General features: G+C 40.5%; 3 protein-coding genes across 5 annotated transcripts in view; 2 read left to right on the top strand and 1 right to left on the bottom strand.

Annotated features, from left to right (window-relative positions):
• LOC124149709 (prenylated Rab acceptor protein 1-like) overlaps positions 1–3936 on the bottom strand; it is a 13573-nt gene extending 9637 nt beyond the window's left edge. For 2 of the 3 annotated variants that reach the window (XM_048398151.1, XM_048398149.1), the window contains exons 1-2: positions 1865–2016; positions 1–107 (exon numbers count right to left, since the gene is read on the bottom strand). The exon at positions 1–107 is cut by the window's left edge and continues 103 nt beyond it. In XM_048398151.1, coding sequence (XP_048254108.1) covers positions 1–107; positions 1865–1941 — 184 coding nt within the window. In that variant the 5' untranslated portion in view covers positions 1942–2016. Of the gene's footprint in view, positions 108–1864; positions 2017–3797 lie in introns of those variants that run through there. The other variant, XM_048398150.1, reaches the window with a different exon arrangement.
• LOC124149710 (tubulin-specific chaperone cofactor E-like protein) lies at positions 2383–13745 on the top strand. The gene is made up of 7 exons (XM_046521451.2): positions 2383–2477; positions 5502–5655; positions 6493–6638; positions 8309–8490; positions 8778–9120; positions 11559–11710; positions 13156–13745. The coding sequence occupies exons 2-7, from the start codon at positions 5511–5513 to the stop codon at positions 13469–13471; spliced, it is 1284 nt and encodes a 427-aa protein (XP_046377407.2). The 5' UTR covers positions 2383–2477; positions 5502–5510; the 3' UTR covers positions 13472–13745.
• A 14268-nt stretch (positions 13746–28013) lies between these two features.
• LOC125381592 lies at positions 28014–48485 on the top strand. The gene is made up of 3 exons (XM_048398656.1): positions 28014–28496; positions 45957–46036; positions 48278–48485. The coding sequence occupies exons 1-3, from the start codon at positions 28218–28220 to the stop codon at positions 48483–48485; spliced, it is 567 nt and encodes a 188-aa protein (XP_048254613.1). The 5' UTR covers positions 28014–28217.
• Positions 48486–72089: the final 23604 nt, after the last annotated feature.

The raw sequence follows: 72089 nt of genomic DNA, 5'->3' as shown, positions 1-72089 counted from the left end.
GCCGGAACTTGGAGGTGTTGATGAACTCGCCCCATGGCTTGACCCCCTCCCGCGTCTTGGAGAACCATTCCCGGACCGCGATGTTTGACACAGACATAGACATCATGCTGGAAGATGAAGCACACAATATGGTCTTACACTGAACATAACTTATGTACCTTTTGTTGAAAAAAACAAAACTCCATTGCAAACATAAGACATTAATACAACATATATCCCCATGTTATGGGTTTTTGGACGCTGAAGAAACATTCATAGTTTTCTCGCTAATCACATGAACAACTGCAAAACATGTCATTCACTTGCTTAAAGACAACTTTATCTTAAAAACAAGCCATCATCTGACTCTGAGTATTTACAATTTCTGTGTGACGCCACACCCCATGTTATATTGCAAGTATTTGTGATAAAAAACGTTTGTCCGAAAACATATGCTGCTGAAAGCTCTGATCGAAAATAGGACAATCCTCGACGATTGTCCGGTTTTCGATCATATTTTTCTAAGTGTTTTTTTTTAATCTTTGATTATATTTTTACGCGGAAGATGATTTTTCCCGAGGACTACTGTTTTAAAAAACGCGATTTTCCGCGTTTCCACGTAGATGTCACATCCCTGCATAAGAGTTCAAGCATCTAGATCAATAACTTTCTGGTACCTGCACATGTGCATTTTGTAATTCTACATAACACATTTGGATTTACTCGAAATACTGTAAATCTTTAAAGGTATGTTCTCCCCCTGGGAGATCATACTGGGGTTGGGGGTCGTCATTCTGGGGTTGGAGGAGGTCATACTAGGGCTAAGGAAGGTCATTCTGGGGTTGGGGGAGGTCATACTGAGGTTGGGGGAGGTCATACTGGGGTTGGGGGAGGTCATACTGGGGTTGGTGGAGGTCATTCTGGGGTTAAGGGAGGTCATACTAATACTGAGTCACAGTTTGGGCTGGGGGTCAGCTGTCACATTATTTTTAGAGATTTTATATATGTTGTGTGTTCAGTTTCGTGTTTTGTTTAACAGGTTCGAAATACTTAACCAAAAACTACCTCAGTAGGTCAGGCACAGTGACAGTGGACCATAGTACATTTACCACATGTTTGTTTACTTCATTTCAAGAAAACCGTACAAACGTCAAAATATGTCAACGTCAATTAAGTGGTCATATAATGGCCTCTTGTCCAATTGGAAAAGTTGAATATCATGTTAACTACACATTGATAAATTATTCCAGGTAATAAGTAAATCTTTATCAAGTTTTGCCAAGAAATATGGCTACTGCACATAAGGTTAAATAATTGGGTGCTGATCACAAGGTAAACAGGCACGAATTATTTGTTATAGCTTCCATGGTAAAGAGTTGCCTAAGTAGATTAACTTGTTAGCCTAGCTTCAAACTGGCAATGCAAGTTCAGTCCTCTGCACACCTCTAATTGAAATCCCAAATATTGCCCAGAAGAGTGCTGGTTGAATCCTAAAATATGCCTTGCAAATCTGAACGGGATGATGATTGGGTAGGTTTTGAAAGTAAATAATGAAAGATCGTCTGTTTACTCTCCTGGCCTAATTCAAGATTCACAAACAAAAACGCTAAATTTGATTAAAATATTTTGTATTCTAACATAACGTTGAGCTGATGTAAATCCTTGAAACGAAAGTGTAAACTTGCCAACGTGCCAATTAAAAGTAAACCCGTGACAATTTTCTTGCTTGTCAGGGCAGAGACTCAGGGGTGTTGGCTTCGTACAGAGCAGGTAGATCTAGGGCCAAAAGTAAGGTTGACTGGAAAAGCTATGTCAGTACCAGGCGAATGAAGTCATGGGTTCAAGCTGCTGTACGTTAACAAGTAGTATACAAAGCAATACACACCGTTGCTTAAAACTTTGTGATGCTGGTTCAATGAGTGGAATATCGATGTTCCCTTCCAGTCCTGACTTTTCGGCCATGTCAACAAATACACTCCATCAGTGTGAACTGGCAACGTGGAAGTGACATCAGTAAACACACAAATTTATGACGTATCTCACATTAGTTCATGACCCGGATAAACCGCTTTGGGCAAAATATGGATTAACGAGTTTCGTAGAAACTACTTTCAAAAACCATTGAAATTCACTGAATATATGTTGAAAAAGGTCACTCAATTAGTTTAGTAAAATGATTTGATTTTGAAATGTAACGATTTCAGCTAGGACAAGCACATTAGCGCGTATGTAGATATTGTCCAACATGGAAAAACATAACTCTGAACCAACCGCTAGACTGGTACACTGCCCTTCCCATCAGCTGGCGGCTGCGTGGCTGCATATTGTGCGCAACAGAGTCAGAGGACCAGTCTGCTTTTTGGAGACAATCGCAGAAACTAATGACGTATTTCACTCTTCCGATGAAAATCTTACAATAATAGCAGCTGATTCATCTGGGACACTATGTCACAAGTTTGAATGACGTTATCTTTTCGCATCAAACAGGTCGACAGTAGGTAAGCATCACATGTCCATAGTGTTTCAAATGCTAGTTTACTTGAAATAACTAATGTCTTTTTTCCCCAAATTTTCATTTGCATTTTGTTTGTTTACGAACGCCTAAAGTTTAAAGGTATCGTGTTACGCGTAAACAATGCACTGTGCAGTCACTCTAGGAACCAGCCTATTAGGCCTAGTCTTCAGCGACGCTTAATTAGCTTGCGGTTTGCACGGAACTCACAGACTTTTGTTGTAGAGGTCTCGGAGTGAAAATATGGGAATCTGCAAAAAAAAAAAGGTTCCCAGAGATCACCTGATGTTAGCGGGTAGGGAATACCTATGTCGTTATGCGTTATCATCACTGTTAATTTAGGATTAACCTTTTTTGGGTTCATTGAGGTCATTTATGCACAAAACTTCACACACCTGCAAATTTTTTAAGTCAGCAGCAAGTCAAGGGAGGGTAGCATCAAACAAAGTTCAAAGGACCTGTCAATCAAGGCAAGAGTCGAGGAGAACTGCATCAGTCAAACCTTAACAAACCAGAACAAATATGTCCGGGAGGAGGCGGCTGTTTTGAGAACAAGAAGATACAGTTGGAAAAATACAAGTTAAAAATGAAACCCTAAGACATGAAATTTGTGGAACCCAGGCGAATGAAAAAATATGGCAGGCGAGCGAGCCTGCCTGTTTGCTGTTTCATTCCTTCTCAGCTTTCGGTCTTAGAGAGTAGTTTGGATGATGAACATGCATAAATTTTGCTAAAATGGCAGGTGCATGATGGCGAGGTGAGCAGAAAGTGAATTCTCTCCCCCCAATTACCTGACCCTTACCCAGATACCCGCTGTAGGTCTCAAGAGGTAGGTACAAACTGTCCAACTGAAAAAAGTTTGACTGTAGCCCTGGCAAAATGTGTTTAGATACACATATAAAACGATCTGGTGTACACACTGAAGATGACTGAAGTTTTGTTTTTATCATGTTTATTCACACATATAAAAGTCATAAGGAATGGGCGTAGTAGAAAGAACTGCGAACATTAGTGACTTTTAAACATACAGTTCTAGATGATTTTTGTCTTTAAACAATATATCACGTGACTAACCACGGGTCCAGGTAGTCCTATGGGTACCCAGATCCTACTCATTACCGAACTGACCCGAGTAACTGAGTTACCCGTCCTGAACGCCCTAGACCACAGTCATATACTTAGAATATTGCTGAGTACGGGGTTAAACAACAAAGAAAGAAAGATAGAAATGTAAGCTATTGCTGAGTGCAGCATTGAACAACAAACAAGCAAGCTAAACCCAGTGTCTCCGTCTTGCAATACACACCGTTGCTTAAAACTTTGTGATGCTGGTTCAATGAGTGGAATATCGATGTTCCCTTCCAGTCCTGACTTTTCGGCCATGTCAACAAATACACTCCATCAGTGTGAACTGGCAACGTGGAAGTGACATCAGTAAACACACAAATTTATGACGTATCTCACATTAGTTCATGACCCGGATAAACCGCTTGTGGCAAAATGTGGATTAACGAGTTTACGTTGAAACTACTTTCAAAAACCTTTGAAATTCACTGAATATATGTTGAAAAAGGTCACTCAATTAGTTAAGTAAAATGTTTTAATTTTGAAATGTAACGATTTCAGCTAGGACAAGCACATTAGCGCGTATGTAGATATTGTCCAACATGGAAAAACATAACACCTTGCCATCATGCAAGTACAAACTGTCCGATTGAAAAAAGTTTGACTGTAGCCCTGGCAAAAATGTGTTTAGATACACATATAAAACGATCTGGTGTATACACTGAAGATGACTGAAGTTTTGTTTTTATTCAAACATATAAAAGTCATAAGGAATGGGCGTAGTAGAAAGAACTGCGAACATTAGTGACTTTTAAACATACAGTTCTAGATAACTTTTGTCTTTAAACAATATATCACGTGACTAACCACGGGTCCAGGTAGTCCTATGGGTACCCAGATCCTACTCATTACCGAACTGACCCGAGTAACCGAGTTACCCGTCCTGAACGCCCTAGACCACAGTCATATACTTAGAATATTGCTGAGTACGGGGTTAAACAACAAAGAAAGAAAGATAGAAATGTAAGCTATTGCTGAGTGCAGCATTGAACAACAAACAAGCAAGCTAAACCCAGTGTCTCCGTCTTGGAGTTTAACTTATTGTATTCACAATTGTGTGTTGTCATCATGGTCATGGTTACCGTGGTTACAGTGAACATGTCAGTTTGCCTTTTTCAAATTCTGAAATATTGATTTTGAGATTATTTTTCCCCCAAGCATTTATAGGGTTTGAAATCCATAACAGTCTTGCAAAAACAGTCTCACCTAATCAGTCGCAGACATAACATGTACGCGAGACGGCTCTGCCGCAGTACTCAGTGAAGCGCTTGATACTAATTAATTCAATCACTGGGGCTGTGCTGTCACCTGCGAAAGTAATTAAAGCGCTATGTAAAATCATCCACTACCAAGAGGGCCCCCAATCCACTCAAGGTCGTGACTGGCGGGTCGCTAATCATGCTTATTGTACACATGATAAACCAATGGTTAACGGCCCAAGCTCAATTACATTGAGGGGCGGTCGGGTAGCCTCGTGGTTAAAGCGTTCGCTTGTCACGCCGAAGACCCGGGTTCGATTCCTGACCTGGGTACAATGTGTGAAACCCAATTGTGGTGTCCCCTGCCGTGATATTGCTGGAATATTGCTAAAAGCGGCGTAAAACCATACTCACTCACTCACTCACTCACTCAATTACATTGACAACTTGCTGTGAGTGAATGAGTATGGTTTTACACTGCCTTGGACAATATTCCAGCAATATCACAACGGGGCCCCCAGAAATGGGCTTTACACATTGTCAGGAATCAAACCCAGGTCTTCGGTGTGATGGGCAATGCTTTAGCCACTAGGCTACCTGACTGCTCCTAATTTGCTGTGACATGGCTGGAATGTTGCTGACTGCTGTGATAAGCAGCACTAACTCATGCACTGACCTGTTTCTAGGCTAGCAGTATGGCCACGTGTGACAAGCAGGACGTAGGTGAGCAGCTGGGGAAGACGCTAGTGGAGGCGATATTCAACAAGTACATCGACGACATGGAGGTGGAGTGTGACGTTCATGTATTTGTGCCAAAAAGAGGCCCAGCAAAAATATCAGGTAAAGTTAATGATAATGGCCATGTGTTATACATATATATAGTGCTTTATTTCATCACTTACACATGTAAATCTGATTGTGTTTCAACGATTGCAGGAATATTGGAAACCAATTTTTTTTGTCATATTTGGATCGATGTTTGAAATCCTTTTGTTCAATTATTACCTCTAACTGTACTTCTGTAGCCTGGCAAAATATTTTTAGATACACATATAAAATGATCTGGTCATGCAGACACTGAAATTCTAGAATAGTTTTGTCATTAAACAATATATCACGTGACTAACATCGGGTCCAGGTGGCCCTACTCTTTACCCCCCCCCCGACCTGAGACGAGAGTTACCTGTCCCAGCCCTAGTCAGATGACAGCTTTCTGAAAAGATTCACCTTCCTTTCTTTACCAGGTCGTTTTGGACATAGATACACCATGTTTCTTCCATGGAACTCACTTTTTGTTGAAGGCAACATGGTGCCCAAAAAATGACAGGATGTGTAAACTATCCACAACACTATAACATCATTTGTAACATCGCTGCCTTAATTATTTACATTCAGAACAGAAGTTCATTTTTGAGGCAGATATGCTGGTTGATCTGAATGCTTTTCTCACTTCTGCTGTGAATTTAGCAGCTGGTTGCTGATTGGTTGATTAGAAAATTCACCTGATCAACCTCCAAAAGACGTTAAAAGATGTTACTTGTTGTTACCCTGTCTGGCGCTCGGCAGTAAGGGGCTAAAGCAAGGACTGGTCGGCTCGGAGTCAGTATGCTGTTTCTGAGTGGGGTATTCGTGTTAAACTGTGGCTAGGTATCTCACTCACTCACTCTTGTGATTCAGAATCGGGGGACCTCATCCTTCCCCGGAACCTCCATCTGACAGACTGTGATGTGGGCGTGGCTGGAGACTGTGACGAGCTACGCAGGATGTGTCAGGCCGTGTGTGAACTGGACCTTATGCAGAACAAGATTTCACAATGGACAGAGGTAAGAGTCATTTCATGTATGTTAGACCTCTTTGAACATGTTGAACCAGAGAGTATTTATTTTAAAAGGGAAATGTTTTTTATGATGCTTATGCTACTGTTATATATGTGTTATATATGCACATGCTCAAGTTTCTACTCGACACCACACCAGTAATCAGACTAAACAAACATAAAGGATTGGCGAGTTATGACACAACTCTGGGGATCGGACAACACAAACATAAAGGATTGGCGGGTCATGACAACACACCAGGGACCAGACAACACAAACATAAAGGATTGACTGGTTATAACAACACACCAGTGACCTGACAACACAAACATAAAGGATTGGCAGGTTATAACAACACACCAGGGACCAGACAACACAAACATAAAGGATTGGCGTGTTATAACACCACACCAGGGACCAGACAACACAAACAAAGGATTGGCGTGTTATAACACCACACCAGGGACCAGACAACACAAACATAAAGGATTGGCGCGTTATAACACCACACCAGGGACCAGACAACACAAACATAAAGGATTGGCGGGTTATAACAACACACCAGGGACCAGGCAACACAAACATAAAGGATTGGCACGTTATTACAACACACCAGGGACCAGACAACACAAACATAAAGGATTGACGGGTTATTACAACACACCAGGGACCAGACAACACAAACATAAAGAATTGACAGGTTATCCCTTAAACAACACACTATATCCATTCTCAATAAAATCAGTTGTTAGTGCTCGCCACTGCTATGCAAAGATCTGAGGGCATCCCATTCCAGGTTATGTCAGAATGACTTTTCCCAAAGTTTTTAACAGGAAGTTGACATAAGCCAGTCAGAAAACAGCTTTCTCATCCTTTAGGGCACTCGTTTCAAACTGGTGACTTCAGTTCCCCACTATGCTTTGAAAGATGATTTAAGTTCTCGATTCAAAATTTGACAACTGAAAAATTGGGCAGTACATCCCTCAGGCTATCACTGGACTATGTAATGACTCTACCATTTCAATTGTTTAGCCCATTGAAGCAAGGGAAAGACAGTCATTTTAATCAGTCATGCTTTTATTTGGAATGCCTAGTTCGAGGCTGCATGATTAGAAAACACTTCAGACTTTCATAAGCGCTGCTCTGATTGGTTGGATGAAAGGTAGTTCTGACGTAAACTGTAATGGGATGTCCTCAGATTTTTGTTTAGCGGTTTTGAGAACTAAATCTGATTTTAATGAGATTGGCCATATGTCCCAAACCTTGGACTTCACTGGACTATGTAATGACTCTACCATTTCAAATGTTTCGCCCATTGAAGCACGAGAAAGACAATGATTTTGACAGAATCAGCTTTTATTCGGAATGCCCAGTTTTAACGTTTTTGCGGTTGCATGATTAGAAAACACTTCAGACTTTCATAAGCGCCGCTCTGATTGGTTGGATAAAAGGTAGTTCTGACCTAACCTGTAATGGGATGTCCTCAGATTTTTGTTTAGTGGTTGTGAGAACTAAATCTGATTTTAATGAGATTGGCCATATGTCCCAAACCTTGGACCTCAGTGTTTTTGACTTTTAGCGAGTGTCAAAGAGTGTTCAAACTGCATCAACGGAAAACCTGGTTGATACAGGACAGATTGGCTTTTTATATGACATTCATTTATTTCTGCTTACAGGTCTTCAAAGTTATCAAAGAGATACCCAACTTGACCTTTCTGAACTTGACCTCTAACCCCCTGACCCCCTGTGAGGAGCTGGGTGACCCTGACCTTGTGTTCCCGGGGATGAAACAGCTGGTTCTAAACCACACCCACATCGACTGGGGCAGCATCGTGCGCATCCTCCACGTCTTCCCTGGGTAGGTCTTGTAATAAACATTTGTATAACAAGACTTGTGTCATGGGTAGGGACGGCCGGAGTTCAAGATCTCAGCTACATCGAGAGGTAACTAATATCTGCTGGCATTTTAGCTGATTTGATTTGACCTTGCAGAGATTTCAACCATAATGATTTGTGTAGAATGATAATGATTATCATTCCGCTGACCTTGAGAAGATATACTACTGCCATCTTGTGTCAACTGCCCAGTGTTAGGATCAAACATTGCTGCAGATTGTGTCATTAAACCACTAACTTTTCTCACAGCCTAAATGAACTGCACCTGAGTCTCAACGGCTACAGTGACGTCAACTTCCCTGATGACTTCTCCTACCCAGCTCTGCACAAGCTTCACTTCAACGGCAACTCCGTCACAGACTGGTCGCAGTTCAAACAACTGGGCCACACATTCACGCAGCTGAGGAACCTAGTCCTGACGACCTGTGAACTAACATCACTTGGAGAAGAAGAGGAAATCGCTGCAGCTTTCCCTCACCTGTGTGTGTTGAACATCAACAAGACACGTGTTGGCAGCTGGGGGGAGATTGACAAACTGAGACTGTTTCCGGCCCTGACCGATGTCCGAGTTGTCGGCATCCCACTTTTTGAGGTGAGAAGGTCACAACTGGTCAAAGGTGGTCTGTGTATATTATAGTCAGCCATTACCTGTTTGTGTGTAGACCACACTGTGTCCTGCCTGTTTATGTATGGTCAGTTGCTTGAATGTCTGTCTGACCATCAGCCTGTCTGTCTGTCTGACCATCTGCTTGTCTGTCTGTCTGACCATCTGCCTGTGTGTCTGTCTGACCATCAGCCTGTGTCTGTCTGACCATCTGCCCGTGTGTCTGTCTGACCATCTGCCTGTGTGTCTGTCTGACCATCTGCCTGTGCCTGTCTGATCATCTGCCTGTGTGTCTGTCTGACCATCTGCCTGTGTGTCTGTCTGACCATCTGCCTGTGTGTCTGTCTGACCATCAGCCTGTGTGTCTGTCCGACCATCTGCCTGTGTGTCTGTCTGACTATCTGCCTGTGTGTCTGTCTGACCATCTGCCCGTGTGTCCATCTGACCATCTGCCTGTGTGTCTGTCTGACCATCTGCCGGTGTGTCTGTCTGACAATCTGCCTGTGTGTCTGTCTGACCATTTGCCTGTGTGCCTGTCTGACCATCTGCCTGTGTGTTTGACCATCTGCCTGTGTGTCTGTCTGACCATCTGCCTGTGTGTCTGTCTGACCATCTGCCTGTGTGTGTCTGACCATCTGCCTGTGTGTCTGTCTGACCATCAGCCTGTGTGTCTGTCCGACCATCTGCCTGTGTGTCTGTCTGACTATCTGCCTGTGTGTCTGTCTGACCATCTGCCCGTGTGTCCATCTGACCATCTGCCTGTGTGTCTGTCTGACCATCTGCCGGTGTGTCTGTCTGACAATCTGCCTGTGTGTCTGTCTGACCATTTGCCTGTGTGCCTGTCTGACCATCTGCCTGTGTGTTTGACCATCTGCCTGTGTGTCTGTCTGACCATCTGCCTGTGTGTCTGTCTGACCATCTGCCTGTGTGTCTGTCTGACCATCTGCCTGTGTGTGTCTGACCATCTGCCTGTGTGTCTGTCTGACCATCTGCCTGTGTGTTTGACCATCTGCATGTGTGTCTGTCTGACCATCTGCCTGTGTGTCTGCCCATCTGCCCGTGTGTCTGTCTGACAATCTCCCCATGTGTCTGTCTGACCATCTGCCCGTGTGTCCGTCTGCCCGTGTGTCTGTCTGACATGTCTTTGTGTCTGTTCATCAGTCATGTTTATGTTAATATGTCTGTCTGACTGTCTGACCTTTCTTCTGTTCGCTGTATTTATGTCTGTCAATTTGTAAGTCTGTCTTTTCATGTGTCTGACTGACTGTCTGTCTGTCTGTTTAACTATCTGTCTGACCTTTCTTGTTTGTCTTTTCCTGTGTCAGTCTGACCATCTGCCCGTGTGTCTGTCTGACCATCTGCCTGTGCCTGTCTGACCATCTGCCTGTGTGTCTGTCTGACCATCAGCCTGTGTGTCTGTCTGACCATCTGCCTGTGTGTCTGTCTGACTATCTGCCTGTGTGTCTGACCATCTGCCCGTGTGTCCATCCGACCATCTGCCTGTGTGTCTGTGTGACCATCTGCCTGTGTGTCTGTCTGACCATCTGCCTGTGTGCCTGTCTGACCATCTGCCTGTGTGACCATCTGCCTGTGTCTGTCTGACCATATGCCGGTGTGTCTGTCTGACCATCTGCCTGTGTGTCTGTCTGACCATCTGCCTGTGTGCCTGTCTGACCATCTGCCTGTGTGCCTGTCTGACCATCTGCCTGTCTGTCTGTCTGACCATCTGCCTGTGTGTATATCTGACCATCTGCCTGTGTGTTTGACCATCTGCATGTGTGTCTGTCCGACCATCTGCCTGTGTGTCTGACCATCTGCCCATGTGTCCGTCTGACCATCTGCCCGTGTGTCCGTCTGACATGTCTTTGTGTCTGTTCATCAGTCATGTTTATGTTAATATGTCTGTCTGACTGTCTGACCTTTCTTCTGTTCACTGTATTTATGTCTGTCAATTTGTAAGTCTGTCTTTTCATGTGTCTGACTGACTGTCTGTCTGTCTGTTTAACTATCTGTCTGACCTTTCTTGTTTGTCTTTTCCTGTGTCTGTCTGACCATCTGCCTGTGTGTCCGTCTGACCATCTGCCTGTGTGTCTGTCTGACATGTCTTTGTGTCTGTTCATCAGTCATGTTTATGTTAATATGTCTGTCTGACTGTCTGACCTTTCTTCTGTTCACTGTATTTATGTCTGTCAATTTGTAAGTCTGTCTTTTCATGTGTCTGACTGACTGTCTGTCTGTCTGTTTAACTATCTGTCTGACCTTTCTTGTTTGTCTTTTCCTGTGTCTGTCTGACCATCTGCCTGTGTGTCCGTCTGACCATCTGCCTGTGTGTCTGTCTGACTGTCTGTCTGTTTAACTATCTGTCTGACTGTCTGTCTCTCTACTTCCATCTCGTCTGTCCATCACATTGCTCACTGTTTTTGCAGGATATTCCCGACAAGAAGCGGCGTCAATTATTGATAGCACGGACCCCCAACATTGCTTATCTAAATGGAAGTGTAGTTCCTGCCCAGGAGAGAGAAGATGCAGAGAGGGCCTTTGTGAGACATTACATGGGTGAAGACAGCAAGCCAGCACGGTAGGTGTCCTCTGTGGGTCACCTAGCCCTTCAGAACTGGCATGATATGGGGGCAGGGGGGTAGCCAAGGGGTTGAAGTGTTTTGCTTGTCAGTCAGCATGGTCAGAAGACCCCAGATTGATTCCTAACCTGGGTACAGTGTGGGATGTCGTTTTCTCGATCTCGGCCATTTCTGTTCAAAATGCAATAAAATTTGATGAATGTGTAGTTGGTATGGGGGCTCAACATATGTGTTCCGTTTTTTTGCCATATTTTAATTTTGACCTTGATTTGACTTCAACAATATGGGCAGCTAAGACTTGCCATGGCCATGACTCAGATTTTCTTGTTCAACAGGTTATGGTGTTCGTCATGAGTATGTTGGATAAACGAAATTAAGTAGTAACAACGTTCGTGATCGAAAATGGGACAGCGCTGTGGAATGAGTCGGAGTGCAAGACTGTCAGATTAATGGGTCTAAATAGCACTGATTTAATGGGTTCCCATCATTAGTGTCGGATAACAAGTGTCGGATTAACAAATAATGATCTATTTATGAAAAAGGTCCCAAAATTGTTTGAAGGAAACTTTCAATTACTATGATGATATATATATATTTTTTTTCAGCATTGGTTATGAGTTTCATAGTACCTACCTGTATTTTATGAAAATACTGAAATACGAATAAATAAAATCTTAAATGTGCCTCCCGAATTAGTGACATGATTGTGAAATTTACTTTTACTATATATATTTACACACATTTCAAATGTCTCATTGTGAGTATTTAGTTGTTTGAATAGAATACAATATGAATAGAACTGGTCATGAACTGGTGCCTTGTGTTCCATAGCAACAAATTCGATTCAAGTTCCGCCCTGTGAATACCGGTAGGTCTTCAGCAACCCATGCTTGCCGTAAAAGGCGACTGCTTGTCGTAAAAGGCGACTTCGGGATCGGGTGGTCAGACTCGCTGACTTGGTTGATGCATGTCATCGATCCCAAGTGCATAGACCGATGTTCATGATATCAATCACTGGATTGTCTGGTCCAGACTTGATTATTTACAGACCGCCGTCATATAGCTGGAATATTGCTGAGTGCAGCGTTAAACAACAAACCAACCAATTGATTCAAGTTCAAATACGTGAACCATGTGTCCACACTTATCAATCAAGAGCTCATCTGGTGACTTTTATGCTTCTGAAATACTTTTCTTTAATATTTAATAAAAATGGCTAAATGTACAATTCAGCTTGCAAATAATCAGTTTTCGATGGTATCATTGATCATTTAGAACAAATCCTGGGCGGTTCTTATGGTTCGATGCTTGGGTCTTTAAATACACTTGTTTGGTAATACGAGTATTAAATGCTTGTTTATAACACTGATGACCTTCTCATGTGGACTGGTTAATGGCTGTATTTGCTTGGCATCACTTTAGTGATATAACTGTCTTGTTTCAGATATGAGGAACTTGAAGCCCGCTATGGTAAACTCGACGCCCTGGTAAACATTGACCTGACACCCCCATCATCCTGCAAAGTTACTGTGATCTGTGAAGACAAGCAGGAAGAAATGGACGTCTGTGTCAATCAAACTGTCACCCAGTTCAAAAAGTTCTTGTCAAACTTTGTGGGCCATCCTCCATCCAAATGGGTGCTCTTCTATCATGAAACACAGCTTAATTTTGGCCCCAGTCGGATGTTGTATCCTAATCGAAAATTGTATGCATATAATGTGAGTGATGGGGACGAATTTATCATTTACATGAAATCATGATAAAAATGATAATATATATACTCCTGAAAAAAAGGCAAGCACCAGTGGGCTTTGATGAGTCTAAATTTACTAACCAGGTAGGTACTTGACACCCTATTGGGTAGTTCAAATTGTTCACTTTGCAATGTGTATGTGGATAGCTATCTTTCCAAGGCAAGAGAGTTAACTGACTTTAAAGGTCCAGTTTCCACCCTTGCTGAACTAGGATGGAATTCCTAGGCTCGATCGTAGCACCACCAGTGGTTATTACGAGTTATGTCCCTTCTAAACCTCTCCTAAGGACCAATCAGATTCCACCTCTCGTATCACTTGCATTTGATTCAAACAAAAGGGCGGCGCCCAGTCAAGATGATCTGATCGATAATCAAGATCTATATTGTGATAAAATGGGTCTTACATCGCGAAGTGCATCAAATCATGTAAGCACCTTGATTTAAAACATGAAAAGGCTTGGAAAATATCTGTTGTTGCCAAGTTGGTGGTACACATGTTTTGCAAATCCTGCAATCAACCGAAATCTGCATGACAGTTTATGAACCGGATTTCAATTTCATTGTGCGATTTTGATTGGACTGTGCATCGACTCGTTTGTCCAGCCAAAATAGAACTCCATAATTCCAGCCTAGTTCGGCAAGGGTGGAAACTGGAATTTTATAGTGAGTTAACTCTCTTGCCTTGGGAAGATGGTGGATATCCTGTTAAACACATAGCTTACCTCATTAGTGTCTTTATTTAAAACAAATGGTGTAAATAAAATGATTTTATGAATTATTCTCTCACAATATCAGTCTACCAAATGAAAAAAAACAAAACAATTTGTTGACGAATATAATTTTGACGTCATGATCTCTCGTAGTTGCTGTCCCTCCATCTTTGAAGTACGTTGTTGACTATGTAAGGATAAGATGTATGGATGCACAATTTCTTAATTACAATTAGGAGCGATGTTTTGGTGTGGGTAGGGCTGGCTATCGATATAGATCACTGAGATCGATAAACGTTAACTAAGTGTCCATCAATTATCGATAAATATCGCAGAAGTAACTTTGAGCAAATATGCAAAAAGCTGAGAGAGAAGACAACATATTTCATGTCACGGGTGAGATGGTACAAATTTATGCATGGATTACATTGTGGACATTTAAGATAAGTTGCTTTCTGTCTTTGGCAATGGACAGATATAAGTCTGCTTCGGTACATTAACAATGTATTCATCACATTAGTTTATGTAAGATATCAATGACACAATTTTCACATTGATAATCATAAAAATTTCTTTTCATTCAAAATATTTTCAATTATCAATCTTTTTGCAGCCCCAGGTGTAGGTATCAACACCTATTTCAAGCAAGTGATGAACCTACACTGAAACGTCACTCCTATTTGTAATATAGAAGTTTTTCATCCATATATCTTATCATTACTTAGTACTCCAACTTCTAAATGTTACATTGTTCACAACCAGATAGGGGCGGTCGGGTAGCCTAGTGGTTAAGGCGTTCGCTCGTCACACCGAAGACCCGGGTTCGATTCCCGACATGGGTACAATGTGTGAAGACCATTTCTGGTGTCCCCCGCCATAATATTGCTGGAATATTGCTAAAAGCGGCGTAAAACCATACTCACAACCAGATAATAAATAAATATATTTTTTGTGGATATGATTTTTTTCTCCAAAAAGCAAAGACTTTACTGCTGACAGGTAACATCGAAAATAGCAGGTACCAAAATAAGCACTGATATCCTGCTATTACACTGTCTATTTATGAAAACGGATAATTCTCTATCTGGCTTTCTGTTTATGATCTATTTTATTAAATTTATTCAAAATTTCAGTCAATGTTTAATTTCAGTGAAATTGTGCGTGAACTGACCGTCAAATGAAACCAACTCACCGTTATCTATAGTATCCACGATCATAGACTGCTCTTGACATCTTGAGCACTAGTTTCCCGGAAATGACTACATATTGGACTCGGTACATATTGTCTTGGGTGATGAAAAAATGACAGCGAAAGAGGCTGGGTGAGCGCAAAATGTATCACAGCTTTATGACCAATTATTGCAGGGGGGTGGATATTAATATGGATTCTGTACGACTGTCCATGCAAGATGTCATTTCTGAAGCATATCTTGAAAACCGTTATATATTTCTCCACCATGCTTGGTACATAGATAGGTACCAACTGGTGCCTTTTGATATTTTATTTTATTTTTTAAAACTATTTTTTGAAGTTTCAATAGCAACAACTTTGACTGAGGCTGAAAATGGCGGTAGTTCTTGTATCCAAAGCTTGAAAAACGTACATTTTTTCACCAAACTTGGCACATTGACATCTTGAGCCTTTTGAAAGTTTGGGATTTTATTAACCAAATATTTTTTGAGTTTCCATGGCAACAAGTTTCATACATTTATCCACGCCATTATGGGGGATATTGATGACTTTGTCCTCTTGTTACAGCCATTATATAATACTGTACATCAGAGGACTTACCTCAGGTCTCACCATGCCTTCTCTATATTCAAATATATCTCTTGAAGATCTGGGGTAGAATAGGTCTTCAGCAACCCATGCCTGCCATAAAGGCGACCATGCTTGTCGTAAGAGTCGACTAAAGGGATCGGGTGGTCAGACTCGCTGACTTGGTTTGATGCATGTCATAGTATCCCAATGGCATGGATCGATGCTCATGATATCAATCACTGGATTGTCTGGTCCAGACCCGACTATTTACAGACCGCCATCATATAGCTGGAATATTGCTGAGTATGGCGTTAAACAAAAATACAATCAAACAAATATATCTCTTCGAAATACATGTATCTACAAATGTCCTTGATCTCACTGTGTACAATGTGTGAAGCGTTATCAACCTGCATATATATATGTGTGTGTGTGGCATGTTCTAGTCCTGACTAATGATGGTTTTATACAATCTCATTAAAATCAGATGTTAGTTCTCGCTACCGCTAAACAAAGATCTGTGGACATCCAATTAGGGGTCACGTCAGAACGACCTTTCACCCGACCAATCAGAGCGTCGCTTACCAGATCATGAAAGTGACAGTCGGAATGTGATTTCTTATCATGCAACCCCGAAAACGTTTTACACGGGGTATTCCGAACGATAGTTACAGGGTTAACGACTGAATCCATACAATAAAGACATCTATTAGCCATTCCAGAATGTTCTTTTGTTCAGGTTTAAAATTTTTAATCGAGAATGTCAAAATATGTTTCGAAGCGTAGTCGCAAATTTGAAATTAGTGCCGTAAAGCACGAGTAAGGTGCCTTCTGATTGGCTAATGTAGACTTCTCGTCAGTCATTCCATTGGTCGATCAAAGTTCGCACAAGGTCGGTCTGACATGACCCGTAATGGGATGTCCTCAGATCTTTGTTTAGCGGTAGCGAGAACTAAGATCTGATTTTATTGAGATTGGGTTTTATAGTGCTAACCCACTCCGATACCAAGCCGCAGATAAACGTGTATACTCACTCCATTCACACACAGCATTCTGACTCCCGAGTCAATGTTGGTCTGATGCCACCAGGCATTGAAACCACTGGGATGCAACGAATACACTATGAGGCGAATATGATTCGTTTCATGAATATAGGGTAACAAATACGAATATTAATTCACGAATACAATAACAAGTCAGCAGCTGATGTATTATTTGTTATTTTCAATGAAACATTAACACAACTTATTTGACATGGTTTGTTAACTATTAATATATTGTACATTTATATACTGCAATTATCCAGTGACCAGTGACCACAATACTGTCAAATTAAATATCATACAAGTGTTATCTATGAAGAAATCTATGAATATAATATGTTCTTATGGATATTTTTAGGTACAGGGTATGTGAATGCACATGATTGCATATTCATAAATATTCGATTCTAGTGGCCACGAATAACGAATTCAATTCATGAATGGATACGGTTCGATTCACGGAATATGCGAGTGAATCGTAACAGCCCTACTGCCCATCACTTTCCAGACACACACTCTATCCACTGGACCACCAAGGGAGTATGGACAGACAGAATTAGGCTCCAGTATTTGTCTTACTTGCCGAGGTAGAATAGGTCTTCAGCAACCCATGCTTGCCGTAAAAGGTGACTATGCTCGTCATAAAAGGCGACTAACGGGATTGGGTGGTCAGGCTCGCTGACTTGGTTGATGCATGTCATCGATCCCAATTGCGTGGATCGATGCTCATGATATTAATCACTGGATTGTCTGGTCCAGACTCGATTATTTACAGACCGCCGTCATATAGCTGTAATATTGCTGAGTGTGGCGTTAAACAACAAACAAACCAAACCAAACCAAACCAATCTTACTTGCCTAAGAATGGGGTGAAATTCCCCAGGCACAAACTGTATCCACATCCCACCAGAGGAGTCTGGAAACCAAATTGCGCACATATATTTGCCTTGTGAACAGTGTGAAATTCACACACAGCATTCTTACTCCCGAGTACACCAGTCGAGTGCCAGGCAGGGTAACTACAGGTCTTTCATGTCTTAATGTTGGTATGATGCCACCAGGAATGGAAACCACTGACCATCACTTTCCAGGCACACACTCTATCCACTGGACCACCAAGGGAGTATGGAAACAGACAGAATTTGGCTCCAGTATTTGTCCTCCTTGGCTAAGAATAGGGTGAAATTCCCCAGGCACACACAGTTTCCACAGACCACCAGAGGAGTCTGGAAATGAAATTGCGCACAGGTATTTGCCGTGTGAACAGTGTGAAATTCAAGGCGTTAATCCCATTCCTTGGCATCCCCTGCTGTGACATGGTGTGGATACTGCTAAAAGCTGTGTTAAAGCAGACTTGGTCTTTCAGAAACAGATCAGTGACACTAATGCCACCGTGGAGTCCATGTTCTTGTGTGTGTTTGGTGTTCAAATTGTTTTACCTCCTTGTGTTATGCAGTAACATTTCATTCATATGTTATATATCAATGGTGTGATGTTCAATCAGATGTACGAATATCATCTAATGCACAAGATAAGTCCAGTTTGAAATAATTCTTATTTCTTCAAATTTGTTTTTATAAACGTGATGAAAAGAGGGCTTATACATTTTTGAAATTATATTTTTTCTGTTAATTACAAATCTGTTGATGTGAACTAATGTTATTAAGTGTAATAAATGCTTACATTATGTTGAATGTGTGTGAGTTAATTTATTTTATACTCAGGATCACATCAAGACCATCAATCTCCAAGTTGTATGAAGCGTTGCTCATTATGTCAATCACTGGATTGTCTGGTCCACACTCAATTTTTTTTATAGGCAAAGGCCTTGTTTGTTGTTTAACGCCACAATCAGCAATATTCCAGCTATATGACGGCAGTCAGTAAATAATCGAGTCTGGACCAGACAATCCAGTGATTGATATTATGATTGGTTGGTTGGTTTGTTGTTTAACGCCGCACTCAGCAATATTCCAGCTATATGAAGGCGGTCTGTAAATAATCGAGTCCGGACCAGACAATCTAGTGATTGACATCATGAGCATCGATCCACGCAAGTGGGACCGATGACATGCATCAACCAAGTCAGCAAGCCTGACCACCCGATCCCGTTAGTCGCCTTTTACGACAAGCATAGTCACCTTTTACGGCAAGCATAGGTTGCTGAAGACCTATTCTAACCCGGAGTCTTCACGGGTCGATTGATATTATGAGCATTGATCTATGCAATTGGGATATGATGACATGCATCAACCAAGTCAGGAAGTCTGGCCACCCAATCCTGTTAGTCGCCTCATACAACAAGTATAGTCACCTTTAAGGCAAGCATGGGTTGCTCATGATATTAATCACTGGATCGTCTGGTCCGTAATCAATTATTTACAGACCGCTGTCATATAACTGGAATATTGCTGTGTGCAGCATTAAACAACAAACCAACTAACCAATGAGTTGTGTGGGTCAAGCATTGGGGAATACTTTGTTCAAAGTACAGATATGAGAGGTGGATTCTGATTGGTTAACAGGAGGACATATAAGGGACATGACTCGTAATTTTCTACTGGTGTCACGATGATTGAGACAAAACAATCCAGCCCAGTTCGGTAAGGGTAGAGGCATCGTGTGAGAACAGAGTACACAGAACAGATGGAGGTGACCCATGTAAAGACAGAAGCCATGATTGTCCTGTGAGGCTAATGATGTCAATCACTGCATTGTCTGGTCCAGACTTGATTATTTACAGACCGCCGTCATATAGCTGAGTGCGGCGTAAAACAACAAACCAACCAACCAACATGATGGCATATAAGTTGGAATAATATGCTGCATTGTTGGATGTTTAGGCGAGCCTAAAAGAAAACATTTGTGTTACATAATACACATAATCATTGAAGATGGCACACAAGTATGTCTTTGGATTAGGAACATGTGACAATTCTTTTGCCATGAAGAAAGAAGAAGAATCATTTGGCAGCAGCACCACATCGTAAGCTCAAGGTAGCCAGCATCCTGTGTCCTACATTCCGGTCCTTTTCAAGAGTTTCAGAGTGGAAGAGGCACTGTGATGCCAAGCACAAGATACAGCTACAGGAACTTGACCCAGACTTTACATCAGAGGGCAACGCCACCTGGTTTTCGCTTAACCCTGAAACCTGTGTGAGGGTAGTACCAGCTCTAGGTTGGAATGCGGCCTTTTCAGTTATGACAAGAGAAATGGTCCTTCTTTGGGTCTCGACGCAGGGCAGCATGCCAAGAACAGAAGAATGGGAGAAGGGATTGCAGACCATTAACAACGTGTACAAATACCCTACCAGTGGAGTTGAAGGAGGTTCAAGATGATGCTCTGTCCATTATCACAGACGGAGTCATCAGTTTTGGACCGGATGTGAATACACCACCTTGCAGAGTACGACCCTTCACAAAGCAAGTGTGGCGCCTCTACTCATTTAGAGATTAAAGACATCCTCCTCCAGAGGAACGACGCTACCGGGGTGTACGAGGCGGGTATTTCAGAAGAAGCCATGCGGAGTCTGAAGTCATTCGGCAACCTCACGAGGCGGATGAGGACTCTTGGCAGGGCCGAACTCAACTCCAGGCCAAGTGGATCGGGGCAGAAAATGGAGGGAACTCAACTGGAGACAAGGAAAGCCACCTTGGCATCACTTTTGGGAGTAGAGAAGAACCTAATCGACTCAGTTACTCACTGGACATCCCCTTTTTCGTCAAGGGAAACTTCCCCAGGTCCAAGAAAAGATCAAGACATTCCAGCATGTCTCCCCCTAAGGATTCCTCATCAAAGGTCCCAAGAAGAGAGGAGCATTTTTGATAACAGACACAAATTGCTATCTTAGTAACTGTAAAGTTATTCAGATAAAGAAGTCATCTATAAACATGCAGCAGGAAACTACCATTATAGTTACAGGCAATAATTCGGGTCCGGGCCGTTACAATATTGGTGTAGGAGTAAAGTTACCTTGTTTACGAAAGTGGCGCTTGCATCACATCGCTATTTCTTAGCTCATCCCCCAAACAAGCAGAGATTCATAGATTAGGGGAATCATTGACAGCAAATGGATGCATAACTCACCATGCCGAGTCTGGTGCGGTTCTTCTCACTGTACATAAAAAGACTGGTTGGCTGGCTGGTTTGTTGTTTGACGCCGCACTCTAATATTCCAGCATAGATCTATGGCGGCGGTCTGTAAATAATCGAGTTTGGACCAGACAATCCAGTGATTGATATCATGATCATCGATCCACGCATTTGGGATCGATGACATGCATCAACCAGGTCAGCTAGCCTGACCACCCGATCCCGTTAGTCGCCTTTAACGACAAGCATATAGTCACCTTTTACGGCAAGAATGGGTTGCTGAAGACCTATAAGGCATATTCTACCCCGGAATCTTCACGGATCTTGTGGCATGAAGAGAGGAGATGGAGGTTGACAGCATCTCAGTTTGGGACAATTTGCAAATGTAACAAGTAACAAGACTAAATTATGTAAACAAATTGTCTCTTGCAGGAAACTAGTTTGTAAATCTGTGAGGCATGGGTTACAGCAAGAACCCAAAGCTATTGCGAAACTTGAGGACCCGTGAAGATCCGGGGTAGAATAGGTCTTCAGCAACCCATGCTTGCCGTAAAAGGTGACTATGCTTGTCGTAAAAGGCGACTTACGGGATCGGGTGGTCAGGCTCGCTGACTTTGTTGATGCATGCCATCGATCCCAATTGCGTGGATCGATGCTCATGATATTAATCACTGGATTGTCTGGTCAAGACTCGATTATTTTACAGACCGCCGTCATATAGCTGGAATATATTGCTGAGTGCGGCGTTAAACAACAAACCAGAACCAGCCAAACTTGAGATAGCCTGCAATGTGCATGTTCACAGTTGTGACATGTTTGTTGATTCTGAACTACCCTTCAGCAGCAACAGCAAGCCCAGATGGTGTCATTGATTGAAACACAATCGTTGAGGTTAAATGTCCCCACAGTGCTAGAAATGAGGTCATTGCTCAATGGAAACTCTTTCCTTATCTTTGTGAGAGAAATGGTCTCATATATATATACAACCAAAGACGTAAATACGTCTTTGATACAACTGGAAGAAACAGCAATTACTCCTTTCAGGTGCAGGGTCAGATGTATATCGATGAAAGCGAAAGTACTGATTATTTGCTGTTTCTACGTTCAAAGACTTCTTTATTAAGAAAGTATCACTCGATGAGGAATTCTGTACAGGAACTTTGATTCCCAAACTGTCATTATCCTTTGAGTCTTTCTTCGTGCCTTAGTACATTGCTTCTCACTGCATTTAAGATTCATGAGACCCGTGAAGATCCGGGGTAGAATAGGTCTTCAGCAACCAATGCTTGCCGTAAAAGGCGATTATGCTTGTCGTAAAAGGCGACTAACGGGATCGGATGGTCAGGCTCGCTGACTTGGTTGATGAATGTCATCGACCCCAATTTTTATTCCGTGGATGGATGCTCATGATATTAATCACTGGATTGTCTGGTCCAGACTCGATTATTTACAGACCGCCGTTATATAGCTGGAATATTGCTGAGTGCGGCGTTAAACAACAAACCAACCAACAAACCAAGATTATTGAAGATGAATAAATGAAATTAATTTCTTTATGTTAGAAAAAGTTCACATTCAATATTATGGCCCTTGGTCAGTGTCTGAATCTCAACAGAGTAAAAACTGAGATGCTTAGGGCCAGCACATTTAAAAAACCGTATGCACAGTTGAAAACTGTAGGCCCAAACATTTTAGCGGAGACATACTCTCGCAATATAAAATTACCAGAGGCTTTTAATGCTAGAGACTCTGTGATGATAGATGGAGCCTACATTTATCAAGGAAATTTACAGCTTTACGGGTCGTTCAAGCGGGGTAGAATAGGTCTTCAGCATCCCATACTTGCCGTAAAAGGCGACTATGCTTGTCGTAAAAGGCGACTAACGGGATCGGGTGGTCAGGCTCGCTGACTTGGTTGATGCATGTCATCGATCCCAATTGCGTGGATCGATGCTCATGATATCAATCACTGGATTGTCTGGTCCAGACTAGATTATTTATACAGACCGCCGTCATATATAGCTGGAATATTGCTGAGTGCGGCGTTAATCAACAAACAACAACAACAACAACCGCTTGAACTCTCAATTGTCGAATTGATTGATTTCCAGGCATTTAATGCCATTTCATTGTCTTTGTAGTGGGGTGAATCCACATTATACCGAAAAGGGTATTTCTGTATTTCAATTATTAATTTCTCCTCGACAATGATTTTGGCATTTTCTGTCTATTTTGTTAGCAATTAATAAAACTGTCCTCAACCACGTGTTGTGTTTTGTGAATTGAAGTGACATCACAACTAGGGGATCCCCGATGCGTCGGGGCGTCACGCGTTAAAAATCGCTTTTTGAGCGATTTGAAAATCACGACGCCCTCGCGCCGCGTGAGCATGGGCAGTTCATTGAAATAGCACTGTTGCCATTAGGGTTGCGACGGGTACTCGAGTACCCGATATCGGGGCGGGTACCCTAGGACTCGATTCCAATTTTCAGGACTCGAGTCCCCGTCCAGGGGAGATAAGTCACTTCAAAATGGACGACAAAGCGGACAAACGTTCAAATGTTTGGGCGTATTTTGACCTTGATGACACAAAGAAAAAGACCAAATGCCGTCTCTGTGGCATATGTATCAGCTACGCAGGTAGTTCGACGAGTTCCATGAAAAAGCATCTAAGTTTTAAACACAAGATCATTTACTTTGATATTCTGCATCACTTGTGGTTTTAGGTAAGCCATGCAGACATTTAATGAAAAAAACATAATACCTTAGAATAGATCAATAGATGTTTGATGACCTTTTATTAGCAGAAGCATTACAAACAGGTGGGACAACATTGAACTACGGGTACTCGAGTCCGGTTCGGGTATTGTCTGCCGGGTACTCGAGTTCAGTGTTCGTACCCGGTCGCAACCCTAGTTGCCATTTTTTGACGCGGGCGCGCTGCGTTAGTGTTGCGGGCTCTTTAGTCTTCTTTTACGACAAGCTTAGTCGCCTTACACGGCAAGCATAGGTTGCTGAAGACCTATATTCTACCCCTGATTCTTCACGGGTTTCCAAATTTGTGTGTCTATATGTCTAATCATTGTGTATCCACGCATCAATCTTGGATCACATTCAAAACCCGTACAGTATATTTACCATACTATATAACTAATCTGTGTTACGTTTAATTTGTCATGATTTCACCATACTACATAACTAATCTGTGTTACGTTTAATTTGTCATGATTTCGTGGGCCTGTCATCGTCTCATTGTGGGTACTTCTAGATTGTGTGCAAAGTGTTCCTATTACGTTTCACAGCAATAAACCAAAATTAACGAAGACACAGGGGGCAGACCAGCCTGTTTCAACTTTGAAACATTTATTGAGTGCGGCGTTCAACAATGGAAAGCAATCTGAGCTAGAACGTCTTTTATTATTTAATCATTACTTAATTTCATAGTATGGATGACTATAATAGTATTAGATCTCTATATATTTGGTTGCTTGGTACTTTACGCCACACTCAGCAATATCCCAGCTATATGACGGTGGTCTGTAAATAATCGAGTCTGGACCAGACAATCAAGTGACTGATATCATGAGCATATATCCACACAATTGGGATACGATGACATGCATCAACAAAGTCAGCGAGCCTGTCCACCCGATCCCGTTAGTCGCCTCTTACATGTACGACAAGCATAGTAAAGAGCCGGGGTAGAATAGGTCTTCAACAACCAATGCTTGTCGTAAAAAGCACTAACGAGATCAGGTGGTCAGGCTTATTTACAGACCGCCGTCATATAGCTGGAATATTGCTGAGTGCGGCGTTAACCAAAAACAAAAACAAAATTCATGCAAAAGAGGTGGTACACCCAGGTAGGAAGCAATAAACTTCACGAATTAAAACCAACAATCGGTCATACCTACTTGGGTTGTCAGTCAAGACTTGACGAGGTCGTTTCACGATGATGTCGTATCTCAACCACAGTCGGGTTACTCACGAATATCTGCTTAAGACAGATGAGAACGAACCTCCTAAGTGTATCCCTTGTGATGAAAGGTTCACAGTCAAGCATATATTTTGCTTGACTGTGTGGACTTTGCAATCGAAAGGTATTCACATTATCAAAGTGTAAATCTGGAAGATCTCTTTTCCTGTGTCAGCGGGCATCTCATCATAAATTACTTGAAAGAAATTGGTCTGTACATATAAACATGTATGTGAATTATTAAATGCTTGTTTTTAAATTTGGTGTGATGCTATTATCAACTGACATTATTGTAGGTTCTGTCCAGGAAGTGAAAGTACCGTGAAGTTATGCCCCCCTGTCCCTCATCGCTGAGTATGTTTTTAAATATTGGCTAGCTCTGTGCACAACCACCAGTGGCTAAAGTGATGACGTAAATCCTGCTGGGGTATCATGCAGGAAGCAGAGGTACTGTAAGTCCCCATGATCCCCAGGGAGGTGGCCTAGCGTTGGTTACTGTTGGCTTATAGCCCGTGTTTTAATACTGTTTACATGATACTGTTATGCTCAAATATGTTTCATAAATTGTGTTTTAATATTACTTTGCATAAATGACTAAATTGTGAATATATTAACTTGGTCTCGTTGCTAATAATGGTGATGCGACGTTAAATTTTTAACTCACTCACTCACTCACTATTTAACTATTACAAATATTTTCTTCTGTGTGAACCTCTGAACTTATTTATCAACCCTCGTACAAAGATTTGAATGCAGGCTCACACATCCTCATTATCTGACATGAATAGTGAACAATATTGTTAAAAGTTTCACCAAGTTAGAGTTGGATAACTCAGAGACGTAACCCTTTACATAAAATTGCATCATTTATAATGCAGTAAACAGTATTGTTAATTTCACCAAGTTAGAGTTTAATTTAATAACTCGAGACGCAACCGTGTACATAAAATTGCTTAATTTATAATAGGATAGCAATTTAAAACACAAAAAAACGTAAAACTGTTACAATCAGGTAGTAATGTTTCGCACATGAACGAAGTTATAGTTTCTAGAATTGCTGTTATGGTATATTTACAAATTTCTCAATAAGAAGAGCTATGAGCTGTGTTTGAACGATTGATTTAGAGTGTTTAATATTTCAGTATAACTCACTGACACTTTCAATAAATGCGATTTGAATTGACCGCTTAGATGTCAGTGACGTTGTAATCTTCTTTATGACATGTATTCCAAGGTTTATATCGCAAATATCATGCTATAATTGACACTTATCGCCAGGCTACAGAATCACTGAGAATTAATGTGATCAGAGTAGATTATTCGGATCATCTAATATGTTTATTATGTTCATTATGTATGATTTATAAATGTTAATATGTTTTATTTCAAACACTATGCGAATCTTATTTATGGTTGAAATCATTCCGACGCGACGTTAAATGTTAACAAACTCATAGCGCCACAAGGTGAGTGAGTGAGTGAGTTTTGATTTTAGCTTTTAGCAATATTCCAGCAATGTCACGGCGGGGGACACCAAGAATGGGCTTCACAAATTGTACCCATGTCGAGAATCGAACCCGGGTCTTAGGCGTGACGAGCGAACGCTTTAACCACTAGGCTACCCGACCGCCCCCACAAGGTAATTTCAGGAAAAGTATATGGACTACAAACATCCTGGATGGGTGCTGCATCAAGCTGTAAGGATTCGAGTCCAGACAATCCAGTGACTGACAAAATGAGCGCCGATCACTCAAATGGGAAACGAAGGCATGCTCTCAACCAAGTCGCCGAACATGTCCACCCGATCCGGGTGGATCAGTCGCCTTTTACGACCAGCAAACGTTGCTCGTGACAAATTCTAATGTGGACATTTATGTTGTGGTTTTTGACGACCCGTGAAGATTCCGGGGTAGAATAGGTCTTCAGCAACCCATGCGTGCCGTAAAAGGTGACTATGATTGTCGTAAAAGGCGACTAACGGGATAGGGTGGTCAGGCTCGCTGACTTGGTTGATGCATGTCATCGATCCCAATTGCGTCTATCGATGCTAATGATATCCATCACTGGATTGTCTGGTCCAGACTTGATTATTTACAGACCGCCGTCATATAGCTGGAATATTGCTGAGTGCGGCGTTCAACAACAAAACCAACCAAACCAACCCAATTACGTGGATCGATGCTCATAATAATAATCACTGGATTGTCTGGTCCAGACTCGATTATTTACCGATCGCCGTCATATAGCTCGAATATTGTGCGGCGTTAAACAACAACCAACCAACCAATTGATGTTTAACGCCGCAGTAAGCAATATTCAAGCTTCATGACGGTGATCTGAAAGTAAGAGTTTTGACCCGACAATCCTGTGACTGACATCATGAGCATCGATCCAAGTATTTGGGATACGGTTATATGCATCAACCCAGTCTTCGAAACTGATCACGTTAGTCTCCTTTTACGGTAAACAGTAATAGAAATATTACAGCCATCTTCCCAAGGCAAGGGAGTTAACTGAATGTAAAAGTCGAGTTTCCACTCTTGCCGAACTAGGCTGGAATTCCTGGGCTCGATCGTAGCGTCACCCGTGGCTGGTACGAGTGATGTCCCTACTATGCCTCTCCTATGGACCAATCAGATTCCACCTCTCGTATCACTTGCATTTGCTTCAAACAAAATGGCGGCGCCCAGTCAAGACGATCTGATGGATAATCAAGATCTATATTGTAATAAAACGGATCTTACATCGCGAAGTGCATCAAATCACGTGAGCACCTTGATTTAAAACTTGAAAAGGCTTGAAAAATATCTGTTGACAACGAGTTGGCGGTGCACATGCTGTGCAAATCCTGCAATCGACCGAACTCTGCATGACAGTTTTACGAACCGGATTTCGATTTCGGTGCGCGATTTTGATTGGACTATGCATAGACTCGTTAAGTCCAGCCAAAATGTTACTCCACAATACCAGCCTAGTTCGGCAAGGGTGGAAATTGGACTTTTATAGTCAGTTAACTCTCTTGCCTCGGGAAGATGTATTTAGCCAACAACATTTTAGTGCAGAAAGCTAATTGGATTGTTGCAAACATGTGATTCCACCCACTTGTTAATTTAGCCGAGCCTGCATCCGTCCCGCACAGCGCTTACTTGATCACACCAGACGAGCCGACATGGCAGCCGTTCCACTTCCTGCTGCTGTACTACTGATACACCTGACTGTGACCGGTACCGGCACCCCGTGTTCTGATGTACTCACAGTCCAGAAAACTCGTACATACAAAAAAATGACTTCCCTGACTGTGTTCAAATGCGCTGCTGAATGCCTTGCATCGTCATTCTGTGCTTCGTTCAACTTCGACTTAGAAACAAAAGTGTGTAGCCAACGAAGTGACGGCATTACCCCTCTTGACGTCGTCTCTCGACTTGATAACCTGAAACGCTGGCCAAAGGTAATCATTTCATGTGTTTCAGTTGATGATGCTCCGTAGATGTAACATGGATCTGTATATGATGCAGCTGTGAACCCGTAATTCTGTGCTGGACCCGTGAAGATCAGGGTTAGAATAGGTCTTCAGCAACCCATGCTTGCAGGAATAGGCTGGTTGGCTTGTTGTTTAACGCCGCACTCCGCAATATTCCAGCTATATGACGGCGGTCTGTAAATAATCGAGTCTGGACCAGACAATCCAGTGATTGACATCATGAGCATCGATCCACATAATTCGGACGATGACATGCATCAACCAAGTCAGCGAGCCTGACCAGCCGATCCTGTTAATCGCCTTTTACGACAAGCGTAGTCGCCTTTTAGGGCAATCATGGGTTGCTGATGACCTAATCTACCGCGAATCTTCACGGGAATTTCAAAATGTCATGCAATAATTGGTATATGACTAATTAGTGTTCTAAACTTTGTTATGTTTTAAATATACATGTGGCGCAGTAAACCTCTCTACCTAAATTGCCAGGTTGAGTGAGTGAGTTTACATTTGACGTTACATTGGATGTCCAGGTTGAAGGTGAGTGAGTATGGTTTTACGCCACTTTTTAGCAATATTCCAGCAAAATCACGGCGGGGGACACCAGAAATGGGCTTCACATATTGTACCCATGTCGTGAATCGAACCCGAGTCTTCGGCGTGACGAATGAACGCTTTAACCACTAAGCTACCCGACTGCCCAGGTTGAAGGTGAACGTTGGCATGTACGTTTCACCTAATGATGACATCATATTTCATTAAAGCGTTAGGTGTTAGATTTCTTCAGCACGTATTCAGAAAGTATTTGAAAGTCTCTTGTGGCTTTCTTTCTTGACGATATAGGGGACACGGGTGGACACAGTCGTCCAAGGCCCCGTGATTTGCTGTGCAGATTTGGGTCGCTTGGGCTGCTGAAGACCTATTCTACCCCGGATCCACGCAATTAGGATACAATGACATGCATCAAACAAGTCAGCGAGTCTGACAACCCGATCCTGTTAGTCGCCTTTTCCGGGAAGCATGGGTTGCTGAAGACCTATTCTATCCTGGATCTTCACGGGTCTCATTTATCGGACTTCCAATTCTTGGATGTCTTGTCTGGACGACATTGATATTTCGATGGTTTCTCTTGCATATCAAGCAAACCCATGTTGATGGGTGCATCCTCTGTCGTTATAATTTTTGCAAATGGATTGTCCCTGGTGGAAGTTAAAGGCCCGTCCATGGGCGTCTCACTGCAAACACGAAAACGTCGTTTTTTTCCGTATATGGTCATTGGACGGAAAAACGACGTTATTTGGACGTTTTCAAAGCATCGTTTTTCCGTCCAAATAACGTCGTTATTTGACATCGGAATTTACTGGGAGAGAACGATAGCGTTAAGCTCCTCCCTTTCTTGATTGACATTGTCAATCAAGCAACAGCGTCTACCGGTATTTCTACTTCTCAGATTTCATTGGTCAGTCCCCGCGTGTTAGATTACAGGCCCGCGTTTGACGCTGCACTCGAAGCGCTTAGCGGAAGTACTGAAATCAATCGTTCTGCGCATGCGGATTACTTAATGCCTTGACCAAATTTTCCGTTCTGTGCATGCGCGATTTCGCGTATTGTTTCATAGATTTAATGTCACCACTATTTGACAATGGTTCATAAACACAGTCACGTGAAGGTTCGGAATCGTAACGAGTAACTCCATTTAAATTGAAGAGGATTCCCAGTGATATGGGAGATTCCAAGATGAAACTATTCTATGGCTATCTAGGCTGCCACCCAAACCGATATAAACGGGACCCGATAGCTTATTGTATGCTATATAGTCATATGGAAGTGAACAAGAACTATACATTGTATTCCGGCCGATTGTTCTTGCATTTACTTATAAGTCAGGAAAATGGACTTAAAAGGGGAGTTGTTGAATGTAATTATTTTAATTATTAAATGTTGCCTATACACTAATCTGGACGAACTTCTCATTGTTCTGTTTATGTCATCATATATACTATTAGTATGTTACCGTTCTAAAGTCAACCTCTCACATAATATTATATTGTTCATAGTATCAAAGTTTAATCAACAATATCAAGAGCAGCGATTTAAACCACTGAAACGCCCAAACACAAGGCTGTTATCAAGCGCTAGTGCAGACGTGATGCATCGTAAAAACTGTATCGTGATGTCTTCAGAAATTTAATTATACTACGAGATAGTACGGCTAACGCTGACTCACCGGTGGAACAAAGACAATATCGCTAATACAGATATAACGTATTTGAATGTTAATACTAAAGACAAACAATCATTATTTTGGCAGTGACGATATAACACGTATACACGTTTATTGTTAACTTTCATCAGTTTTGCTCTTCATTTTAATAACTTTGTTTTCACATATATATGTAGCAATACCCGACAAGCATGTCATACATAATTATGGGGCAGTTTTCAATCTTGTACTGACTTACCCTGGTGTTAATGAGCGAAGTTTATTGGCTTGTGTGTAAAACCCCGTTTTTCTGGTAATCCTATTATTACTTAGTTTATTTCTATCTAATGACACCCTGTTCTCTGGATCATGGCTCCGTGACTATCCATAACAATTAAGATGAACATTCAGTTCAAGTAAATGAATGAGTTTGTTCTGACGCTACAGTCAGTCAAAAAACCAATGCTGTAAGGTTTGATAACACACTTCTACCAGGTCGAACATCGTGGATCCTCATTTTCTGCCTAAAGAGAATCATAGTTCATATGCTAATCCATCTGCGAATACCCTCCCACTCAAGATGACCTTACTTGTTGCTAAATCTATCATCTATCCCCCTAATCTCACCCGCCCCCACCCCCCACACGCACGCACGCACACACGCGCGCGCACACGCACACGCACACACACACACACACACACACACACACACACACAACTGACCTAAATAACCTGGACAGGAAATACTGCTAATAGCCTCTCGTCAACTCAGCCGTGCCACCGCAGAATGTTCGTCCAACTCTGCAGGGGGCATTCTCAGTGGCTTCAAACGCGCTGAAATGTTTTCGCCTTGCATCCTAGATGGTGGACAAGTGAAATCGTATGAAATTTGGCTATTTTATGTCCTGTCTCTTTTTTGATTACCCAATAAAGTCAATTCATAGTTACACGGTTGTGAAGAAGCTTACAACTTTATAAGACTTATTCATCTCATTCCAAAAAAGCTACTCGCGCTCACATAAAGTTGTAGTTATTATGTCACTGTTTTATTTCTTAAAAAATATATTACATGTTCAACAATAACAATTAAGATGAACATTCAGTTTCCGATATAAGTAAATGAATAAGTGTGTTTTACGCCACAATCAGTCAAAGACCAACGTTGTCCGGTCTGATGACACACAATCTACCAGGTAGCACATTATGTACACCCTATCCCCATTGAAGTCTCCACTGTGGGTATTCCTGGGGACGAAAAGGCCCCATGTACCTAGGAATTTCATCAATACATTCATGCGCGGCATTCTCTGCCTAAAGAAGATCATATAGTTAACATGCTAATCCAACTCGAACTACCATCCCGCTCAAGATGAATGTTTTATGTAACATCCAACAGGCCCACATTTACGCACGCACGCACGCGCACACACATATTTGGATTTACCAATCCCTGAATTGAGAAGTCATCATCAATATCCGTATATGTCTGTGATATCATTACCCATCCAAAGCCGAATATACATTTATTGTGTTTTCTCGACAACAAATGTTATAATTGGGATAACACTTTCTGAGTAAAGTACAGATTCTCGTACTTTCTTGGGTTGAGTCCCGTCTGGGATTTGAACCCACACTGTGAGTGAGGCACCCAATCGCCAGAACACAAAGTTGGCGATCTAACCCAGCCACCGAACCAAAAATGTTAGTCCAGATGACGTATACTTTCTGTACTCCTCTGACAAGAGAAAAATGGCACGGCTTCTATGACCGAAAGCTTTGAACCAACAATGCCTTTAAGAAAGTGGTCAACAGTAACACACATTATATTTGGATACCACCTTCTCAGTAAACTACATATTTTTAGGGTGGAGATAATAGACGTTGATGGTTGATTATCAATGGACAAATTAAAGCCAAAACATAACTTATGAATGATTGGTAATGGGAAATGGACAATGGGCAAACGGGAGGCGCGGTAATCAGCGCCATGCCAGTTATCTGTTGGCTTCCCTTGTTGCGTTCCCTTCTTTGCTATCTTTTTACATTTGTTCTTCTTACAGGTACAAATATATGTTCTCTGCCTCATAGCATTTAATAATATGCACCTGATGAAGGAGAAAGTATATATATATACATAAATATTTTTCCTTGTGTGTATCAGTTCTTAATGCCCTTCAAAGACTGAATCTAGCTTTGTTTTTAAATGTGGTGATATTTGCGTAGCATATAATATGGTCATGCCTTTATACATTTGGGTCTTTGTCTACATAAGCATTTAGACATACAATTTAGAGCTAAGGACATTGCTAATTCTGCAGGCATGAAGTACACGTCATAGCAAGCTGTGATCTTTATTCATACTTTAGATATTCGTAATGGAGATCTGTAACTGAAGTTTACCGTAATCTTCGGCAACTCTCACCTCCTGACCAGTTGAACGTCTTAGTGCATTCAGATGCCATTGTAAAATTCCAGGCTGCCCCTCTTTCTGTGATGTTTTGACGGATGAAATCTATTGCGTTATAATAATCTCTGTTTGCTGATATATAATATGTACATGTTGTAAAATATTTACGATATTTTAAACGTGTAATTCGATGCATATGCAATGCAATGTGAACATAAGTGCGGATGCACGAAGGCGGTTATAGTCATAGTTATACTGCGATGGATGTAGGGGAATGGTAGGGGTGTGTATGTATGTATGAAAGCACGAATACCGATACATGAGGGCGGATATAGTTATAGTTCGATGGATGTTGGGGAATGGTGGGAGGATGGATTATGTATGAAAGCATGCGCACGGATCCATGATGGCTGACGTAGACATAATGGTGGGGAAAGAAGAATGTGATGTGTGAGTGTGTGTGTATATGTGTGCGTGCGCGCATGCGTGCATGCGTTGTGATACGAGGGTTGGCGAACATGTTGTCAGATGATTGTGTAAGTTAAGTGGTTGAGGATGTGGCAGGTATGAGTATTGATACATGCAGACTTGGGGTTGGGGGACTGGGTGTGCCTGTATCAGTTCTTAATGCCCTTCAAAGACTGAATCTAGCTTTGTTTTTAAATGTGGTGATATTTGCGTAGCATATAATATGGTCATGCCTTTATACATTTGGGTCTTTGTCTACATAAGCATTTAGACATACAATTTAGAGCTAAGGACATTGCTAATTCTGCAGGCATGAAGTACACGTCATAGCAAGCTGTGATCTTTATTCATACTTTAGATATTCGTAATGGAGATCTGTAACTGAAGTTTACCGTAATCTTCGGCAACTCTCACCTCCTGACCAGTTGAACGTCTTAGTGCATTCAGATGCCATTGTAAAATTCCAGGCTGCCCCTCTTTCTGTGATGTTTTGACGGATGAAATCTATTGCGTTATAATAATCTCTGTTTGCTGATATATAATATGTACATGTTGTAAAATATTTACGATATTTTAAACGTGTAATTCGATGCATATGCAATGCAATGTGAACATAAGTGCGGATGCACGAAGGCGGTTATAGTCATAGTTATACTGCGATGGATGTAGGGGAATGGTAGGGGTGTGTATGTATGTATGAAAGCACGAATACCGATACATGAGGGCGGATATAGTTATAGTTCGATGGATGTTGGGGAATGGTGGGAGGATGGATTATGTATGAAAGCATGCGCACGGATCCATGATGGCTGACGTAGACATAATGGTGGGGAAAGAAGAATGTGATGTGTGAGTGTGTGTGTATATGTGTGCGTGCGCGCATGCGTGCATGCGTTGTGATACGAGGGTTGGCGAACATGTTGTCAGATGATTGTGTAAGTTAAGTGGTTGAGGATGTGGCAGGTATGAGTATTGATACATGCAGACTTGGGGTTGGGGGACTGGGTGTGCCTGTACTGAGGTCTTTTGTTTCACTCACTTATAGTGTTTTCTTTCACTCAAATACTGTTTTACGCATTTCAATGACTGCAACTGTAGTGACTCAAAGGTCATACTGGCCGGGCATTCAACATATCTACCCCAACTACATACGTAGCCATTTTTATGGTGTACAATTCTTCTTCTACCTCACACACACACACACACACACACACACACACACACACACACACACACACACACACACATTAATTGTTTTATTAATTGTATCTTCGAGAGTCAGTAAGAAACTAGAAATAACTGCCTTTGTTCTGTAAACCTCACCAAGTTTCAGCTTTCGCCTCTTCCTTTGTGGACTGAGGTTTCACATTTGTAAAATGATCTTTCTTATCTGTGTGTACCATCAACTTAACTGCCCTCACCCCCTGCAGTTTTCCCGTCCCATATTGCCAAGCAGGTGACCCACAAGGAGGAATACCGCCCTCCCTCAGTCCAGTGATACTGTGCCTAGCACAATATGTTGGGGATACGTAGCCTTGCTGTGGGCAAACATTTTGTAACAATTTGGCAAACTTTGATATGTAAACAGCAAATATTATTCAGTTTTATTTCAACAAAAACGGAAAAAATCGGATCCTACTTATTTTGTGGATACCATAACAATAAATCAAGCCAATAGATCGTTTGAGCTGGCATGAATATAAAAAATAATTAGCAAGTCGATAGTCATAATTCCCTCTGTTGGTCCCACGTGAAATGTTCTTCATGAATAGAATAGATGGCTGATAGACGTTCGACCGAATAATATCATTTGCTAACTTCAACTGTTCATCTAATTTCCATGAATGTATGTTACATAGTTCATATGTTCATGGGCTTCTTCACTAAATGTATAGTGTGGAGGACTACTTCACTTGAGGATAAGTAACATAAATAATGATGATAATTATGATAGTATTGCCATTATTATTCCTTCAGATTATTAAAAAAAGTTATTATGTTTTCATAGAGAGAAAGAGGTATGGAGATTGTGAGATTATTTTTAGCATCGGAATTGTTAACATAATTCTTAAAGATATTATGTTTTGTTTGTTTATTGTTAAATGCTGCACTCAGCAACGTAAGGATATTAAAACATTACATTTAGGTTCAGTTGTATTTTTGTCCCCCGCCGCGCGAAAGCGCGAAGCGGGGGATATAGTATTCACGACCGTCCGTACGTACGTCCGTACGTCCGTCCGTCCGTCCCACCTGTTTGTTGCCGCGATATCTCAAGAACTAAACACTGGATTGTCTTCATATTTGGAACTATGGTGTATATACAAATTCCGCAGACACCAGTCGGTTTTGGTGACCTTGACCCCATTTTCAAGGTCACAGCAGGCAAATCTGCTTTCGGAGTTGGAAAACGGTGTTGCCGCGATATCTCAAGAACTAAACACTGGATTGTCTTCATATTTGGAACTATGGTGAATATACAGACTCCGCAGACACCAGTCGGTTTTGGTGACCTTGACCCCATTTTCAAGGTCACAGCAGGCAAATCTGCTTTTGGAGTTGGAAAACGGTGTTGCCGCGATATCTCAAGAACTAAACACTGGATTGTCTTCATATTTGGAACGATGGTGTATATACAGACTCCACAGACACCAGTCGGTTTTGGTGACCTTGACCCCATTTTCAAGGTCACAGCAGGCAAATCTGTTTTTGGAGTTGGAAAACGGTGTTGCAGCAATATCTCAAGAACTAATCGCTGGATTGTCTTCATATTTGGTACTATGGTGTATATACAGGCGGGGGACATTTCGTCACTTTGTGACAAATACTTGTTATATTTGTATCATTTTGCAAATGTTACAGAGACCTGATAAGGGATATATAATAATGTATAGTCGCTATTCTTAAAGTAAGAATATGTTAGATTTATCAACCAGAAATATTGCACACAAGAGGATAATCATATTTCATGACACTATTCAACGTCGAAGTCAACGATATTTGTGTATGTTATTGCTACATGACACGGATACGTCATGATAAAGCAATTAGAAATTGGCATTTGATGATATAAGATAGCTACGCGATAAATCACAAAGAACAAAGAAGGAAGCGATATTTATTTCACGATAAAACATTGTTCTATCATGACGTCATTTATTGAGATTCGAACATGCACTCGCAATTTGAAAAGTAAAATTTGTAAATTTGACCTTATTTTTGAGAGGTATGTGTCTAGTGAGCTGTTCCCAATAAATTTTGCTGGAGAATTCGAAAATGAGAGTGATATGACAATCGGTATTGGGAGAAAAGGTACAGATGATTGACGAGAAAATTGTGAGAATATGCGGGACCAAACTCAAATCCTAAAATGGATTTATCTAGCATGGCCGCTGTCGGATTCTATTCAAGGAATCATCATTATTTAAATATTGTAAAGCGTGTATGTTTTCCTAATTTAACACCCTAAAAGAGGCTGTACGTAATGTTGATATCTCATATAGAAATAAACGAGTCGAGGTCGTTGTTTATCGTACAATAAACAACTCCCACTCGTCGTTTGTTTCTTAATAACATGACCATATACACTAACATTATATCTTTTCTTGTTTATCGGTCAACAAAAGCGACATAAGCATTTCCATTATCATGAGAAACCCTTGCCAAAATTAAAGTAGCGCCAACTGCACCATTGCGACAACATCAGGAGCATGTTTCATGATTCATCATAATAAATGATGACATTGGATGCTCGCAAAAACGCGAGCTCATTCCGATCCACTAGTTGCACCCGCCACAAACACATCCAAAGGCAAGCCAATCGTTCACCCGATAAGGCAGAGAAATGCATCTGATATCATTTTTGTCATTGATACGTCAAACCTGGAAATGCCGTCTACACGTCCAACACAAAGCCCAAGCCAGGACCCAAATCCTTCAAACCCGGCCAAAGTTCTGTTAATTATAATTACATACATTTCCCCCTAACCTTAAATAATCTATACTAGTTCTGAAGTAACTCGTATTTACCCGTATGAATCGTCTTATGTTATTTATTGCCGATAAACAGAATATGTACACTTTCTGAATGTACTGTGTGATAAGTCACGCACCAAACCTATACTCTCGATATACATGCTGCTCTTACTTAAAAAAGAATATTGGGTTAACAAAATACGTATATTAAAGTACCATGCTTTCCTGATGTGCTCTCATTCTAATTTGAAATAATGGCATAAATAGTTACCACTCATCTTTCAATATTTTTCAAGTTTGGGTTAATCACGAACATATTTGAATATGTACAACATCTTTACTTACTTATCTTTATACTTAAAGGCATCAGGTTTGTCTGTCATAAGACACCGAAACAAATATGTCCAACACAGCCCAATATTTGGCTCTTGGCTCCTTGTTCTTATATTTTATAAGTATTGTTTAAACAACTGTTTTTTTCTGTAAAATATGTTCATTTCAGAAATTAGATGTTATTCTAGCATTAGGTCTGTGGTACGTTTACTGCATCAGCATTACATTAAAACGATATTACATTATATTAATCCATACAGAGGAAATGCTTAACATTTATCTTTTAAGGAAGAGTGCAGGACGACTTGCTTTATACATATAAATGTGGACATATATGTATGGACATTTGGATGATACAGATATACCTCCTTAAAGACAGTGTTCGTAGAAGACTGTAGAAAATGGAATAATTATGTGAGTAATCGGGTTAATACCACGTTCAGCAATATTTAGCCATATTGCGATATTGGTTTCCAACATACAAGACGGACCATGAAATTATGACTTGAATTTGGACCTGGCTTTCTGGTGTGATGTAACACCCCAGAATCTCCGGTAGAAAAAGGGCTCAAAGCACGAATTAAGATCACGAGATGATACTGATGTATGCATCTGGACATATATTTACGTAGTATTACTACCTTAATTCATCAGTTTATATGTACTTTGCAAAAAAGGATATTATAGGATCGACGCTGACATGCACATATAACCTATTCACCAGTGCTGTAATATTTCATTTCTTCTGACACATATCGACACGAGAAATTATATTTAAATTTGAAAGGAGCCCAAGTGGGATAGAAATTTGAGTCTGAACCTGTTGAACAAGGCTTGTTTCATTTTGGGCTATAGCATTGCCGCAAGGCCTGGGCGGAAGGGAACACCTGTTTGCACCCATCAGATACCAATCACAACTTCTCTCTCCAAACGAAAACAAAATACGATAAATGTCGGAAGTGTATCCTTCTAATTTTCTATTTAGATACATGTTTTAACTTTAAAGTAATTATATGTATCTAGTGTATTATTGGTATCTGATGCTGGTACCGTTTTGTTGCCATTGTGTAGCTTTTGTGGAGTTATTATGAATATCAAATACATGCCTTGAAATATGGACTTGTGAAAGAACTCATCATTGAATCATTTGCATTTAAATTAATGCATATACCATTTACTTGGCGTGTATGGACATATTATCCATCTACTTATACACACTTATTATGGACATATACAGAATTCCATTGTACTTTATTATTTAAAAAAATACCTGTGAAGATCCGGGTTAGAATAGGCATTCAACAACCCATGCTTCTACGAAGGCGTCTTGGCTCGCTGACTTGGTTGATGCATGTCATCGTATCCCAAATGCGTAGATCGGTGCTCTTGATGATAATGACTGAATGTTTGGTCCAGACTGGATTATTTACGAACCACCGTCATAGAGCTGGTATATTGCTGAGTGCGGCGTTAAACAACAAACAATCAAACAAAATCTATATAATTATTAAACACCTTCCAACAATGAGAAATTTAACTTATATTTTCTAAATATTCTGTTATTTTTATAACATAATTTGATTCATAATTAAATTATTGCGTTGCTTTCTTCCCTGTCATTCAATGTGCATGTTCAAACCCCTAAACTTTTAATATTTAATTTTTCATAAATGGCTACGTTAGTGCGTTGCCAAGATCTCTCGTTACCTACTCACAAGAATAGATTAAAATAATTTGTTTTACTATCATATTTCTGTTTATCTAATTCATAATACGAAATTGATAATTCATTTATAATAGTATAGATCATATTCGTGTATATCACTATCTGATGCTTAGGTTTTATTTCAGAAAATATAATTAATTCAAAATGTAGAAAGATACACAATTTGCCATTATTTGACTTTTAAACTGTACAAAGTATGATATAATGATCAGAATACCTGTAACGGGTAGTATTTAAGAAAGAAATATTTGTCGAGAAGTCCCATTTTTCAGATATGCCCTTCAGTAGTATTATTGCATATCTCCAGAGAGAGGTTTACATTGTAGTTCTCATTATTTGTGGATAATTCAAAAAGCAACATAGAAAATATATATGCTACCATGACGAAAGAATACAGAGTATACATAACTCGCAATTCTATATATTCAGCAAACAGCCCAAAACCGAAACTCCACAACATATCCGATTACACTGATTAAGGCTGTCCCAGTTCTCCATGCGATACTGACGCCCGTTCGTCTCCCAGACCATACAGAATAAATTTAAAAGGAATCCAGCTCAAGTCTAGAACGATTTGGCAAGCCTAGATTGCCTTAATTCTATCCATGAAAGTAAGCATTAATATAAAAAAAATATTGTTCTTGTCTGCTTCAGATTATATTTTGTAGATACTTATTTTAACTAGGAAAATTGTACTGACACCGGCGCTGTCCCTATTGAAGCTATCCATAAGAATTTCGAATTGCCGTCCATTGTTCGATGTCAATACATCGATGACAAGTGAGGATATTATAAAGTAATCGTTGATGCCACGCTACACTTTGATAAAAATTATAATCAAGTAGACTGGTGTGTACATTACTACAGTGAACATATACATGATCATGCCCTAATAATCAAATGCCGTAATGTCAAATACTAATGTATTATTGTGTGATGAATTTAACTGGATCAGTGGTAACATGTGATATTAATATTCCATCAATTTCTTTCCTGGTTGGTCCATCCATGTCTACAAAATGAAAATAATACAATTAAAATGGAGCATAGAACAATTCTTAATTTCAGGCTAGAGCTGTGGAAATCTAGACTTTCCCAATCATTATAGACTTGAGTTGGTCTCATGTTTTACATTATTCTCTTGGGTCAACGTCACAGCTCATACCATACACCAACAAGACCAGCTTGCCCCCCGCCGGAGCGCCTGGATTTTGGTTATATCATCTAACATGGCCAACTCTGCTCTTAAGTAAACAAGAACCTAATCAGCGAGGGGTCCTTTGTCATCCCTATATGGCTGCTTATAAAAATTTGATATCTTTTCCCAAAGACCTGGTTAATAATATATTTTCTGCTGAATATTCGAAACAAATAGAGTGAGTTGGTACTACATGTACATATGTATACGGTTCTATTTTAAATGACTGCAGCGCTCCATTATGAAAACAATTTGTTTTAACGCCGCTCTCAGCAGTATTTCAGTGATATATGACGTCGGTCTGTTGTATATGAAATATATGCAAATTGAATCTTGAATCTTGAAAGTTGTAACATGTCCGCAAATAAGTATCACATGCAGTATAAAGTATATCAACTGCAATATACTGTATAAATCAGTATACAGTGTGTCGCGAGCTCTGCGCTGGGCTGGATTACACATTTCCTGCACCTCTCCGTTCGGCAAACACATCACGAGGGTTGCAACGAGGTCACAGGTCAGGCGTGCACTCGTCAGTTGTCTAATACGGTCAAGAGTAAGATCTTCCGGAAGACCACTGCACTGGAGGTATGTGGATTATTGAGGAGGTACTACGTGTTTGGAACTGGGAGTTGAACACTAAGCACTTTTAGAGAAGAGCTCACAATAAAACGTTATGGACTCGCGGACGGACTTGTGTTTTCATTTCAAGACGTACATTTATCAGGTTGAATTTCCTAACTGTAACAATAACTGAACTTTACGCCTTTTATACACATTTGTGATGGGGCGACAATGCGACAACGAGACATATTTTGACCTTGACGTCGCCCTTTTGTAAAATAAAGAAAAGGATTATCAAAGAGCGACAATGCGAACACGCGACAATGCGACAAATGGCCAATTGTCGCGCTTTTGTTAATTTTGACACGTTTTGCTTGTTTTTGTAAAGGCGTCAATGCGACAATGCGACAACGAGACAATGTCCCTTCCATAGTAATCCGTGCAAATAAAACTGAGTAATGAAATAGAAGTCTGACATGCCAGTTAAAAGATAGAGTGTTGCAGCTTCTGATTTCATAGATCTTCAAGGAGGGTTATCAATAATGGGATGGGTGATGATTTCAACTGCATACGCTGTGATTAACAATAATGCTCCGAGTCAATACATTTTGTCAAATGTATGACATGTATTACGTGAATGAACATATTGTTTATACTCGTCCATGTTTTTGACGGACAAAATAATTTACATGCTCGGTAAAACTGAGGACGGGCATCATTGTTTGTTTCCGTGCTTTGTTCAGGTGAACAATTGACTTGTCCTTGCATGTTTTGTGACGGGTGCCATTTGTGTGGCAGGATACGCTCACCTTTTCCCGAACACCCATTGGATAACCTGATCCACTTCGGATTTTTATCCCACATCAGTCTGATACACCATGATATAACTGAAATACTGTACAGTTGAAAATGATGTTTAATGCGATTACCGTAGTGTGTTACTGCAACTGTTCATATTTTGTGCAGTGATGTTATGTAATATGTAAAAGAAAGCATATTCAATTATCCAACTGATTTGAATAGAATATACTTGCGTCAGTGTATTTTATTAACGCCCCAAATCGTAATTTAAACACATAAAATAACAGATCAAGCATGGTGCTTTGACTTACTACTAGATTTGATGGGACACCCCGGAATAAAATAGTTCCCCCCAAAGCGAGGAACATATGTTTTAGTATGTTTACAAGAAATATATTCCAAACAATATCCTCATTAGATAAGAAGATCTTTTGCAGAATTACCTCAGTAAGTCAATTACAATGACAGAGCGTCGTGATACATTTACATCAAGTACAATACGTCAAAATGGCCGACACGATAAACGTGACGGGAGATATTTTCGAAGTTGTTAATTAACCTGTGGCTATTTCAAGCCTTTGGCATCACTGATCAATTGGCCGATCATTGAAAGGTGATTGTGAAGATGTGTCAAATAGATACTAAGGTAAATTCATAGATTTCTGTAAATTGTCACTGCGACAGTTTGGATTTTCTTTCGTGTTTTTTCTCTCTGGGATGGGTTGCAGCGAGGGTATCCGTAAATGGGCTTGCAACCACGCTTCTGTATGAATTCGTACCAGGGAATTCCAAGGGTTTTCCCCAGGAATGTGGAAGTAGTCAGTGTTTACGCCTTTTCAAGAATACAGTCACGTGAAGAACGTCATGTGACCGACCTCGCGTCCAAGTCGTATATCTTGTAAACTTCACATTAAAAAAATAGTTATTGTTATAACCAAATGAAACACAACCCATTATCCGATAGGGGTAACTGTTCATAGCCGTTACCACAATAAACTTAGTAACATTGTTTGGTTTGACTTCTTGGCGCGTGTCTGAATTCCATTAACATGTAGCATATCCTAAAACTAGCTTATCAGCAAATCTCGCTGCACTGCGCGCGACAGATACTAGAGCAAGGCATGCCAGAAATACGAAACCTAAAGCTTCCGAAAGGAAGCCTTGGACATCACGTGCGTCGGGGGACCAGCGCCATCTGATTGGCCGTTAACAGTTGTTCAAGGCGGAGCAAAAAGCATGGTTTTTCCGTCCATTTTACGCTTGAAAAACTCGACCCTTTTCTGGACACTTTCTAGACGCTGACCAATTAATCAATTTTAATGAATTTTTAGTCGTTTTTCCGTCCAATGACCATATACGGAAAAAAACGACATTTTCGTGTTTGCAGTGTCTGTACCATCAAAATTGATGTTCCTCGTCTGCTGCAGCATTCTGGGTGCCAAGGATGATTTGACTTTCTGAAGCCCTATGTCATTTGTGGTTTTCAGATGTAATTGTCCATATCCTCCATTGTCCATTTGAATGCTACGGGGGCCACAATGAACATCGTCCGGAACCGTCGCGACGAAACTCTGCAAGTCTGGTTGTGTGGGCGCCGCCATGACACTTGGTGACGTCACAGGCTGAGTCGTTCTCGGTCCTTTTTGGGAATTTCGTTTCGTTCTCCGACATCTCGAATATCCATTGAATGAGGAATGTTCCAAAAATCTTGTCTGACATGGCTGGTACCTGAAGTCCGGGAGACGGATGGATAAATTACATTTCCTGGCGTAAAACGGAATGAGTTGTCTTCTTGAAATGGAATTTGGCAGGTGTAAAATTCCGATGCCCAAGGCGATGCGCTCTCGGAGTTCAGCAACTTACCAGTTGGTAGGATCGTGAGAATTTTCGTTAGCTGCCGAGTCCGGATTATTGTCTGGTATCTCGTCTGTCTTTATATCGAACGTCAGAAGAATTAGACTGAAGTCGTGTTGATACGGCCGACCGGCCGGCCATCTTGGTTGTGTACATCGATGGCAGCTTCGTTTGTCGAATTGCGTTTCTGACGAGGAGCCATTATGCTTGCTACGAGAAGTTACTGCATGTGACGGCCACTTCCTCGTTACTAGGTAGTAGCTAAGTCGTTGCGAATCCGGAATGTATGTGAAAAAAACTTCAGTTAAGATCCCACCATTACGAAGCGTGCATGAATGAAACCATGCGTTGTAATCTTGGCAAAGGAATTGCTAGCGACTGACTGCACATGCGCTATGGCATAAGTAAGTTTCGGCATGTGAGAGAAACGGAATATGATTGTGAATAACTCATGTTTTCTTAGCCGAATTAACTACAAATAAACTCCAATTGGTGTATGTAACCTGATAACTAACAGCATACATATGCATTGCACAGGTTAGCCTGTTAAAATTAATATTTATAATGGACACAACTTTTCATAGAAAATGTTCGTATGGTATGGTGCATGTAATGAATAAAACTCAACTCAATACCTAAGTAATTATAAACATGTTAACAGGAATTTGAGTCACGACCTCTATTTGGGTCGCTTTTCCATTTTGATATCATCTTTTGTGTATTGCGAGAAATGGCCGCCGTCATCGACGTTTGCTGAACATTATCACCAAAAACATTGATTCTGTCATAATTTTGTTTTCTGTCATACAGCTGGAATATTGTGCAGCGTAAACCAGCAAATAAACCAAAAAATATATCCACCGTAATATTGCTGGGATATTGTGAGGCGTAAACTACCCAACAAACAAAAACCCAATATATCCTTTGTCATATTGCTGGAATATTGTGCGGTATAAACCAGTCAACAAACAACAAAACCAATATATCCACTGTAATACAGATGGAATATTGTGCGGTACAAACCAGCCAACAAAAAAACCCAACAATATATCCACTGTTATATCGCTGGAATATTTTTCGGTATAAACCAGTCAACAAACAACAAAACCAATATATCCACTGTCATACAGATGGAATATTGTGCGTCGTAAACCAGACAACAAACAAAATACCCAATATATCTGCTTTCTAAACTTCCAGGCACCGATCCTCCGCAGAATATCAAATGGTCAACCCCTTACCATGTCTGCCATTCATATTTTGTTTCCTGCAGTACAAGCCTAAAGGGTAATGGTGTCTGACTATTTGTTATAGTCATATGTATCTAGTTAACAGCTCAGTGGTGTTTTTACATTTTGAACATTGTCAGCAAAACACGACCTAGCTGTTAACTGGGCTACTCGACGCTCTGGTTTCAAAACATTGGTAAAGGGTATCTGGAATCATACACATCCACGTGACTAAAGCATATTCTAAAATATTGCCGGAACATGTCTTGAGATGTCTTTACATCGTTTTGTGGGGAATGGTAATGAGATAACGTTGTCACAACGTATTTCATCCTTGTAACACAAAGTTATTTCACGTCGTTGTGACAACGTCCATGGTAGTACACAGAATAACGTTGTAGGGACGCAATATTATAACATTGTCAAAACGTTAAATACAACATTACCACAACGTAAAATACAGAGTTCCCACAACGTCGTGATATTCAACGTTCCCACAACGTACAATACAACGTTATCACAACGTTCATATGAATATGACGTAACACAACGTTAGGCCATGACGTTATCTAGACGTAATATCCCCAACGTTATCACAACGTTGTCACAACGTGAAATTGTTAGCTGGGTTATCACCATGTGCACATCATCATGAATATATTTATTTCCTTTCAGTCTAGTTCTGGGATTCAGCGTGCGAGGTTCCCCCGAGTTCAGATGTGCGGACTGTCTTGGTCGTACAACAGGGTGGCAAGGTGAGTGATTTGTTCGTTTGTTTTTTAACGCCACACTAAGGCGCCATATTGATTCTTTAAATGATCAAAGGCACCTATTGTACTTTATCCTGCGATGAAGTACACTTTTTGAGTTTTGTCATAATGGAATGACGTCATGACGCTGGTAACATCGTTCGTTCATTACGCTCAAGCAAAACGGCGCATCCACATCTATTTTCGGGGAAAGTGTCTATATTTCAATTTCTCTCAAACCACTGTCCTGCCAAAACAGTCACAAAATTGTCCGAGGTGGGCGTTCGTGCCCTACGAATTGTGTCTCTCTCGACAAAGGAATGAGCAATACTTGAAACGTTTCATAACCACGTGTACATTTGTTGCTCAGCGTAATATTACAAACTGTCACTGTTGCCCTTTGCTCCGCCATGTTCGTACAACGGCGACGGCAAATCACGCCCCAGGCTGTCGATTCATGTGGGTTTACGGGATCATGTAGCCCGATAAGCTTGGTTGGCACACCATTTTGTTGCTGCAGTCTGCTTACAGTTGTGGCAGAAACAAAGTTGCAATCTGTACAGCAGAAAATTCCTCAAATTCCTCAACTAAATAACCAGCGACACCGAACTTCGGCACATGTTAGTATGGCCCAGCCAAGTGATAAAATGCTATTATGCATGAGTTTATGCATAACCGTAGGTAGAACGGACAATGAAATGTGACCTGTTTATTGCTGCATGGTTTTATGCGTAACCACACATATAACGGACAATGTAATGTGACGTGTTTACTGCTGCATAGGTTTATGCAAAACCACACGCAGAACAGACAATGAAAATGTGACCTATTTACTGCTGCATGGGTGTATGCATAACCACACATATAACGGACAACGAAATGTGATCTGTTTATTGATGCATGGGTGTATGTATAACCACACACATAACGGACAATGAAATGTGACCTGTTTATTGCTGCATGGGTGTATGTATAACCACACATATAACGGACAATGAAATGTGACCTGTTTATTGCTGCATGGGTGTATGTATAACCACACATATAACGGACAACGAAATGTGATCTGTTTATTGCTGCATGGGTGTATGTATAACCACACATATAACGGACAATGAAATGTGACCTGTTATTGCTGCATGGGTGTATGTATAACCACACACATAACGGACAATGAAATGTGACCTGCTTACTGCTGCATTGGTGTATACATAACCATACATATAACGGACAATAAAATGTGACCTGTTTATTGCTGCATGGGTGTATGTATAACCACACACATAACGGACAATGAAATGTGACCTGTTTATTGCTGCATAGGTGTATGCATAACCACACACATAACGGACAATGAAATGTGACCTATTAATGGTGTTGTATTGTGTATTAGTGGTGTTTTGTGTTTTAAACGAAGATATATTACTCTTAACGTAAGGGCATAGGCAATTCGGTGGAACACCCCGTCAGTTAGTTAGATGGATTTTAAATTGAGGGCACACCTCAGTGCAGATTTCCTTCCATACCAATCTCTAACAAAACACAAGGTTAGTCTTAAGTTCGACACCTTAGAAAAATATTAAAGTTTGGTCTACCCCGATGGATAGTGTAATAAAGTACAGTTTTGCACCTGGACAGTTATAGATAAAGCACGAGGTTGATAATAGTTCAGGGCAGAGCAAATAGTTTTGCCCTGGACAGTTATAGATAAAGCACGAGGTTGATAATAGTTCAGGGCAGAGCAAATAGTATTGCCCTGGACAGTTATAGATAAAGCACGAGGATGATAATAGTTCAGGGCAGAGCAAATAGTTTTGCCCTGGACAGTTATAGATAATGCACGAGGATGATAATAGTTCAGGGCAGAGCAAATAGTTTTGCCCTGGACAGTTATAGATAAAGCACGAGGATGATAATAGTTCAGGGCAGAGCAAATAGTTTTGCCCTGGACAGTTATAGATAAAGCACGAGGATGATAATAGTTCAGGGCAGAGCAAACTTTAGTTCTGATTTAAATTGATCACAGACACCCTTGGTGCATGATAACGCTTGAAACTTAAATCTATTATTTGAAAACAATATGCCCAATTGCTACTGAGAAGAGGTTGGTGCTCAGGCAGTGTTTCACGGAAAAGTCTGCTGTTAAGAATTTGTCAACATCAGAATCATGACAAAAGATACAATGTCTGAAGATTGGTAGACCGATATGTAAAATCCTATGTTCTATTTTTCACGTGATTACACCAGGGACTGTGGTGAACCACCAGATGTGTTTGGATCAGCCAAAGTGTCAAAGCATCATCGCCAGGGAGCTGTGACAAATTACACATGCCAATCAGACTTTATTTCCTGTGACAAGAAAACGTACAAGACGAGTCTATGTCAGACATCAGGCCTGTGGGAGTACGTCTCTGCGTGGTGTGAAAGGTTCCGCTGGACTAACCCTGTAAGTTAATGATTATATGTGCATATTTAACAGATGTTTAGAAACTTTTGGAACGGAAAGCATTAAGCTTTTCTATATAAAACGTCAACGCTAGAGAAGTAGATGAAAATAATATGAATGGATCACTAAAAATCAGTGAAGAAACCAGGTGTTCGAGAAAACGGTAAGCATTTGTTCCTGCTTTTCTACTGTTAAACAGATTACTAAATTCATAATATTTATGAATATTTGATCTGTTATGAACCGACAAGTAATATACAACGTCTAGTTGTCCATTATGAAACGACTACAATGTAAGACAGCAGAGTATATTCTTTCCCTATTTCATTGGTTTGGTAAAATTGTATTTTCTGTCTGTGGATGCCTCGCCGTCAAACGTCAATCGTTATAAAATGTAAGAAACTTTACAATCTAAAACATGGTGAAAGATGTGAGTATGTACCCGTTAAGATTCCGGGGTAGAATCTTAAGGTCTTCAGCAACCCATGCTTATCGTAAAAGATGACTATGCTTGTCGTAAAAGGCGCCAAACGGGATCGGGTGGTCAGGCTCGCTGACTTGGTTCATACATGTCATCGATCCCAATTGCGTGGATCGATGCTTATAATGTCAATCACTGGATTGTCTGGTCCAGACTCGATTATTTTACAGACCATCATCATATAGCTGGAATATTGCTGAGTGCGTCAACCAACAAATCTTCACGAGTATCAGCTTTCTTCACACATCAAATTGACATACAGTGATCTATACCATAACTGTTAAGACCTGCGCCAAACCCTCACAGTGGTAAACTTATCACCATGGAACCATAGCATTAGGTGCCATGGCATTTTTTAAAAATCTGTCTGTAACATTTTGGGTTACTTTTCAGGATACATCTCAGAAAAATTACATGTTCCCGTGTGGTTCATCAAGAAGGGTACGAATTATGCTATCGGGGACACAAACAAAACTCTCCAGGTACATTTATCTTGTTTATATTTCCAGTGATCTGGCGTCGCCGAGACACCCCTTATAAATATCATTGTGAATAGGAAACAGACTTGTCAGAATATTGTCCGGAGATTATTTAGCCGCATACCACGTATGCGCCAAATAAGAATCAGTTTAGACCCGTGAAGATCCGCTGTAGAATAGGTCTCCAGCAACCCATGCTTGCAGTAAAAGGTGACTATGCTTGTCGTAAGAGGCGACTGTCGGGTTAAGTATACGGGCTGCTGACTTGGTTGATGCAGATGGTCTGGTCCAGACTCGATGATGTACTCGTCATATAACTGGAATAATGTTGAGTGCGGCGTTAAACAACAAACAAAACATGTTTTATGGAAATCACGGGTAACACATGTAGCAGTTTGTACCGTGTTTGTTTTTAATACAATCGTTTATTTTGAGATGTATGCCTTGTTTGAGACAGTGCTTCAAAACATACACCATTTTTCTTTCTCTCAAACAACGCGGAAGCCAGGGACAAAATATTGATTTGAAAATACCCTCAACCATTCCCAGGCTTCAAATGGTCGGGGATACTTTATTCTTGTTTAAAGATGATTGGTGAACAGTGTACACCTACAAATTGAGTATCCTAGTCATGAAATCTGTAAATATTTGAAGCGCTTACTATAAAGTGAACGAATATATATATATATGTATAGAGAGAGAGAGAGAGTAAACTACGGTTATAACGACCATGCTTATAACGAACTGACCGATATAACGAACTTATTTATTAGTCCCGGCCATTTGTTGTATACAGTCAAGTCTCGTTAATCCGACACTCGTTAATCCGACACTCGGCTTTATCCGACACAAATGATGGGAACCGATTGATTTAGCGCTATTTAGTCCCGTTAATCCGACATTCTCGCACTCCGACACACCTAATTTGCAATGAATTACTGAAATCACTCATTAATCAGTCTCGTTAATCCGACACAGTGGTCAGCGTACTCCGTGGTCATCTGACCGCGAGTACACAACCCCGTGTTTTGACACGCACCGGCTGCAGAGATTAACTTTAACGCTTTAAAGCTTTATTATAAGAAACAAATGAAATTACACCTCGACAATGTTGATGCTGAAGGACCACCAGCCCTAGACGTCAAGCGAACAGGGGACTTTGAGAAATGTGCCTTCAAAATGTGAGAAACAGAAAACACTGACAGACTATTTTAAGTAGATGAAGCAAGTTGTTAAGACAGTAGCTCTTGCATTTACACGAGGAAACACACGGTTATTATCTATTGTGAAGATGTCCGATTTTCGATCACAAATCACTTAATTTCGTTAATCCGACATACTCGTTAATCCGACACAATCATGTGCAACCAACGATGTCGGATTAACGAGACTTGACTGTATATGCTGCACATATGCTTATAGCGAACTACGGTTATAACGAACTTAAATTAGTGGTCTCTTTCAGTTCGTTATAACCGTAGTTTACTGTATTCCTTTACAGATCAACGCTGGAAATTTGGGATAAAATCGATACCTTAATCCACCTGGACTTCCGCCTTCATGTTCCCCGCCTTTATGTCCCCCCGGACAAACCCTACTTGCTTATCAACTACAGGATACGGAAAAGATGGGGTAAAGATAATTACATGTGCCCAATGCCACTAGAAGTCGGACAAAAGTCTGAAATAACGATAACAATGGACCATGGAACGTACAAGGTGAGACACTTCTTCCGGTTAAATGAGTTTAATTCGAAAAAACGTTACCGTTAACATTTTCAATCTGGGTGATATTTTGGGCGCAAACATGTAACATTTACAATTAATGCTAGATTGTAAATTCACCAATATTTACGAACATAACTTACAACAGCTTTGGATAAGTACAGCTGGGAAGCTAACATACTTGTTACCCTCAAGTGCTTGTCTGTTGAGGTAATATTTAAAACTGTTTTTGCAGTTTAGGTGTACTTTACAAAACCTTGGCGTTGCATCTGAACGCAACATCTAATGACAATGACATTTCACATCATGCACGTGTACACTGAAGCAAAAGTGTGTGCGCCCATGGAGGAAGGCACACTCACAAATTGAGAAAATAAATGCCCCTGAGACAGTATCTCAATAGACAGACAAAAGGGCAAATTGTGAGTATGCCCCTGAGACAGTATCTCAATAGACAGACAAAAGGGCAAATTGTGAGTATGCCCCTGAGACAGTATCTCAATAGACAGACAAAAGGGCAAATTGTGAGTATGCCCCTGAGACAGTATCTCAATAGACAGACAAAAGGGCAAATTGTGAGTACGATAGAGTTAAGGGGACGTCAGCATCCCAAGTTGTTTGGCAAATCAAAAAGTGTAATGTTTCGGATGAGGATGCAATGAACCCGTTCTAAAGTCGACATACATAAGATCGTCCCATTACCTTTATTGCACTAAGCATTCAAAAATGCTCCTGTTATCAATAAAGAATTCCGACCATCAACAGGAAGACGAATTTCAACATCTAGCCCTTTAAAACCGGATTGGGAATGGCTAGGCAGCACTAGGCATTGCGCCAATGGCGTTACACAATGTTCACAGACAAATCAAGGTTTTGCCTCACTTTAACATTTTGCAGACAATGTTTTTGGCAAAGTGTCGGCGAGCAGCATGCCAGGGAAACAATTCTTTACCATGACTGGGTGGGGAGATATCACCATAACAGTCGAACGAGTTTGGTTATTGTGAATGGACATTTGTCTGGCCAGCGATGTGTTGACGAACTTTTGCGTACTGTCGCTAGAAGTATTGGCAGATTGTTTTAACTGTACCATGACAATGCCAGACGGCTGAGGTTTTTGCTTTTAAATATATCTTATTTTCCACAATTATTTGAGAGTGTAAATATGTCGCATTTACATCAGTTGTTTGTGCTTGAAGAGACATATTTACTAGTTAGGAAATGGCTCCGGGGTAGAATCAGGGGCCTTCAGGAACATCTGCTTGCCATAAAAGACGACTAACGGCCCAGTGAATTGGTTTGATGCATTCCATCGTATCTCAATTGCCTAGATCGATGCGTTCGTGAAATTAATGTTTTAATGTCGCTTAAGCTTGAAACTTAAAAAAATAATTTCACTTGTGACATTTTCCGTTATCACTTGTGTCGAGTGGGTTATTCTATTGATTGCCTATTATCATTTGAAAGACATCTTTCAAGGAAAAACAGCCTGTCGGCGATCAATAATCAACTGTTTGTGAAAAAACTGTCCACACGTCGTATAATATACACAGATTGATTTATTTAGTGTTAATAATTGAAGACAAGTTTCAAAGTTTTTTAATCAAGGCTTGTTTTGAAAAGATCTCGTCACAGACATACAGCCACTGTCATGCAGCAGCGGTATGCATTTCACACCGAGGATAAGAAACAAAAATCACCTGTCACTGTTTTCAGGTGTCATTAAAAAAGAGCCAAAACCTAAAACAACAAAAACTAAACACCAACGAAACTTTGCACCATATTGAAGTGACTGTGATCAATAAACTAAAAGTAAGGTAGGGTATATTTAATAAGCAAACAATTCCACAAACAACTTAAACTTGACATTTTGTGGTTAAGTATAGTACATCAGACAAATAAAATCAGTGGGAGGTAAAACTCCAAATGTACAGAATTTCACTGCAATTAATTCATTCAAACTCGGAAAGAGGTCACAGACACAAAATCTGTCACTTCAAACCCGAATGCAGCCACCACGTGCCTCCATACATGCAAAGACTCTGCGTCGGACGGAAAACGTCTGATGAGGTCACGTTGCAAGCGGTTCCATTCATCTTGAAGAGCTTGTATCAACTCTTGTCTGTTGGCGGGAGGGAGTGGTCGGACTCTAGGTCGCCTGTCCAAGACGTCCCAGAAGTCTTCTATGGGCGATAAGTCAGGATAACATGCCGGCCACGGTAAGACTTTGACGTTGTTGTTGGCAAGGAAGTCCACTACGGTACGAGCTGTGTCGGGACTGGCGTTATCATGTTGGTACAGAACACCTCGGGTTTTGTGTTTGAGGTAGAGCAGCACTACTGGACTGGGGATGTCATCTCTATAGCGTTGCATATTGACGTTTCCATTGATGACGACGAGTGGCGTTGTCTGGTCTCCACAAATTCCACCCCACACCACAACGCCAGCTCCACCCTAAGGAACGACTTCTTGCACGCAGCATGCAGCAGCCCTGTCACTTCTGCGATGGTAAGCTTGCTGTCTGCCATAAACTCGAAACACACGGAACATCATGTCCGGATACCTAACCACAAACCCGACGCACTGTACTCGCCCATCGTATTCGTCTGTGTCGTTGTTCAGCTGTCATCATTTGTTGTCTGAACGGCCGGTAGGCCATGGTACCTGCTCGTCAATGTCTCATTGCATTTAGTGTTGATGATGTCACTGTGAGGAAGCGGTTGTGGAGGTGCAACGTTCACAGATACCGGTCTTCCTGTGGGGTAGTGACCCGTGATCTCCCTCTCCTTGGCCTTACCGATGTCCCTCCAGCCTGTCTTAAATGCTGCAACAAGTTTCCAACGGCCAAAGGTTCTTCCAACGTTGGTGTGTGTGGCGCCAATCTGGAACATCCCAATTGCTCGTTCACTTTGTTCTATTGTTAGTCTTGGTACTTCAAATGTGTTTTTAACTATATGGATGTTTGACGTTGCTACTACTGTGCCAACTCTGTGGCAAGTGCATTTCTACCAGTAATGACATCATGTTATTTTACATTTTTCGCATTTTCTCATGTGCGCTTGATGCCTAGTGGTTAAAGCGTTTGCTCGTCACGCCGAAGACCCGGTTTCGATTCCCGACATGGGTACAATGTGTGGAGCCCATTTCTCGTGTCCCCCGCTGTGATATTGCTGGAATATTGCTAAAAGCGGTGTAAAACCATACTCACTCACTCACCCACTTACTTGATGCGTTTAGGCTATGTGTTTGTGCCTACTTGGGTTTGAAAGGGGAACAGCTAATTTAAAATCACATTATTTTCTTTTGCAGTTCAGTTTAGACGGAATGTACAGAAATCATGTTTGTGACGCCGACGTATTTTTATTTTTTTTTCTGTACAATAAAAATCATCTAAAATAAATGACAAAAACTGAGAAATCATGTTGTTGATATGAAACTATGTTTCTTGCCTGAGAAGTCTCGAAACAGTTAGATTGTAGCTAGAAAAATGAATGCGAGGATTCGTGAATGAATGGAAGAGCGAAAACTAGAATCGCAAAGTGCACACACTGCACATGTCACAAAGATAATGGCCCATGTGGGTAAAAAATTGAAACTGTTATATTCAATACATGAAACCTGTTGAGGATGTACTATACATCCTTCGTAGTTAGGCTCATAACATTTCAGTCTCATCTCGTAGCTTGCATTTATTTTGAGTTTGACTTGAAACTTGAAACAGACAAAAGCATAATAGTGCCTAGGAAAATTGCAACATTACTGTGTCACTTGGGTCATACCATTACCAACACAATACCTCAAACGTGGCAATCTGTGTTTGCATGATTTGCTCTTGAGACCTGACACCAACATGACCATCCATCAATGTTCTGCAGTGACTGTTGATTTTTATGAAATCACCTTTTAGGTTTAGGGAGAAAGATGACTTTTGGAATTGAGTGAGTGAGTGAGTTGGATTTTACGCAGCTTTTAACAGTATTCCAGTTATATCATGGCGTGTCAGCTTAATGTGGGAGGAAAGCCCGAAGGGATGCAGGTCTCAGACGTTTACCACTTCGGTGAAACCCACGAGCACAGGTATAGCGCTGACAAACCTAGAAACATAATCAGGGCGAACCGGGATTCGAACCCACAATCATAGGTTTCTGGCGTGACCAAGGGACGCAACTCTGCACAGCGAATCGCGGCGCCTTAGACGACTGGGGTACCCGTGCCCCCCTTTTGGAATTGATGTGTGCAGAGTGACATTTGTCTATCCGTATCGAACATGCTTTATAACATCATGAACTGTCCGATTATTTACAGGTTGAAGTAGACGGAAGGACTGTACGGACCTGGCAAGAGCGGAAGAAGGGAGCAATACCTCAAACCTTTAAACTCATTTACGATTTCAAAATCTGTGAGCTGAAACTCATCAGTCTGGAGTAAAGAAGGGGCGTATATAGCACTATTTACCCAACTCATTGACTATTGCTACCTCTAAATATAACGATATATACTGTTTGACCTATAGCACTGGTAGATGGTGTGTGATTTTAATTCATGATCATCTGAATATATACCCACATCCCTCTTCAAGCAGGGTGAGGTGAGGTGAAATGGGGTTTAATGTCGTATCCAAGATTATTGTACTTATATAGCGACGTGCATGCACGTGTATATGTGTGTGTGGCTGCTTGTACTAGTCCGGATTGATGCCGATTTATAGTACTAGCACACTGAGATACCATGCCGCAGTTTAACATGAATACCCAACTCAGACACAGTATACTGACTCCGAGCCGACCAGTCCTTGTTTTAGCTCCTTAATGCCGAGCGCCAGACAGGGTAACAACAAGTACCATCTTTTAACGTCTTTTGGTATGACGCGGCTGGGGATCGAACCCCGGACCTTCCGCTCTCCGGATGGACGCTCTACTATTAGACCAAAGAGTCGGTCTCTGGAGTGAAAAAGGGGCGTATATATGAATGTGGTAGGTAGGCATATTGCCGGGTGACCTCTAAACCCAAAGGTAAAATATATTCCACAACGCCATTTTGTAGAGATTGCGGAGATTGGGAAAATGTATGTTGTCATGAGTGCGGCGGACACAGATGTACACAGCGCTTTTTGTACATAAGATAATATGGAACATCAAATTTGTATGCATACTATTGTAGCACGGCCAATGTATATTTGATGTTTTATATTATCTTATGTACAAAAAGCGCTGTGTACATCTGTAGCATGATATATTTGCACAGCTTTAGTATGGATCACCGATGGATCCTGGTTTGGCGATTCGTGACCAAAGCTATGAGTATATTTGCACATACTGGTCGTAATAATTCATTCTTTGTAGTTAGGGGCGGTCGGGTAGCCTAGTGGTTAAAGTGTTCGCTCGTCACGCTGAAGACCCAGTTCGATTCCCGACATGGGTACAATGAGTGAAGCCCATTTCTTGTGAGCTGTTTACATGTATGCAAATTGAATGTTTATATTCATGTGTATGTTTTATGTGTTTCTACTTTGACGACCATGTCCTCGAATGTTTCACGAAATATTTTCCTGTTTATGTTTGTCACTAATGATAGGATATAAGGTGTATCCATATGTATGTATGTTGTACAAACACAAGTGCTCAATTGTATAAAATTAACATATTTGAATGAGATGCGTCACGATTACGTAGGAATTTGAGACTGCTGCCGCCACATAAATAATATTGACATTATAATTAGAGATTCTTCTTCTATGGACTTGGTGAATTCTATTGGCATTGTATATCAAACGTATCAAATCGGCATTATGTGTGGACTTAGATATGATTGCAACACCACAATACCAAGATTTGACTTTTACCGAGTGGTCGTCTTAAACGGCAAGAGAAAACTAGTGCCCTGTGGACATTCTTTCCTCATCATAACTCAGTCACATTCTGCAAACACGACCTCCTCCTTCTTACACCTTGGATAATCCTCCCCCTGAATATGATCATTTTAGCAATATTCCAGTTATATGACGGCGGTCTGTAAATAATCGAGTCTGGACAAGACAATCCAGTGATTGATATCATGAGTATCGATCCACGCAGTTGGGATCGATGACCTGCATCAACCAAGTCAGCGAGCCTGACCACTCGATCCCGTTTAATCGCCTTTTACGACAAGCAAAGTCACCTTTTACGGCAAGCATGGTTTGCTGAAGACCTATTCTACCCCGGAGTCTTCACGGGTCTTCACGGGGCTTTATGTTCTTAACACTGATATGCAATATATTCGTTTTTAGCAAATTCGACGTAAAAGTCGAAATATCCTGCCTTTCTGGATCTGAAATATCAGAGATTAACAACAACATTAAGCCCAATTGACTCTGGACATTCTTTCCTCATCATAACTCAGTCACATTCTGCAAACACGACCTTCTCCTTCTTACACCTTGGATAATCCTCCCCCTGAATATGATCATTTTCACGACTGGGGATTTCAAATCTTTGCCTATAAACAGATGACCCAGACTGCTTATGACATTGCCATAGCTATTTATTTCTGACATGGTCGTTATCTGTTATTGCTGTGGTGTGGAACTCTGCCAAAAGAATGCAACAGATAAGCCCCGGAAAGAACATTTGAAGCACTGCAAAGTCCTCTGTGAATACTTGTGCGTGATTTGTACTCACGAGGACTGGAACTTTTCTCTGTAGAGTGAGTGAGTTTGGTTTTACGCCGCTTTTAGCAATGTTCCAGCAATATCACGGCGGGGGACACCACCAATGGGCTCCACACATTGTACCCATGTCGGGATTCGAACCCGGGTCTTCGGCGTGACGAGCGAACGCTTAAACCACAAGGCTACCCGAACCGCCTCTGTAGAACCTGTGGTCACCTCAGTGCAAGGCCAGCGGTTTTTGTTACAGTCCTCTTGCACAACCTCCTGGCTGGTCCCGTTCAATTTAACATAATTAAATTTTCCTTGGGTTCATTGAAATTCCTGCATTCTGATTAGCTGAATTAGTCACGTGTTATTGCATTCACTTCCGAATGAATGTAAATAAATAAACCCCGCCCACCGAAGCGGACTTCTTTTATTACTGTGGAATTTCGGAGAATCCCAATATTACAGTCGAGGGAATTCCTTTTCTGCTCACTTGTATCGTCATGCACAGGTAATTTACCAAAATTCATGCATATTCATTGTCCAAACAACCCTTTGAGACCGAAGGCTCGCTCGCCTGTTTTTCACGCACGCCTGAATCTCATTAAAATTAGATCTAAGTTCTCGCTGCCGCTAAACAAAGATCTGAGGACATCCCATAACGGGTCACGTCATGACGACATTTCGCGAACTTTGACAGACCACTGAAATGACTAACAAGAAGTTGACCTTAGCCAATTAGGAAGCAGCATTCTCAAGCTTTACGGCACTCGTTTCAACCTGGCGACTTCCATTTCAGACTTCGCTTGAAAAATATGTTGACACAGTTCTCGATTAAAAGTTAGAAAACTGAAGAAACGAACATTCCGGGATGTCTAATATGTGGTTGAGATTGTTTGGTTGTGCTTCCCATGTACTGTACACCGCCTCCTCTGTTCAAATGTTTATCCCTCGGTAGGATAATGGTGATGGAATCAGTCGTACGGCCGTAACTGTCTTATGAACTTTAATCCTTCTCTCTGTTGATTGGCTACTGACTTTGTGGGCGTGTCAAGTTATGTGCATAAATTAAACACTCACCTGATTCATGTACACATCACAGTAGGTATTCCTACATGTGAAATGTTTATCAATCTTGTCATGTTTGTCTGCTTTAAAATAAACAAGTGTTTTTTTGTTAAACTATGTTTTCGTTGTCGAATTTAATTATAAGCATTGCCTGGGTAGCTCGTCGGTTCATTGAAGTATGCATGAATAATCGATGTGCAAACTGTATGAAAGTTTGCACATCGGTCTATCGATTCATACCTCAATGAACCGAAAAAATACACAGTCAATCCTTAAATAACTAACATTCTACCATGACATTGATGAATTCGTGATTCTGATTTGTTAAAAAGAGGTTTCCTTTTTGATACGGAAAGCTTTTTCAAACATATTATGCCTATTCACAAAAAACGTGCGTATGAATACATAGATAGCTAACTTATCGATTCATAGAACATGGCTGCCGAAATTAATAGACACAATAACGTTAAATAGAGGAAACACGGTAGTTTGATGTCGGATGTTTTGGGCGTTCTTGGCCGCAACCTTGACTGCTTCGATGATGACATCAAAGATTTAACGAGGGCATATCTTTGGCATACAAATGAAATGTTTATGAAACTGTTAGGGAGATGTTCCAGAATCGGAACAATTTTACCCCTATTTCTTCATTGAAACAACCGAAAATGAAAGTAAAATATAACATTATAAAAATTGCTTGAAAAAACTTTGTTCATTACAACATGTTGTTTACAAACCTTTTGGACATCGATATTGTCGTCTCCGTCAACCACCATCGTAAGGATTTGGCAGAAGATTGGTTGGTTGGCTGGTTTGTTGTTTAACGCCGCACTCAGCAATATTCCAGCTATATGACGGCGGTCTGTAAATAATCGAGTCTGGACCAGACAATCCAGTGATTGATATCATGAGTATCGATCCACGCAATTGGGATCGATGACGTGCATCTACCATGTCAGCGAGCCTGATCACCCGATCCCGTTTAATCGCCTTTTACGACAAGCATAGTCACCTTTTACGGCAAGCATGGGTTGCTGAAGACCTATTCTACCTCGGAATCTTCACGGGTCCAATCATACAAAGAAACAGACAGACACTTAACCATCCTGACACAAAGCCTTTGTGTTCTAATACTGTGAGATTAGAGTTCAAGTTGCCAGGGACACTGAAACTGCATGTGGACTATCGGTAGAACATTATGTCAAGGATCGGTTATGAATGTTAATGAAAACATCACCAGCTTTGGCCTTGACAAATATGGATTTATGAATACATCAACAGTTATTAGACATTATCTTTCTTTGATAAAATGATTTATTCATAATAACAATAGCACCTCCCTTATCGGCTATTTAATGTCTGTATTATTTTTAAGATTAGTAAGGCCTTTCAATTCACACTCAGATAGGTTTTGTTTTGTTTGTTTTACATGAATAGGAGCACTTTCAAGTCTATCATTAAAGGCTTCCAAATACTTTTCTCTCCCGCGTGGAGGTATAAATCTGGATTAAATTTTCACCAGACTTTCATCATTTTCCTTATTGCCTGCGACATCATCCCATTCAACGTCGTTGTCCTCTTCAGGTTCAAAATATTCAGCCAGTCTTAGTTTTCGAGTAAAGTTCTTTAAGCCTGTTGTGATAGCTTTCGGATTGGGCGTAGTCGCAGGTGTAAACTTTAAACCTTTTTTCAGTAAACTGATTTCATTTGCACTTAGGGGATGACAAGATAGGTTTATGATTTTGGGATCTTTTATGTGATTCCCTGCCTTTTCCACCTTGGGAGTCTTGGCTTTTCGTGGAAACTGCCTCTTCCTAGAAAATATTTCTGGATTGCATTGCCGATGTAGGTAACGTTGTCACTGGGTCATCACACTTGTTTTAACAACGATTTGTTTTCATACTCACGTCTTGGTCCGTTGGGACCCCGTTGTCGGCCATATGTTTTAATATTCTTTAGTTTATCTCCACCTTTGTATTTATTACTGATGCGCCTTCGTATCTCTTCTCGTAAAAGGGGTTGCTTTGGTGTATGAACTGGTTCCGAATTCCTAACTGCAACTGCAGGAAGGATGCGGGAAGGATGTGATCTGTTTGCTTCTTATTTTTGAAGAAGCTGTTCCCATATCTTTCTTGATATCTCAGCAACCAGTTTGTTTTTTTCCGTCACTTTTCACATCCGTTTTCTTCATCGTTGTTGCAATCATCTTTCCAGATTTTAAGAAGTTTATCAAGTACATGCCCTGAATTTCTTCTATGTAGCAATTCTCGCATATAATCATCTGTGTCATCAAACTTACCACGATAATTATCCACGTTTATTTGCATCAGCTGAATGTTGCTTCGAAATCTCTGGGCCTAGATTTTCGAAACGATCTTAGCTAAGATAAATCTTAACAACTTAAAAGATAAGATATCTTAAGGTTAAGATAAGATAGATTTTGAAACTGTCGTAAACCTGTTGCAGATCGTTCAGAGTTAAGATACCTATCGCAACTCTGACAGAGAACTCATTTGTGTTAGAGATTGAAAAAGCGGGGTGTTTCTCAATGACGTCACTGGGATTTCCCAGCTGCTGACAATAAGAACAACATACATAAGTGACAGGGAATTCATGATCACATTGTCAGGTCACATTGTTGAACATGCACTCATTTGAGTGATCTTATGTACAATCCTACATGTAGACGTTTCGTTCTTATGATAAATGATGCCATGACTACCCGAACACAAATAGCATTCGTGTGCCATGCAATAGCATTTTTCAAAACCAATAAATGTTATAATCAATAAGTGTAGAGTAACCACAATTTAGCTATTAGAATTAAAATAATGTGCGAAAAGATACTTCACTATTTTCCCTTCAAATTGTCCTCTCGTGAGCCCGCAGAACTGCATGATATAAACCCATCGCGTACAAAGTCAAGGACGAAAGTAAGGGACGTTATTCTAAATGACAATGACGATACTTTGATCGAACTGCATATGCGTTAATCATTTAACATGCGTGTTCAAGTCTGACGCTAAGTGTTGGTTGGTTGGTTTGTTTGTTGTTTGAAGCCGCAATCCGCAATATTCCATCTATATGACGGCGGTCTGTAAATAATCGAGTCTCGACCAGACAATCCAGTGATTAATATCATGAGTATCGGTCCACGCAATTGGGATCGATGACATGCATCAACCAAGTCAGCGAGCCTGACCACCCGATCCCGTAAGTCGCCTTTTACGACAAGCATAGTCGCCTTTTACGGCAAGCATGGGTTGCTGAAGACCTATTCTACCCCGGATCTTCACGGGTATGATGTATACTGTATATTGTTATGTTTATGTCAAAAGTCAAGTTTATATTAGTGTAAACACCAACATTATACGTGGAAACACTCAAAACAAATATTGTCCAGGAAGCAGCTCACCCACAAGCAATTAATAACAATCTAAGCTTGTTAAGTTTGTTTTGTTACTTATGTATCCAATATATTTCACGAATTAACCAAGGACTTAAATACAATATCAAGCTATTAGTATTTAGATGATGAGATTATTTTTTATCTATCTAGATCCATAATTATATTAAAATTTAAAAGTGACACTAATTTTCGTTCGCGAAGAGAGATAATTTAGGAATTGTCAAGTTATGTTGTCTCATGGAACACGTCACAAGTGAACATACATATAATGTAGTCATTTTTTTATCCTTTTAAATTAAGTAGAGCTAACAAACTGATTTGTATAATTTCATTAACTCTGGCTGAGGAGCGAAATAATTTGTAATCTGTCAAATCTATTCCAGAACGTAGTTCAATGATGTTTGGCTTGTCTGACAAAATTGCTGAGGATCATTTACTAGTATTTGTCCGTTGACCCTATACGTTACAACGATTTTATTGCCTGAATGGTCTCAAGTATATCTATACTTTTTTTAAACATACAACGGGAAGATGTAGACTTAAATAATAAAAATACCAAAATATTTTAAAACCTGTTTATTGAATGCAAAAATTATTGTGTTGAAAATGTGTATTTTATATTGATCAGTACATATGTAGATTGATATAATTTTATAAAATTCATAAATAAAGACTAAATAATTGACACAAATGCGATCCAGAAAATATGTCACCGGGACCCTGCGCTTTATGAAAACTGTAACATTGAGCATGGTGTCCCGGGGGAATACAAAGGGAAACCACTCTCAACTAGAGTTTGAACTAAGATTAGCTCCCCCTGAGTTATCAATAAGGTCACGGCCATTACTGTAGCCTGTCGACACTTTCCGTTTTTATCCTTCCCAAATGATCGAAAAGGTATGTTGTTTCACTCTTCTTCAGCATGGACTCGGATAGAAATATATTGTAAGCTATCGAGTCCACAGTTATGTGGATCACTGTCGCGATTAAAAACATTTTTGACGTGAAATCCTTGATGCGTTCTTTTTTTTTTCGAAGCGTCAATTTGAATCACTCAGTTTTACAAAATGAAATGTGAATGTTTGCACGTAAAGCAGACTAATTGTTTGGCAAAATATCTATGGAAAAGTATGCCGCCATCTTGGGTGAAGATAAAATAAAATAAACAGGTATGGGGGTATCGTAGATTTACGACCGTCTTAAGATATCTTAGGGCTACGATAGTTTCGAAAATATGCTACGATAGCCTACGATGTCCTTACGATAATTTTAGGGCTACGATCGTTTCGAAAATCTAGGCCCTGTACCGCTAGCTTGATACGAATATCTTTGCTTCATCACTCTCGCCTTCTATTGATCGAATGCGATATTTAAGAGGCAGCATAATGTCTTCTTCATTCAACCACGTTTCATAAATGATGCAGTGGTTTCTCACATTTAGATAATTCCAAAAAGCTTCACTCCGTGCATTACGGTTAGATTTCCATAGGTGTTCCATTAATTTTCTCTGCCTATATGCTTCTCTTTCTAGATTGTGTATTTCTGCAATGTATGGATTTTGAATGAGCTCACCTTTATTGTCTTGAGGAGGTCCAACTGAATCCCGTGAATTCGGCGTTTCCATACGGGTGCCTACGTGTTGTCCCTTCATTGTCACTGCTAAATCTGTGATTAGCTCACTTGTGATGTTTCGTTGTTGTTTCATCTGTGTTTCCTTGGCAACCGTCAATAAATCTTTCAGCAGTTCGTTTGTTGTTTCAACCTTCCCAGAAAGCACAGTGATCTTCCCTTGGATTTCTTTCACTTCTTTAACGAGTCCGTCATAGTCGGACTTTTTAGTCCGACTTCTCAATTCTACTCCATCCATGAGAGCGTTCGTGTATAGAAAAAGCACAGTAAAGTTCTAACGCTCAGGCACAATATAGTAATAATTAAATAAGTTGAGTAAGATTGAACACAGTTTTAATTGGCTAGCGCTTTCAACTCGTACCACGCACGAGTCTCATCAGGCCATAACTGAATAACGGACATGAAGTAGTAACATACAGTTACGTGACGTAATAACATTTAGGAGAACTATGACGTCATAATACCAAGGTGACAATGGACAAATAACTTTCGCCTTAACATTTTACTTAGGGGCGTATTTATGAATGAAATGTTGCTCTTTTTAAAACAATGTAGGTTCATGATAAAAATTTACCTTATATAGCGGGAAAACTAAAAAATTGCCGCTTCCACGTGTATCTAAATGTTCACTGAGTGGAATAGTGCGGTTGTGTGGCTGCTTTATTTGTGAACGGTGAAGATTCATTCTTCTTTTTAATTTAAGTTCTGTCTTTCCGATATACTTTTCATTGCATCCACTAGAAACAATCAAGTAAATAACATTTCTAGTATCACAAGTCATATTTTGTATTACAGTAAATTTAGTGTCCTTGGTAATTTGGACTGAACAGCCTTCAATTATATTGCTGCAAGTATGCAACGTTTGTCACCGCACTTAGAAACCTGTGGAGTTATGACAACAGAATCAAATTTAGATGATTTTGTATTTGCTCAATATCTTCTCCATTTTAATACTTTGATTCAAAATAGGAAGGTATCGTTGAACCATGGATAATGTTTTTTTCATGATTAGGGTTGAAGGCAGATACTAGGGTTAAATTATTTCCAATATTGTTTTCTTCAGACTTTTCTCTGAGTTTTAGTTGCTCAATACTTAGCGCCTTCTGCATGCTATCTTCAATTAGCTTTGCGGGATAATCTTGATTGTGACGTCATAGTTCTCCTAAATGTTATGACGTCACGTAACTTTGTGTTACTACTTCATGTCCGTTATTCAGTTATGGCCTGATGAGACTCGTACGTGGTACGAGTTGAAAGCGAAAGCCAATAGAAAACTGTGTTCAATCTTACTCCACTTATTTAATTATTACTAAATCATATTTGTGAACAATTAAGAAGTTTGGATACTTTACCTTACTGACTGTGACAACGTTGAATACTGGCTAGTGACTGCTGCCGAAGGTTACCGCAGCGATAAAAATACGTGGGTTTCCAACTGAAAGTCCCTCTGCGCATGTCAGGAAAATATATTTCTACTTTTAAAATACTTTCCCACTTTATGGGGCGTTGACCTTTTTACACAAAGTTTCTTAACCAAACGTTTACCAAAAGTATTGAGTGCCTTTTTCCCATTTCTGTAGGTGTTGCAAATTAAAGGAGTCTCAAATTCTTCAAATTGATGCATTTGTTTCTGCAGTATTGTTTTATGGAGTTTTAATGCTAATAAATTTCTTTGTAAATTTAATTTCACCAAGAAGTCAGGAGATCTTTGTAAAAGTCGTTTCGTTACGTTTTGACAATAGTGTTTCTTAAATATTGGCAGTTGTATTCAAATATGGAACCTTGTCCAATTTTCGGTAAGTTCATTTAAAAAGGAGTACCCCATGTTGTATACTTTTTACTTTTCTAAAAATTATTAATATTGGAGCCATTATTATTTCTTTTACTTTCGGAACATTAAAACCTCCGTTCTTTTTATCACAAATCACCTGAGTTCTTTTTACTTTTTCGGGTTTTTTGGCCCATGTAAACTGCAAATTTTTGATTTTGAAAATCATCCACTTTCGAGTCAGGGTTTTTTGGCAAAGCTGCAAACAAATGGTTCAGTTTGGGCAAAATAAGAGATCTTGAAATTATTAAAAATGATACAATATGCAGATTATCAAGTAGTTAATGTGTTCTTGTTGAACAATAAGTGATTGCTCACTTATGGACTTAAATGGTAATCGCACTGATTGACATTTCTCCTCTGACTTATGCTTCATTTCATTGCATTGTGATAATATTTCCCTAAGAGTTTGATATAAAGATTGTTGCTTGCCTTGCTTGGTTTGTTGTTTAACGCCGCACTCAGCAATATTCCAGCTATATGACGGCGCTCTGTAAATAATCGAGTCTGGACCAGACAATCCAGTGATTAATATCATGAGCATCGATCCACACAATTGGGATCGATGACATGCATCAACCAAGTCAGCGAGCCTGACCACTCGATCCCGTAAGTCGCCTTTTAGGACAAGCATAGTCACCTTTTACGGCAAGCATGGGTTGCTGAAGACCTATTCTATCCCGGAATCTTCACGGGTCATATAAACATTGTTACAAAGGTAGATCTGATGTAAAGGTACATGCGAAAGGGTCGGGGTAACTAATTAAGGGATGACACCATTAACTACATTCCACAGTCTTCAAAAACCTGTGAAGATCCGGGGTAGAATAGGTCTTCAGCAACCCTAATGGTATACACTCAACAATTGTATGACAAACTTAACTCAGTTTACAAATCAATACAAATTACTGCTAAGTAATTACAATGACAGTGCACAATAGAGTGGTAATACAATATTTATTGGCAGTATCAAATGTGAGAGCAGTGGAAATGACAATGACCAGAGTATTAATCACGTTGCCGCAACAGTGGTCAAACTTCCGTGATAGGCCTAAGCTGAAATCCTTGGTGAAGAGTGATCCTCAAGCGAAAGTAGGTGTTTATGTAAAGTCAGATGCAATGTGAGATGAGACAAGGGACGCGCCCGCCGCACATATAATGTGTAACCAGCTTCCAACACTTTCTAGGCAGTTCCAGCCCAGTCCAGTGTCATTTGTACATCACAGAATATCCCACATGTTTCTATAACGCTGGACATCCATCCATGCTATTCCAGAAGTTTACAGAGGGTTCAAGCATCTAAACATAATAACTTCCTCACCACTGCTTATATTAAATAGTACTACATTTCTGACAACTTCTCATTATCCATATACAATGCATTGAACTTCTACTAAATCACAACAGAAACAATGTAATTCAAATACAATCCTTTTTAACAATAACTGACACTACTGTACAATAAAAATAAAAGTTAACACAATTGTTATGGATGAGCAACTTCTTTATTACAATTGAGCGACGTTTCGGTGTAGATTCTAACATCGTTATCAAGCAAAATGGCCGGTTCTAAAAGAAGTGCTGCTACCAAGTGTAGCAACACATTCTTAAACATATTTCACAATAAAAGATTACCTACAAAATCAAAACTAGATCTAACAGAACCTGTTGCGTGCAGTATGTAATTGTTATTTACCAGAGACCACCATATGACAAGAAACCCTTCAACCGCGACAGCTTCAGGAATCATTCCTTCATTATGGCCTAGGCAAGACTGATTTAAGATCTCCAGCTTTATAAAACTCTTTTCCCTTTTCGTAAAATATCATGGCAGGTTTTTGCAGGAATGGGACAAAAATATTATCTTACAAAATATAAGCTGTTTTCTGCACATCACACAGGTAGATAAAATATGAGTTTAGCTTGTGGCAATCAGCATTTTACACTCGACAAATTGAAATAGCATGGCATCTATCTTCAACAACATTTAGATACTGCAAACATTCCCTGTCCTCTAAAGGGATGTTGTATACCATCCCAATTAAATTTAGTTAGGAGCAGTGACACATCTAAATCCAAAGCGCTTCTGTGAGTTCTGGGTTTAGGTAGGATGACATGCTTATCAACTTCATAGTCCTTCTTAAAAAGAACAGTAAACGCTATGTTTATTTGTATACCTTACGTGGTAAACTCTCAATACCAGTATGTTTGTCAGTGCTTCTCCGTGACTCAAACATATACCAAGCACGTTGGGTCTATGAAAAGGATTATACAATGTACGAACTGATGATACAAAACAACTTTTGAGTGAGTGAGTGAGTTGGGTTTAACACCGCTTTTAACAGTATTCCAGTTATATCGAGGCGTGTCAGCTTAATGTGGGGATAAGCCCGGAGTGATGCAGGTCTCAGACGTTTACCACTTCGGTGAAACCCACGAGCACGGGTATGGTGCTGACAAACCTAGAAACATAATCTTGGCGAATCGGGATTCAAACCCACAATCATAGATTTCTGGCGTGCCCAAGGGACGCAGCTCTGCACAGCGAATCGCGGCGCCTTAGACGACTGGGCCACCCGTGCCCCCAATACAACATTTGAAACACAATACAAAACATGTGTGGATCCAAAACCAACTCTTTAATCACAGTGGCTACCCCATCGGTGCTGACAACAGGTGGATGAGCAGGGAAAACAACATTCTATGAGGTAACAATATGTCATGATTAACTTGTAATGGCACGTTGGCCATCGACTTTCAGGTAATGCTGTTTTTAAAACGAACACGTGTAAAATCAACGTTAAATTTTATTTGAGCCAGATTACAAAATCTATCAGAAGAACAGAACATTCGGAATGTATTTTGGGGGTAAAATCTGAGGAAATATGCCTCTCACACACACAACCCTCAACCCACAACCCCCTTCCAATTGTCACCACAAAGGAGGAAGTTGTCGGGTCCCTATTAAGGTATAGCAATCATAAGGAGAGTTGCTGCTGTCTTTTCGGGATTCTTCCATATCTGGGTATAAATGGAATGTCTCAAGACACCGACCTCTTGGGGAAAAACTGATATATATATATATATCACCGCCATGGTAGACAATATTCCTTGGATTATCCTCAATAGTAGCTACCGTTTCACTCGTGTTACTGGATAAATGATTCTGTATCAATGTATGGCCTTTGGCGTAGTACAACGTTTGTGTATCTTCATCTAACGCCATATCTAATATGCTTTTACCTTTAAATAACAGCTTCTTATTCTTACCTTCATACGTATGTGACATAACTTTATTCATGTAACTCATATATATAATTTTATGATTTGTATCAAGACAAAGTGATGCAGCAATCGTCGTCAGTTTAATGAAGCACCTGTATGTTTTTCCCTCGGGAGTTATTTTGCAGACAGCACGACGTGGTGTCCAGGTGATCACCAACACTAAATTCTGGTTGTCATCCACTGCAATATCTTTTACTATTACTTTCCTTTTAAGCATAACTTGGTGCCCACCATCAAAAGGATAAGAGACGATGCTATACGGTTTAGCAACAGCTACTATTAGTGTTCTTGAATAGTGAACATAGGCAAAGGCAACAACCTTCAATGACTTTATCTTCGGGTACACCTTCCATGAGTTGTCTTGTAGGTTTATCTGGTAGAAAGGTGTTTCCATAAACTTAAATGGAGCCACCAGAAGTTTTGTCGTCGGCGGGGTGATATGATCTAAAAACAACTTGTTTGTTAGTTTGTTTGTTTGATTGATTGATTGTTTGTTTGTTAAACACCGCACTTAGCTAAAGTCAAGCTACATTGCTCTGCCTTTCTGAAAATCACCGAATATAGACTCCAGTGATTGACATCATAAACATCGACCTTCGCAATCAGGATACGATAATACGTCAAGTCAATGAGCCTGACCACCCGATCCATTTAGACGTATCCTATGATGCGTAGAGGTTGATGGTGGCCTATATCCGTACGTGGAATCCCCACAGGTCGATATAATCATATCATCATGATTGGTTGGTTTGTTGGTTTGTTGTTTAACGCCGCACTCAGCAATATTCCAGCTATATGACGGCGGTCTGTAAATAATCTAGTCTGGACCAGCCAATCCAGTGATTGATATCATGAGCATCGATCCACGCAATTGGGATCGATGACATGCATCAGCCAAGTCAGCGAGCTTGGCCACCCGATCCCGTTCGTCGCCTTTTACGACAAGCATAGTCACCTTTTACGGCAAGTAAGGGTTGCTGAAGACCTGATCTACCCAGGATCTTCACGGGTCCATATCAACATGAGATGAGATGAAGGTGATGGAGGAAGATTTGAAATCACATGTCTCGGGCGTGTCCTCTTTGATGATGATAAAAGAAATGTGATTCAGCGCCAGTGTTTTCGCCACCACTACCGAAGTACATCAGAGACACCAGGGGTAACAATTCAAGCAAATACTTCACAAAATATATATATACACATAAGACATGAATAATATTTGTTTGTTTGTTGTTTAACGCCGTAAGCAGCAATATTCCAGCTATATGACTGAGGTCTGTAAATAATCGAGGCTGGACCAGACAATCCAGTGATTGATATCATCAGCTTCAATCCACGCAACCAAGCCAGCGAGCCTGACCACCCGATCCCGTTAGTCGCCTCTTACGACAAGCATAGTCGACATTTACGGCAAGCATGGGTTGCTAAAGAACTATTCTACCCCGGATCTTTATTGTTCGAATGCATGATGCTTGCTCATCATTGGATCACTTGTAGTTTTCTCTGATTAGTGTATTAGTTTATTAACGCAGCACAACTGTAAATAGTTAAATCTGCAACAACGACCAGTTGAGCAACGTCCAAAATTGTACAATGACACAGTTTAATATCTGCTCAAACGACTATCAAATATGGATGTATGCTTGAAATAGGGGAAGTAGTTTGATACTAAGGAATGGGATATAGGATAAGGGGAGTAGTCTAAGCCTGATATTAAATAATCAGGTATAGAATAGGCGGAGTAGTTTGAGCCTGATACTCAAGAAGTGGATGTAGGGTACAGGGAGTATTCTTAAAATAGATTATAGGTTAAGAAAAGAAAAGTGATTTAAGGGAGGCACCTTGAGTTTTCCAACCAAATATAAAACTGTAATAAAATAACTGGTACTAAAACATCTGACACCAATATTGGGGATCATTCTTAACCTGACATTTCAGAATAGAAAATGAGGAAGAGGGATTGGAAACCTTTATAATACAAGATATGTTTGATCTTTTCTGCAATCATTTTGTTTCAAAACAATGGGAGTCATTTGGGTCCAGTAGGGGAGTTAGCTGAGCCTAGAGGGAGTGTTTGAGTCTGGCTTTGGGAGTCATGTGAGCCTAGGCCTGTATGACTCTAGAGCCTTTTGAGCCTAGGCCAGTATGACCCTAGAGTCAAATTTAGGAGGAGTCGTTTGAGCCTACCACACCGGCAGTAGGTGTTCAGATGTCTCAACAATCGTTGGGATTCCAGGCTACAAAATGTCCCCAGGAACCTGTGCTTGTCGTATTATGGGTCGGATAATAAGGCTCGGTGACATAGTTGATGGCTTGTCATTGTAAGTGGGACGTTAAGTGCTAATTTCAATCAAAACTGTTTTGCCTAGTTAAATATATAGAGGTTATCACGCGAGTGTGTTTGGGGATGGTAAATATCCTGTATTAGGAATAAACATTGTATTTAGCGAGCCCTGGCGAGCTAAATACAAAGTGTTTATTCCTAATACAGGATATTTACCATCCCCAAACAAACAAGCGTGATAACCTCTTTATCATATATTGTCATTCTTTAATTCTGTGCTTTAAATTTGCTTTCCCTCTCTCACAAACATTACCGAAATATTGGGAGTTTTCCTGGAATGCGCGCATTAATATTTATTACGTCACAGGGTAAGTGATGTGTCAGTCGGACAGTGACAGTAGCCAATATAGTTCCAACTGTTTCTTATGCAGTGGCGAAGCAACATATACGCAAAACAACAGTCGTTTTTAATTGCCTTTCGCGGCAATCCATCGGTCTGTTCGCTAGAGTCAAAGGGAAGCTACTCTTACCCTAGTCTGAACGTCACGGCCATGGTAAGACGTTGTTGACAGTCGGTCTGTCCTGTCATAACGTAAAGAAGCGTAGTCAGATGTACACACAGCGACAAAACGAAACAAGGTAACAATTCAAACATATTTCGGCCAAATCCAACTATTTTGATTTGTGGAGAAGTTTTCAAGCCGCAGAGGTCTACAAGCACAGATATGACTACTGATCCCGCTTGGCTTGGCCTCGTGCCATCGCAAAATTGTTTTGAAATTTATATCTCCA

This window comes from Haliotis rufescens, unplaced genomic scaffold (genome assembly GCF_023055435.1).
Source record: "Haliotis rufescens isolate VD_foot unplaced genomic scaffold, xgHalRufe1.0.p SCAF_18, whole genome shotgun sequence".
NCBI lineage: Eukaryota > Metazoa > Mollusca > Gastropoda > Lepetellida > Haliotidae > Haliotis > Haliotis rufescens.
The sequence above is the reverse complement of the archived record's forward strand: the minus strand, read 5'-3'. Positions and strand labels throughout refer to the sequence as shown.

What these genes read in the sequence shown, in the direction of transcription:
- LOC124149710 (XM_046521451.2), top strand. Translation starts at nt 5,511, where the DNA reads ATGGCCACGTGTGACAAGCAGGACGTAGGTGAGCAGCTGGGGAAGACG. An exon ending in TCGGCATCCCACTTTTTGAG is followed by an intron (nt 9,121 to 11,558) that starts GTGAGAAGGTCA and finishes CTGTTTTTGCAG; the next exon opens with GATATTCCCGACAAGAAGCG. An exon ending in GAAGACAGCAAGCCAGCACG is followed by an intron (nt 11,711 to 13,155) that starts GTAGGTGTCCTC and finishes GTCTTGTTTCAG; the next exon opens with ATATGAGGAACTTGAAGCCC.
- LOC125381592 (XM_048398656.1), top strand. Translation starts at nt 28,218, where the DNA reads ATGGCAGCCGTTCCACTTCCTGCTGCTGTACTACTGATACACCTGACT. An exon ending in ACCTGAAACGCTGGCCAAAG is followed by an intron (nt 28,497 to 45,956) that starts GTAATCATTTCA and finishes ATTTCCTTTCAG; the next exon opens with TCTAGTTCTGGGATTCAGCG. An exon ending in TCGTACAACAGGGTGGCAAG is followed by an intron (nt 46,037 to 48,277) that starts GTGAGTGATTTG and finishes TGATTACACCAG; the next exon opens with GGACTGTGGTGAACCACCAG.